This window comes from Carassius auratus, chromosome 45, assembly GCF_003368295.1.
Source record: "Carassius auratus strain Wakin chromosome 45, ASM336829v1, whole genome shotgun sequence".
Classification (NCBI taxonomy): Eukaryota; Metazoa; Chordata; class Actinopteri; order Cypriniformes; family Cyprinidae; genus Carassius; species Carassius auratus.
Window position 1 is genome coordinate 5,021,603 of NC_039287.1, and position 72,089 is coordinate 5,093,691.

At 38.6% G+C, this 72,089-nt stretch overlaps 4 protein-coding genes across 7 annotated transcripts; all 4 read right to left on the bottom strand.

Moving 5' to 3' along the window:
• Positions 1-17,170: 17,170 nt before the first annotated feature.
• Positions 17,171-21,273, bottom strand: LOC113063011 (gap junction delta-2 protein-like). Its single transcript, XM_026233139.1, has 2 exons — positions 20,674-21,273; positions 17,171-19,143 (listed from the first exon to the last, which is right to left on the bottom strand). The coding sequence occupies exons 1-2, from the start codon at positions 20,742-20,744 to the stop codon at positions 18,300-18,302; spliced, it is 915 nt and encodes a 304-aa protein (XP_026088924.1). The 5' UTR covers positions 20,745-21,273; the 3' UTR covers positions 17,171-18,299.
• An 836-nt stretch (positions 21,274-22,109) lies between these two features.
• actc2 (actin, alpha, cardiac muscle 2) lies at positions 22,110-25,514 on the bottom strand. Of its 2 annotated transcripts, none has more exons than XM_026233140.1 (8): positions 25,363-25,514; positions 24,646-24,790; positions 24,316-24,555; positions 24,055-24,139; positions 23,809-23,970; positions 23,536-23,727; positions 22,587-22,768; positions 22,110-22,482 (listed from the first exon to the last, which is right to left on the bottom strand). In XM_026233140.1, exons 2-8 carry the CDS (start codon positions 24,772-24,774, stop codon positions 22,339-22,341), a joined length of 1,134 nt encoding a protein of 377 aa, XP_026088925.1. In that variant the 5' UTR covers positions 24,775-24,790; positions 25,363-25,514; the 3' UTR covers positions 22,110-22,338. The 2 variants fall into 2 exon arrangements, with proteins under 2 accessions (XP_026088925.1, XP_026088926.1); XM_026233141.1 differs by having other exon boundaries at positions 24,646-24,802; positions 25,363-25,495.
• A 9,694-nt stretch (positions 25,515-35,208) lies between these two features.
• Positions 35,209-40,048, bottom strand: znf770 (zinc finger protein 770). Of its 2 annotated transcripts, none has more exons than XM_026233142.1 (2): positions 39,892-40,048; positions 35,209-39,435 (listed from the first exon to the last, which is right to left on the bottom strand). In XM_026233142.1, exon 2 carries the CDS (start codon positions 39,421-39,423, stop codon positions 35,236-35,238), a length of 4,188 nt encoding a protein of 1,395 aa, XP_026088927.1. In that variant the 5' UTR covers positions 39,424-39,435; positions 39,892-40,048; the 3' UTR covers positions 35,209-35,235. The 2 variants fall into 2 exon arrangements, with proteins under 2 accessions (XP_026088927.1, XP_026088928.1); XM_026233143.1 differs by having other exon boundaries at positions 39,887-40,048.
• Positions 40,049-53,053: 13,005 nt separating this feature from the next.
• On the bottom strand, positions 53,054-70,665 carry LOC113063014 (homeobox protein Meis2). Of its 2 annotated transcripts, XM_026233146.1 has the most exons (14): positions 70,536-70,665; positions 68,560-69,105; positions 68,174-68,403; positions 67,603-67,744; positions 67,412-67,462; positions 66,939-66,989; positions 66,686-66,832; positions 64,895-65,009; positions 59,646-59,785; positions 57,715-57,791; positions 56,304-56,362; positions 56,093-56,182; positions 55,907-55,993; positions 53,054-54,076 (listed from the first exon to the last, which is right to left on the bottom strand). In XM_026233146.1, the coding sequence occupies exons 2-13, from the start codon at positions 68,575-68,577 to the stop codon at positions 55,935-55,937; spliced, it is 1,179 nt and encodes a 392-aa protein (XP_026088931.1). In that variant the 5' UTR covers positions 68,578-69,105; positions 70,536-70,665; the 3' UTR covers positions 53,054-54,076; positions 55,907-55,934. The 2 variants fall into 2 exon arrangements, with proteins under 2 accessions (XP_026088931.1, XP_026088930.1); XM_026233145.1 differs by lacking the exon at positions 70,536-70,665 and having other exon boundaries at positions 68,560-69,305.
• Between the last annotated feature and the right edge of the window lie 1,424 nt (positions 70,666-72,089).

Here is a 72,089-nt window from a genome sequence, read left to right on the forward strand (position 1 = left end):
CACAGTTCAGACACCTTGCATTGTTGATCACCTGACCGGACGGAGGTATCAGCTAGCAGCAAGTCAGCAGGATGGAGGTGTGTGTGTGTGTGTGTGTGTGTGTTTATGCATGTGTTTAGGCCAGGACTAGGAGTTGTGTTTATCGGATGCCTCTGTAATCCTGCCTGTGTGACTTTTTTTTCACCTTCAGAACTGTTGCTATAATTCAGTTTGTACCCGACAGAAATGTCTAAATCACTTCCAAAATTAATATCTGAATAGTCAAGTCAAGTCACCTTTATTTATATAGCACTTTAAACAAAACATATCTATCTAAACACGTTATAATATAAAAATGCATAGAGATTATTATTATCGTGAGTACTTATTATGGAAATTATATACTTTTTGGTTAAAAATGAACAAGAATCGGTTAAATATGCCAGCACATAAGACGTCAGCGTGAGTTCATGGAAAATGAACGTCATTCGCCAGTTTCACATCATTCATCTTCATGTATTTACATCACATCCATAAACAGAAAGAGCCGGCTAGTATATGGCCTGTATGGACCGTCCACTTCAGTGAGTTGTGTATTAGGGTTAACCGAAATGTCCATAAAAATTACATTTAAGGTTAACTAAAAAATACTTCAAAGCAGCTTAATTTCTATTGAAACGTGCGTTTATTTAAATATGTTTTCAAATACACATTTGTAATTTTAAAGTTGCAATTTAGTACATTTAAAATATATTAGCTTTAAATATAATGTAAAATAACACAAAACAGTTAAAATCAAGTACTTCACATGTGCTTTATTATGTTAGTCTACACATCAAAATATGTGTATTTCTTTAAAGCATGACAAATTATTACTAAAAACATAATGATTTAAAATGTACTTTAAAGTAAACCCTTTAGTCTTGACATTTCTGCAAAGTGCTGTTTTTAAAAGTGTGTTAAGTGCATCTAAGTGTGTTAAGAAACTGCGATTCTTAAGTGGCCACTTACAGACACATTTCCCTGCCACATTTGCCCTTTGTTTTTCTGGCAGAGCATTCTGGGTAGTTGAGTTCACGTGAGGCGACGTTACATGGTGCTCGCTGGCCTCCTTCACCTGACAACAATACAGAGAGGGAAGAGGCCACAAATCTCATAATCCACCACGACTCTGAACCTGGGATGATTAAAAAACCAAGCCCCGATGATGCACTCTGCTTTAACTTTACAATCACAATCCAAATACTACTGATGGGCTCACCAGAGAGACAAAAAAAATATATATAATTCAATAAATAAAAAAATGTGATAGATAGATTCATCAAATAATTATTATTCAAGTTTCTTGAGCAGCAAATCAACATATTAGAATGATTTCTGAAGGATCGTTTGAAACTGAAGACATGCGTAATGATACTGAAAATTCAGTTTTGCATCACGGCAATAAATTACATTTTAAAATATATTCAAATAGAAAACTTAGCTATTTTAAATTCCAATATTTCACAATATTACGGGTTTTCTTTATTTTTGATCAAATAAATGCTTTTTATTTATAATTAGGATGGTTCATTTTAACTTTTAACTTTAAGTCTCCCTAAAAATAAGCTATGATAGCCTTCACTGTTTTTGGGAGCTTTGTCTATAGTCTCTGCAGCCAGAGTGCCTGTGACGCCTCATCTGTCGTGTCAGGTGATATTTTTGAATTCGTGGCTCTGCACTCCTCGTTCTTGAGGCTTAAACACATATGTGATGATAAGTCTTACTGCCCTTGAGAGTTATGCTTACCAACAATGCCTGGCATGTGCCGCTCGGTGGACCCGAAATCAGCTTAACGCGGAATAACAGACCTTTGCATTAATACTTGCTTCTCTGATCCTAGAGAGAGAGAGAGAGAGAGAGAGAGAGAGACAGACAGAGAGAGAGACAGAGTGCTTTGGGATCACTATGATCATAAGGGGAAGTGTGTCATTTCTGGACTTTAAATCATGTGTGACATATTTTAAAGCATTTGCATTTATCGTCTAAACTGATGACTTTTGGTTGCTCATAGACATATTAGGCTCCTCTGGCCAAAAATATTTTCTAGTAAGCCAATCCATATTAGACATCCATAATCCAAATTCCAGTGCTTTATATGAGTCCCGGACGTTATCTGTGTGACCTTTTAGCAGAAACTGCAAAGCCCAAACCCCACAACAGAAATAAAAACATCCAAGCCTTCGAGCAAACAACCGAGGGACAGAATGGATTCTCCCCCAGCAACTGGTGACAGGGTTATCTCCCTCCCAGTGCATGCTGGGTAACAGTTTTGGGCACATTCAGGTGTCAGCAGATCTCTGTCGTTGGACGTCAGGGCCGATATTTCATGGATTGACAGGACGTCCCTTCACGGAGCAACCTCCAAAGGCCGACGTCAGCTGGAGATGAAGAGATGTGTCACACCGCATGACCAGCACAGACTAAAGCTGGGGACAAAGCCTGCATCATAATGTTTGAGGGCACGCGGAGATGATAAACCCTGCGGTCAGGCTGCGAGTCTCAGTGCAGTCTTTTGATTGATGTGACAGTCAAAGCTGAGCTTGATAAGACTTGGCTCAGATATCCTGTGGTTGGCAATACAATTTCCACGGGGAAGGCTTTTTGGCTGCTGGTTGTTAAAGCTTTGGGCTGGTAGTTTCAGTCTGAGTTAGGCATGTGGACTGCAGAGTTACTTAGAGAAGGCTGTCATCTTCGTGCCCTTGAGCGGGGCACTTTAAAGTGAGGTAACCGCTCTTGCATGGTGAACTGTAAATGGCTCTGGATGAAAAGCTTCTGCTAAATGACAAATAATGTCTTCATGAGAGCCAGTGTGAAACCGATAAGCATGTTCATAATAAAGAAAGTTTAAAACTCATGTATAATTTTTTAGAAATGTATCTTTTGTTTTCATGTTGGTTTCATAGTAGTCTATATATCACTGAGCATTTTTATTTTTTTTCATTTTACTTTTTAAATCTCAAAAACCACTTTTTGTTGTTTTGAGTGTTGATTTGAAGTGTAGGGTTTTGCATTATTATTACCACATTCAAACCTGAACACAAAAAGCATTTTGTTACACAAAACATTACAGTTATATAAAAATGTAACAAAAAATAAACAAGAATGCTTAATCAGAGCTGAATCCTTCTGGGTCTGATCTGACTTTAACCCCTTATGTCTTCTGACTCATTTTGGCTATATTTTTATAACCATACCATTTCATTTGAGTAAGTATAATTTTGTATGTGTGTGTTTGTCAGTGTTTGTAAGTAAGTCTGTGTGAATGGATGTATCCGTTTTACAGTCTTGATGTTTCAGAGTGTAACCCCTTCCTTGCTTTCCTTGCTGTCCAATTTTATTTTTTTTACTGCAATGTAAAGTTAAATTATTCGGTGCGTGAGGTTCACTTCACATCTTCATTGGTGTGCTTTTTGTTCTGCACTGTGGGGGATTTGTATATTGTATATTGACGGTACATTGACCACTTAGCTTTTTCGAATCATGCCCTCAGTTTTATTTATTTTTTTGTGACTGTGTTCACATACCAAGTGCCATAAAAGTCACCAAGTTTCATACAATTCTGGTCAAGCTATGTTTTTGTAAATGTAAAAGCCTCTGGTCAGTAGTGACCGAAGACTGCACAAGGGGTAATGCACGTGGCTGCTGATGGATCATCCTTGTGGCACTGCATTAGTCTTCTGGCATTGCCTCTTTCAGCGGTTCTCCATGACAAACCAGCTCTGGACCTCTTCTCTCACAGAACGAGATGGCCACAGACACACACACACTACACTGTTCAAACTGTATATTCTATGGCCCTACACCTAACCCTAACCCTCACAGGAAACTTTGTGCAATTTTAATTATGTTTGATTTATAAGCGTTTTGAAAAATGGGGACATGGGTTATGTCCTCATAAGTCACCCTCTCCTTGTAATACCTGTGTCATACCCATGTCATTATACAGAGTTGTGTACACACACACACACACACACACACACACACACACACACACACGTGATGTGCATCTGTAACATTGATTGGCATAAGTGTAGCCTTTGGGTGTTTGATCAGCATCAAAACCATGCTATCCATGGTCTATATTATTTCACTAAAGTAATATTTCAGGCAAGAGATGAAAGCATCAAAAGTCTAAGGGCCCTATCTTGCACCCAGCGCAATTGACTTTGTACACCGACGCATGTGTCATTCCTATTTTGCACCCGCGCAAAGCGCGCTTTTCCCTCCACAGAAGCACGTCGCTAAACTAGTGAATGAACTTGCGCTCCCTGGGCGGTTCAGCGCAAAAAAGGAGGCGTGTTCCGGCGCAAACGATCCCTGGTGCTATTTTGCTGTTCCATTAAACAATTGCGCCACTGACCAGAAAAAACCTAGTCTAAAGTCAGTGGCGCGTTGCGCGTTGTTCATTATGCTATTTTAAGGGCGCATGCTTGACCATAATGTATAGCGTGCACAACGCGCATACACTTTGCTCATGTAATCTACACAGATGCAACAGTTATTTTTGCAAATCATAAATTGTTACACTAAAAAAATATTAACACATGAGATGACGGAAATCATTGTGGTGTGCCACGAAGATGTGAAAAAAATAGGCATAAAACTAGCTCACAAATTATTCAGGCTAATTATTCTCCCATCCCCATACAACACAACTTCTCTGTCTTTCACTGCTCTTACAAGAACATCAGTCTCATCGGCTGTGAACCGCTCCTGGCGTGCGCCTGGTAAATACGCCATAATAATAGTAATCCATAATGGAACTTGCGCACCTGCTTTTAAAGGGAATGCTGGATGACGCTCTGATTGGTTTATTTCACGATACGCCCAAACCACACCTATGAATAATGAAGCTGCTTCAGACCAACCCATTTTAGATTTGCGCCGGGCGCAAGAGCCATTTATCCCGCCGGGAAAATAGCAACAGCGCCGAGACCCGCCCACAAAGTTACTTGCGCTTCGCGCTTTGACACTTGCGTTTCAGATCGTTAAAATAGGGCCCTAAATCTAAATTAGCTCTTTGTGATCATTAATTCATCATTGTAATGCTTTACAATAAGGTTATATTCATCAATATGAGTAAATGCAATATGTATAATTAACCAAACTTTATTTTCATTCCCCATTGATTAATCTTAGTTAATGTTTATTTATGAATACATTAATGTTTATTCTTAGTCCATGTTAGCATCAAGTGATGTTAAATGATAGATTACTGAAGTACACTTTACAAGAAAATAATATTCCAGTCTTTCTGCTTCAAAATTTAATGTATAATGTGTGATTAATTGTGTACTAGCAATTTCTGTTCATACACCATTATTTGTGAGGTCCAAAACAACATCTTCCTTACTTTCCTTGTATGGTACAAGACCAAACCAAAACAAAACAAAACAAATCAAAACAAAACAAAAAGCCATACCAAACAACAACTACAAAAAACAAACAAACAAACAGATAAAATAAACAAATAAGACACAAACATAAATAATAAAGTTACTTTAAAGAGGTTTAAAACTTTAACATTTTAAGTGCTGTGCAACATATTTTTCTAAAAGTGACAGTAGTAAAACATTGTCTGTTTACAGTTTTTTTCAGTTGCTAATATCCTTTTGTCCAATCTGTAATCACATTTTCAAATCACTATACACAATTAGCATAACATCACTCTGTTGTGACCATATCTTTAACACAATTCATGTTGTTTTCACACAATATTCAGTAAATGAACACATTTCTAAAATGCTCAGATTTTATTTTCACACAAGTTTACCCCCAGAACAAAATCATAGATCTTTCTTATCTGTTTTACAAATGCTTAAACACGGCATGACAGAAATGAAGTCCTTATGTTTCAAACTTTAAATATAGTGTAAAGCCTCTACTTCTGCAACAACGGCAACTCAAAAGCATTGAAAAAATCTCTGTATAAAATATTTTAGCAACTAATAAGCATTTTTGATAAGCATTCCTCCAACTGAGACTGATTACAGTCTCAGTTGGAGGAATAGTCAGGTTTTGATGCTCTTTCCATTACAACAACATAGAGTAAAACATACTTCTTTGAATTGGTTTTGTGGATGCAGAACAACACAACGAAACAGAGAGAGAGAGAAAATAATGCCTGGGAGAGGAGTTGGATAAGGGAGAAAAAGAGGTAAGGGATAGGGTAAGAATGTGTGCTGGACTGTGCATTTTTATGTCTGTTTGTTTGTTTTTCCCTCTTACACATGTGGAACCAATGAAAGCTTATTTCTTCCATTGAATACAAAGGGTAAAGGGTAATTGTGAATTGTGAATCAGATAAAGTATGAATTATATAATTAGTATATAATTCCAAGAATAGAAGGAGAGCAATTTCAATCAAGGTTGCAATATAATTTCTGCATAGAGGACCTTATTTTTCTATTGTACATTCTATAAAGTAATGACACATTCAGTTTTAGACAGTATGTTGCCAAGAATTAACAAATTCAACACTTAAACAATTAAAATGGGTTTCAGTTGAAAGTAACTACAAAAAACAATATAATTTTATATTGTCTATGCAAGTAGAACTAAAACATCTATGCCAAACATGTAGAAGACAGTAATGCAGTTTTGACATGTTTGACATGTTCCTACTGGATACAAAAGTAGTGCTAATGTTTTGTCCAAATGAGTCGATTTTAAATTCTGTTTGCTGTTTTGATAGAGTTAGTTTAAGTAGAAAAAGGTATTCAGCATTTTGAAATGTAGAGTTTGTATTTATTTAACAAAATGTGGTTTTGGCCAGAAAATGTACTATTTGGCTTAGTGTGTGATGTAGTTGTGTTCCTGTGTTAAGAGATCAGAAAAGGTACTTTAAGTATTGGTAAAAGCTTGTTAGCAATTGAAAAAACTCTAATTTGAATGGTCAGATATAAGAAAAAGGTCATGAAATTAGATGTGAAAATTAGAAATTATATAAAGTATGTTTTGACTCCATTAAGCATCAAACTGAACCTAACTGTTTTTAGAATTTTCTACTATAGCTTGATATGAAAAATCATCATCTTAATAAAGAGGATTTTCACCATGCTTTTGCTCTGTTAGTCTGTGCCTCTAATTTTTTAGCACATGAAAATTAATTTGATGATGAGATACATGCCGATAAAATGAAGCTGCCTCAAACGCTCCTGTTTTTAGACTCACTGTCACACAGACACATTTAACACAAGTTACTGTGCCTCCATAAATCCAGTCTTGTGTGCTGGTCAGTTGCTATTATCTTATTGATTACTTATTTTCATTAGTGCTAGGTCATGGAGGGGACCAAGAAATCACCCATAAATCCTTGTATAAGAGGTTGTAATTCAAACGACTGGCAGCCCTCCGCACCCTCTGAAAGCCAGCTGTTATCTGAAGTCTGCACAAGAAAGCAAATGTGAAATTTGGTCAGTTCACTTTTTTATTTTTTCCTCTGAGATAAGGAATGATTCGAGCTGCCATTACTCCACGTTTCTTGCTTGAGAGCAAAAAACTAATCCGCGAACAATTAAAAAATATATCACATCATACAAACTCACTTTGCATTGGAAATGTTGTTCAATAAAACTTGATCAACTGTGGCTGCTTTAACCTCAGCCATCAATCAGGTCATACGTTGTAGTCTTTCTACTCCAAAGTTTCTACTCCAATTTGACCTTTCTTGGTACAATTTTTGTTCTTATTTTCTTCTTCAGTTGAACATCTTGTGTATATGACACAGTATATATATATATATATATATATATATATATATATATATATATATATATATATATATATATATATATATATATATATATGTGTGTGTGTGTGTGTGTGTGTGTGTGTGTGTGTGTATGTCACGAACGTACACGCAGACAGAGAGATCCAATAGCAGTGTTTAATAGGGTCCAAAAATCGTAGTCCAGACAGGCAAGAGGTCAATAATAACAAAAGCAGTCCAAAAACAAGAAACACGAAAAACACTAGGGAACACGAGAAAGCAGGGTGGCATAAACCAAAGACTCCATGAAACAGACCGGTTATATATGGACAGGTGAAATGATGAAAGTGGAAACAGCTGAGTGCAATTAACAGGTGTGCAATTAACAGTGATGAATGGGACAAAGGCTTGTGGGAAATGTAGGGCCTGCCGTGGGGTGACTATGGGGAATGAGACCACTAGTGGACACCCGGGATACACAGACCAGTCACTGTGACAATATACTGCCCTGGGTCTCATTTTTGAACTTGTTGTATTTGAATGGACCCTATGTGCTATACATTCTGTCCAGTCAATGTTTTGGTTCTGAAGGTTTATTATGATAATATGATGAAAATCTCTATCTCTCTTTCTCTCTCTCCCTCTATCTCACACTCACACACAAGCAAAAGCACTCATTAGCATATGCATCCAAAAGTACAAACAAACAAGCAAAGAGAGACAGTTAACCTGGGTTAATCTTGAAGAGTCTGTAGACTTACATTAAAAAAGAAAAGAGAAACCATGCAAGAGAGAACGAGGGAGTGGTTGTGAATTGTTACATATCAAGTTGTGACGTCTTAATTAATAATCCACTAAGAAGTAAGGCTCAGTTGGGATTAACCCATGCTGATTCTTTTCTTGGCATCACAGAGAGTGACTAGCTGTCCTTACACACCCAGGTGGCGCAGTGATAGTAAAGTGTGCTTGGGCACGAGACAGCTCAAGGCCTAATACGATTGGGGACCATGACAGCAACAACACTGAGTAAATCATTAAAGTCTGTCTCTTTGTTGACTTCGTAAGAGCTTTCTTTACAGCAAATCAGCCAGGATTGTCTCTGAACAGCAAAACCTCTAGCTCTTTTATCTTTTAGAGGTCAGAAAGGTCATTATGGATAACAATAGCTCACAGGAACATGATAATCAGACACCTTGCTGAAACAAAGCAGACCTTTATCTGGTAGCTAAGGTTTGGTTGCACAGAAGTCATAGTTGTAAATTTGCTTATAATAATAACTAAGAGTTTCATTGGTTTAAAGGGTTTTGTGCACCCAAACCGAGGTCTATAAATTATTCCTTTCAAAAGTGGCACTCAAAAAATATCTGCTAATCTTGCGAGAATATTATTAAACTCCAGATAACTAAATAAAAACGGTTCATACACATTTCGAAATGAAATGAGGGTCAATAAATGAAGACAGAATTGTCATTTTTTATGCATGGTGAACTGTCCCTTTGAGTAAGGACATGCTGTAGATCTGATAAATGATGAATGTTTCAGGGCATGGTTACAGATATTTTGATTAAAGCAATTACAAATGAACGAGCACTGTGAAACCTCTGATAGTATTAGGAGTGTGATAAGCGGTTTTTAATGAGCGTATGATGTTCTAATGCAGATGAGTCCCTTTCAATTCCCATTTATTGTAGATAATGCAGGCAGAGCGAGAGTGAGAGAAAATCACGTGACCAGCTGTATTATGACAGCATGTGCAGAGGATTAGAGAGGAAACAGGGTGAGCAGGGAGACAGGGTGAGCAGGCTCGAACAGCTGCAGCGGGACTGAATGACGACCGCTCCTCCAGGTCTCCCTTTAGAGATGTAGGGAGGTATGGAGCAAAAGGAAGCTCTCGCAGCGCTGCCGTTCCATTTGTTCATTTGTTCAGACACTCAGTCACTATGATGTTCCAACTATCCACTGCAGTGTAATTACAACACAAACATGGAAGTCTCCAAGGAGAATTGCTGTCACAAAGGGACTTGCAGAAATTTGAGGGGATTTAATGTGTCAGACTTTATGGAAATTAAACAGGCTTTCTCATTCCTGTGATGTGCATTTTGGATGGAAAGCCATTTCCAGAGCAAAAAAAAATTATGAGAAAAACGGAGCAACAACAAAAACAAAACTATGTTTTCTATGTATGGTTAATGATATCCAACCCACCATCTCGTATAGAATGCAATGGAGAGTACGTGATTTTGCATTTGTAATAAAATGCAATGAAGCTTAGTACACTGTACACTGAATTATGGCTCATTAAGATGGAAGAGGCTGCATGCATCCATAATATAGCACCATAATCAAGCACAGTTAGGAAGGTAGCTTCTACAAGCTTATTTTTGGCACCAAAAGTAAGCATAAACATTGTTTAATTCAAAACAAATTTTAATATCACCAGATCACTTTCCAGTGACTGAAATGCAAGCTCTGAAGCTTGCATTTCAGACTGAAAGTCTGAAGCTCTTTTAGCACATGTGGAGAACGTGTATAAATAATTGTATCATCAGGTTAGAATGTCCTTTGCAAAATAATTTATATAAATAAAAAAACTAAATATTTCCCAAAATGGAACCCTGGGGAACCCCTTTAGATATATCAAGGAAATTAGATTTGAGATCCTCCACATGAACACACTGAGTCTGATATACCAAATAATTTCTAAACCATTTCAATATCCCTGGTCCAAAACCAGCACTGCTAAGTTTGGTCAACAGCAGTTTGTGAATCAATTGAATCAAAAACCTTGGATAGATCCACAAATAAGGCTGTGCAGTGCTGTTTTCTATCCAGGCCACCAGTTAAGTCATTTATCATCACAGTTCTTAAACCAAATTGAAAAAAGTTTCAGATATTGTTATCAAATAAAAAACAGTTTTAATTTACCTGAGGTTCAAAGATTTTGGCCAAAATTTAGTTTGGAGATTGGACGATAGTTGATTATTTCGGAGTGATCACCTTCTTTAAATAATGGGAGAACATCAGCAGCTTTCTTAATTTTAGGTATAGAATTTGAAAAAAAGTACGACCCCAGTAATGTTTGTACCTTTTTTTTCCCGAGAGTGCAAGAAACTGTAGTATTTAGTTGGCAACCAGTTTAGAAACCGCCTAGTAATTAACACTAGCGCACCCAACAGAACACCCTAGCAATGCCCTAGAAACAACTCATCATTTTGCAACCAGCTAGCAAAACCAACACCTCTCTGAACTTCTAACAACCACCAGAAAACCCTATAAATGACCAATAAAGCAATCAGGTCTCCTTAGCAATCACTTCGTAACATTATAATAACAACCAGAGCACCCTAGTAATATTCTACACCCACTCAGAACAACTTATCAACCAATTAGCAATAGCAAACAAAGATCCAGTCCACTTTTGGCAACACTATGGAACCCACCATAACACATTATAATTGACAAAGAAAGCTGTCAGATGTCCTTAGAAACCATCTAAACAACTTCTAAGAACACATTGGCAACCATGCATTGCAAAATTATATTGCCAACCATATAAGCCTGTGTTAGCAACACCAACAGCTCTCTGAACTTTCTTGTATCCACCTTATAAAATCCAGAACACCCTAGCAATGCCATAGAAAGCTCCCAGGGGAACCACCTAGCAACACTAAAGTGATGTGACATTCAGCCAAGTATGGTCAACCATACTCAGAATTTGTGCTCTGCATTTAACCCATCCGAAATGCACACACACAGAACAGAGAACACACACACACACACACACACACACACTGTGAGCACACACCCGGAGCAGTGGGCAGCCATTTATGCTGCGGCGCCCGGGGAGCAGTTGGGGGTTCGATGCCTTGCTCAAGGAGAGAGAGATGTTCATGCACTACCCCCACCCACAATTCATGAAACCGTAAGAGTATTATGCTAGCATGCTATATTGAAACATATGTATTAAATCATTATTCATGAAACAAATTATTAAAGCACTCAAAATTGTCCTAACAAGCATGAATAGAACAATGAAATGATAATGTAATGTGTAAGGTGTAATGTATGAAAATTGTTCATAAAACTAAGTGTGAATGTTAATTAACTAAGTTAGTCACATTCCGACCCAGACTCTAATCCATTCTCAGGAAGAGATTAAATTAAATACCTTATTTATATTACTGAGTCAGCCTGCATATCATGCTTTACTAACAGCACCTCTAGGTTTATATAAACTAGCTAACAGATAATTACATAAGTAGATTATTGGTTAGCAGGCAAAGTGACTGTCTAACATAAAAAACCAAACAGTCAACAATCCAAAGTTTCAGTAACACATTTTCACAATCAATCAATCAACCAACCAACCAACCTACCAACCAACCAATCAATCAATCAATCAATCAATCAATCAATCAATCATTCAATTTATTTAATTGAAAATTGAAGCATTTTATTATAAACATTAGATTACAAAATTACTGAAAGTGCCTTTGAAATTATGGAATGTTCCTGCTGGATCATTCTTACCTTCCTGAGGAAAGATTACATTTTGCAATTTTGAAACATAGTAGGTGTCTTTAACAGGTTTACACTCGTGTGGTAAATCCAGCTTTGCTAGAGACTCTTAAGAGGCTCATGTGCATGTTGCCTAATGAGCACAATCCTGAACAATATAAAGGATTTCCTTTTTGATTGGTTTGGCAAATCAGCAACTGCTAGCCAATCTCTTCTTACAAAACTGAGGGCTTCAATGTCATCTCAAAGTCCCCTAAAAGAGGTAATACCTTTGATCCTTGCATCTTATACAGAAAGATTATGTTAACCCACTGTGAAAAGATGGAGTCTTAAAGGGATGTACTCTGAATGAAGGCACTGGTGTTGGAGGATGGTGTAGGTTGCAAAAGGCCCATGGGCTTAAGCCTCTACAAGACATTCTAATCCCCTTGGGCTTGTACCAGTGTTTTGGCAGGTGACTTAAGGCCCAGCTATTGTGCTCCAATGAGATTTGTGGGATTCTAATTAGAAGAGTTAACAACTGTTTGCTGGAAAGAAACCCAGTTGTCAAAGGAAATAATCTAATATGGATGGAGTAGCATTCAGTAGCATTTGTCCTCTGATTCTGCTGAATTTGCTGTATGAGTTTGCTTGTAATGACTACATACATATCTAGGGATTAGAACATCACATCCCAATATTTGAGTTCGGGCTCCTTTAGCTGCAGTAAGCAGCTGTTTAGCAAACAACCTAGGCTAGCAGTAACTCATTACACTGTAGCAACCACCTGACAACACTACAGCCACCGTCAGAATACCCTAGTAATATCATAGCATCTTTTCAGAAGACCTCAGCATTCATCTTTTAACAGTATAACACACCCTAGCAATGCCCTAGAAACCACCAAGCAAACCAACATGTCTCTGAGTTTCTCAAAGACCATGAAAATGTCCCAAAAGAGCACTCAGATCTCCTGAAGCCACCAATTATCCATGCCTGAACAATCTATGAGAACACCATGGCAATCACCTAGCAACACTAAAGCACCAACCAGAACAGCCTAGCAACACCACAGAAACCACTCAGAAAATCTTAAAAGCACCAGAGGAAGCTCAAGCAAACACATACAAAAAAGTACACCAGTATACACAATGGCACACACCAGGAACCCAAGCAGTGCCCTAGAAACCACTCTAAACAGTTAAACAGCCAACCATCAATAGCAACACCAAATAAACCAATCAGAACTTCAGCAACCCTCATATACCATCCACCAGAACTGCCTAACAGAGTCTCAAAAACATTCACCTAGCAACACCATGGCATTCACCAGAACTACCTAGCAACACTCAAGAAACCACTCAGAATACCCTAACACCAAATGGACAAACTAGCAACCACCTAAACACCACCCAGAACATCAACAGCAATGACCGGAACACCAGCACCCTTAAAAACCACCTAGCAACAGTATAGCATTCATCAGAACTGTCTAGTAACACCCCCTCCAAAAACATTCAGAAGCCCTTAGCAACCCCAAGGACACTCTAGCAACCACATAGAAACCATTTACAACCCATACAGCAATGACTAGAACATCAGCACCCTAAAAACCACTCCAAGCACCCTAATAACCAGCTAGCAACATTATAGCAACCACCAGAATGGCCTAGCAACTCCCAAGAAGCCACTCCAAACCGCGCTCTACAAATCTGTCAGAACGACTTAGCTACCACCTTTCTTCTGGAACACTCCAAACTCTTTAGCAATCCCCTAGCAATACTAAAGCAACCACAGCAACACTCATTCTTCAGATGTAAAGATCATGTTAGGATTCTTCCACTAAGACACAGCCGCCAACAGAACAACCTTTCTTAGAAGGCTTCACCTGGGGCAACCCAGGATTAAGTGCCCTGTTCAAGGACACGGTGGTGGGACAGTAGCTTATGAATTGCCCCGTCTGGTCTCCGAATCCATAACCTTTGAATTTGTATTTGGTTTCTCTTTTACTAAGCCATCCTCAGTGGAACTATTTTTACCACCGAGAAAAAAAAATGCCTTTCTTTTTTTCTCTGTCTAGTATTAAATGTGTCGCAGTGTTTTTTTTTTTTTTTAGCACATTGTTTGTTGTGGGAACTTCATGCATGTCTTGGAAGAACAAAGGTGTGTATGTTGTTTTCGCCATTGTGTTTTGGCAGCTGTTCTTGATGACTGTGACTTTGTGATTCTGATGACTTTTCCGGAAATCCCTGACTGATGGCTGATGACAGCATCTCAGATCAGACAGGCTTTTGGATGCCCCAGTCTACCCCAGTGGTTTGACATGTTAAAACTCTATCGCAGATGCCGTGAATTGTTTTGGTTATTATGCCAGTGTATTGGCATGGGCTCTTGTCTAGTAGTCTAATGAGACCCTGGCCGGGCACGGTGCCTACATCATAAGCGGGCGTCTGATGGGCTGGATGCCAATGGATGCATGAGAGGCCCAGTATTGGCAAATGACCTTATACCCAGTTGACTGTGGGACTGAACTATTACATGGCACTTTGCCTGAGCTAAGGCCGTTCACACCACAAACAATAAATAACACAAAACGGTTTTAAAAATCAATCAAAAACTCACATGTGTTATCTCCAAACGCTTTTAATGAGTTGTTACTTTTAAATGAATCTAGGGGTATGTCATAAATTGATAGAATGTACACATGTCTAGGACTCTCTATCTGTCTACTAATACTCAAGGATGCATCCATGCTTCTGTCAAGCATTGGTGCTTTTTCGCCTTAAACTTTTATTAAGCTTCATAGATGAGGAGGTGGAGGGGATCTTTGGCGGGGGGAGGTTCAAAGCATCAGAATTTCCTAACCCGCTTTAGAGAATTACAGTATATCGAGCCTGAATTATTCAAAACGCTTTCTAAGCACTGCACAGTCCTAAATCTGACTGAGAGCTTAAAATAAACCAACAACACGCGATCCTTTGAATTGCTCGAATGTTCCACATTTGAATTCTTAATGTGTTACTAATTTATTTGTTTTGGGGCATGGTTTAAATGTAGTCTAACCGAGTACAGTGTAAATAATAAATAATAATACAATTCATAAACCACAGATATATTTTAAAGTAACCTTAAAAGTGGCTGAATTTATTAGTCTTACAGTAGATACAAAATATCAAACTAAGTTGCATCTGCAAACAAATTATGCAAGAGCTTTCCTCAGAACGGATTTTTCTTAGGCCTCTTACAACTGTTTTCATGGTAAAGTCACTTCTCAAATTCACACAGGAGTCCTGCCAAAGTAACCACAGATCTTCACATTAACATGTTGCACACATTTAAGTAAGTAAACGCATTTTTAATAATTTTGTAATTGTGTTGTTTTTTTGTTAATTATATTATATTATACTATACCCATATCCCTGTGTAGGACAAGCTGTTTGAATAGTTTATATTATTTGAACATTGTCTTATTTTATTTGAAGATTGTCTGAACATCTTTTATTTGTGTGTGAAATATTTGCTTGCAATAGTTTTAAATATTAGATTCCACTTGGTTAGATATTTTGGTATCTGATGTATTTTTTAAATGTGACTTAAATGCTCGTCTACCATTAAGGTTCTTTTATTAAATATAATAATAATAATAATAATAATAATAATAATAATAATAATAATAATAATAATAATAATAATAATAATAATATGTTAGTTAATGTCAACAATAGCTCAGTATTTTTTTGTTTGTTTATTTTTGCCATATCTCTGCCATACACCGGAATTGATTTCTTTCAAATGCATCGGAGAGCAAATAATGGAGGACATTTTTAGGACTTTTGGAGAAAGTAGAAGGAAATAATGAAAGGGGAGAGGATAAAAGAACACAGACTGAAATTGTACAAGACAAACACACTCACACACACACACAACAACAGCCTCTGCTGATGTCCTGTCAGGTCGGACCTTTGCTGTTTGTGTTGTGTCAGAGAGGAATCTCAGGTCCCTGCTGAATTCCAAATTGATCTGTCAGGATGCTTGTGCCTTGATTTCCCTCCCCCTCATCTCTGCTGAAGCGTCATCTTGGCACTTTTTGTGAGTCTCAGGCCTCTCCCGGTCTGTCAGCAGAGAGAAATCCCGGTTTGAGGCCACCGGCTGCAGAGTTCAGCACTTTCTCTGTGACCTTGGCACAAGGGCCACCGCGGCTTCCACAGGGACCGGACCTCCGCATCACATAGAGATGCTGTACACAGTGCACCGGCCCGAGAGGAAGCCTCTGTCATCGTGTCAGCATGACTGAAGCTGGACAGGTAGAATTATGGTGCCCGGATCAAATTTAAGCACTCTGCTGCTGAACCAGTCAAAAAATAGAATAAAATACAAGCATGCATTTCAACTAACTGACAGGACATTGGTTCATGGGGAAGATGACAGGGACTTCAATCCCTGAGGAAAATGGCACTTTTTGCTGATGCATTAGTCTAAAATTCAAGTTTTATCATAAATGAAGCAAATCACACAGCCTTTTAATAATGAATTCCATAATTTATTATTAGTTTTTTTTTTCTCATCTCACATATTTGCTAACATTTTTTTGAGAAGTAGAAGCACCAGGGGAAGTGAATCTCAACCCCTTATATACTGATTTCTCATCAACTGTGCTTTATATGTACTTTAAATGCAATATCAACTTTTCAAAATATTGATGGATGATTTTTCGCCACTTTTCCATTCCCAAACACATTAAAGGGATAGTACATCCTTCAAATCACTCCAAACAAAGAGTTCCTGGAATTCATATCTTATGATAAGGATTACAATATACTATAATATATATATATATATATATATATATATATATATATATATATATATATATATATATATATATATATATATATATATATATATATATATATATATGTATGTACACATATGGCACTTGAATACATAAAAGCAATGTATCTGTTTTCCACAAATGAAAGCAACGGGCGCTTTGGTGTCAAAAATAAATAAATAAATCCAATACATTAATGAATAAATAAATACAAAAGATAGACATTTTGCAGCATTGGCCAGTTCACCGGCTACTGATCTGCAAGTCAGCTTAAATATATACCAGAACAATAACTCACGTTAAGGTCAGTGGTGCAAGCACAGGCAATCGAAACATTAAAGATGGCAATCTATCTAAGTCGAAAGAGAGATATGATTCATATAGTACAGATAAACACATGTGTCTGCAGTCGAACTGGTTGCGGTGAGTAAACTGAAACTATCACATGTGCGGTCTAAAACCAGAATGAGAATACAATATAATGAAACAAAAGACCTTCACAGCACAATTCGGATTTGTTTTGGCTCCTTTAAATCCATATTTAGTGCAAAACATATTTCAGGTTCCACTGATTGTGTGAACGAAGAAATAAATGTTGAAAACTCATTGCAAGCTTTCCATTCTGACCAGTAAAAAAGGTTGCATCAGTGTCCTTCAGTTGGTGATAAGAACCAAACGTTTGGTCCGTTTGTTCTGTTTGTCCATAACAGACAAATAAATACCATCGACCCCACCATGAAACAGGTGAGATGAACAACTCATAAAATAACTTTTCTTGTACATAATTGGATGCAGTGGTTTGAAGAATCGAATCCTGGTCCTGGAGTCCTCCAGAAATGCAATTTGGATGCCATTGGGACCCAAATTTGAAAATGATGTCACAGTTTACTCACCCTGATGTTATTATTTAAGCCAAAAAAGAAGATATTTGAAATACATAAGTAAAAAAATGAATCTCAGTAGGGTCCAGTATTTGACTTGGACCCCATTTACTTTCATTGCATGGACCATAAAGTTCTTCAAAATATCTTCTTTTGTGGTCCACAAAAGAAAGTCATACAGATTTGGGATGACATGCGGTTGAGTAAATAATGGCAGAACTGCCATTTTTGAGTGAAATATTCATTTAGAATAGAGGCTCCCAGACTAAAAATGAGTGTTTCATCTAAAATATGCAAGCTGTGGTCTTCCTGGACCAGGATTGAGCACCTCTGCTCTGATGAACTACATGAAGGTACATTAGACATAGGCTGAATCACTTGACTGAGTGCGGCCGAAATTCGGCATGCTCATCCGCGGGAAGTCCTTGTTTCTGATCTCGTATATGGACTTTCTCCTGGCCTGAACCCCTCTTACTGCCGTTTTAATTTTCCTCCAGCCCAGGTGATTGAGTTCTGCAAGGTTGAGCACCACGCAGAGCCCACTGACTGCAAACATGAAGACGAGGAACACAGTTTTCTCAGTGGGTCTCGAAACGTAGCATTCGACATCTTTGATGCAAGGGTAGCGATCGCACTCGTACACGGCAGGAACGTTGAATCCGTACAGGAAATACTGCCCCACCAAGAAGCCGATCTCCAGAGCGTTCCTGAAAACCACTTGAATGATGTAAAACCTTGAGATGCCCTCTTGTCGTCTCATTTTCGATTTGGCAGTTCTCATGGCTGAACTGGGGATCTCTTTCACTTCCAAACAGTCGGGCTCAGATTCTTTGGTGGAGTTTTCTGTATTCTGAAGTACTCCGTTCACAATGGTGCTTTTGAATCTTCTGCTATCTTCTCGTTTCATTGAATCATGATCTTTGTCGAGGGACAGGTAGACCATGGAGTATCTACGCTCCTTATGTTTGGCCGACTGATGCACCGAGTATGTGATGAAGCATAGACTGGGTGTGCAAACCATGATGATCTGGAACACCCAGTATCTGATGTGAGATATAGGGAACGCTTTGTCATAGCAAGCTTGGTTACAGCCCGGCTGTAAAGTGTTGCATACGAACATGGACTGCTCGTCGTCGTACACGGTCTCTCCTACTATTGCAACGATTAGAATCCGGAAGATCACCACCACTGTCAGTAGGATCCTAAACATAAAGTCAGAAATATTTTAGTTCATAGTGCATCTGATCCAGTATTCACAAAACAGTTAAGTCAAAGCAAGACAAACAATATAAAACACTTGCCAAAATGGAAAATAAATAAATGAATACATTTACTGTTAGAAATGTGGTTGCTAGAAATTCACTGCAAAAATACAGTGACAACACTTCATTTAAAGGGTTCATATTCTGCACTTTTTTTGCAGCATATATACTGTATATATATATATATATATATATATATATATATATATATATATATATATATATATATATATATATATATTGAGTCAAAAACAGAAAATACATTTAACACCTCCGCACACACATACACAATGACTGAATTAATGAATAAATTAATAAATAAATACATTAATGTAATCAATTAATTAAAAAACATTACGATTAAAGATTAATTACTTTTTTTATTCACTGTAAAAAATAGCACACGTTTTGCACATCATAACTGAATATATTTCATGAAGTGATATAATGTTAATATTCCACAGATGTACTATTTATGCTATTATCTGACAGTACTAATGTTCCAATGTACTAAGCTTTGTTGTTTGCATATACTGATACATTTTGTTAAAAATAAGACCGCATGGTGAATTCAGTTACATCAAATGTGAAGCTCCTGCGAAAATACCCAATAAGTCCAAAGTATATAAATGCGTTCAGCATACAGTGTTCATTTACATCACACAAAACACATGGCTAAATAATAATGCTATATACAGTAAACAAATAACATACAATACTCTTTGAATGTACATGACTGATAAGAAAAAAGAAACATCAGTATTTTATTGAAATGTGACGTGTCACGCGTGGATTTGCACATATGAGAACGTTAATTATAAGGTGACTTTTAATTTATTTACTGCAATAATTATAACAGTAGATTTATTATCGTGTCGAATATAACAAATACACCGTTAATTGTTATGGTAATTTATACTTCTTATACTTTCAAAAACATCACTAAAGTAAAACGATCAGTAAAATGTATTTTCAGTAAAATCACATGCAGTGTATTTTAAATCGAACTTTTCTTTTTAAATCTAACTTTTCATTTTTTTTTCTTGTTTATTGTATATGATATGGTAATTTACAGTTAACCAACTAACAGGTTTTAACTGCACGGTTTTCTGTTCTTTTGACTGTGCAGATTGACGAGGGGAGCTGTCCAGTGCTGAAACTCTCTCCACAGGCAAACGCGCGCTTCCAGCCAAGCAGGGCGCGCACATTTCTTTGAAAGCATATCAGATCTGACACGGAACAGCAGTCTTACCGATGGCACAAAATCTTTGTTGTCCAAAATGTGCTGTAACAACAATAACATCAAAAGCATTATCGTAATTCTTCGAACATCTTCCTGTCCTTTACAATGGGCACATCAAGCTCCAATAGTCAATCGCTCTCATTTAGAAGGGCCAATGCGTAACGACCTCAGCATTTTTATTTTAATGTGCAAAGCAATAAATAAACATTTTCCACTTTTTTCCTCACCTCCCGATCATAGTAGAGTGCTGTTGGACAGCCGCCTCCAGGAGACGCTCGAGAATGGTCCATTCCCCCATGGCTTTTCATTCGGAGACGATATAACACAGTGGACCGTGTAAAACCAAATGCGAGCTACTGTTCCGCTCCGAGGGCGAGTGTAGTATCGGGCGAATGCATTGATTAGTCGCTGCTGTCGCTCCGGAGCGCGCGCTCTCGTCTGAGGTCCCGATCCGTCTAAAGTCCTCCTGTTTTCTGTCGACAAGTCGCTCTGAGCCTAAACGGAGGGGAATTTAATGTTTGGCTCGTGCTAATCCCGCTTTAAGTAGACTGCCCCCCTCCTCCTCCCCCTGCGTCACGCGTAGACAGGTTGTTGGAGAGAAACCAGAACAGCAGGATCTCTCCGTTTCATTATTCTCCGAATATGCCAGAGATGCCCTGATTAATCCGTAATAAAATCATTGGTGATAAACTCAAATCACAGGGGAAGTCTGTCTCCCGCGACATGCACGCACCCGCTTGATAGGATGGGAGATTAGAGCTTACTGTAGAGTTCGCCTTCGTGTGCGCGCACGAACAGGGCGCGGATCATGGGGGGCATTTAAGGCTTGAACCCCGGCAAAGAAAGCCAAAAGGTAAGTCCAGGTTTCAAACGGGCTTTCCAACATCTTACTAATGATTTAGATACAAACTATAGCCAGAGCGCGTAAAAAAAACAAAACCACCATGAGCTGAGTTGGGAAAAAATGTGATGGCACCTTTATGCAATTCAATATGTCGTTTAACCTAACTAACTGTTGCACCAAATGAACCTCAACCAATAGTTTCTTGAAAATTACCTTATACTTTAACTCAATTTTTACTTTAGAATTTCTTGAAAACAATCGACTGCCCTGAAACGCTTTGCATTTTTACATATGTAAAAATGACACTACGTTTTCTGTTATGCAAAACAATTATTTTGTAAACAGCTGATTGACAGCTGGTTAATCTGACCTCTTCAAGTCAAGCACAGTCCCTTAACCCTCATTTGCACTCTCCTGCAGGTGATGAAGAGGTAGGCCTATTTGTGGTAACGCCTGTGGTGAACTTACACTGGTGAGTAATCGCTTTAGGACTACCCTCTAGGATGGAGAGACAAAACATGGAAAATCCCTGCTAGAATCCAACTGATAACTCAATGTTTGCACATATTTCTAGTGTAGGTAAGACAAAAATAAAATCGTCATAATCCAATGAGCTGCGTTCTCCTCTGATCTCCCTTTGCCTCCTAGAGAACCTCAGCTATTTTTAAACTAGGTGCTAATTGAAGTTGCAAATATGAATCCATCACAGATGGCTTCTGTGCAATCCTGTATTCACTGCATTAATGAACAAAGTGTTACATTTCTTGTAGTAAATGACAAAGATAAATTAAAGACAAATTAAAATAGTGACAAAAATGTACTTCTTCGCAAATTTCCTGGTCGTGTTTATTTAAAAACAAATAAATATCCACATACAAATTTATTTATGATTCAGTAAGTACCTACAAACACATTGCACTTTGGTGTAAACATACTGTACAAGGAAAAATAAAGGCAAAATCTGCCTGTATGCATAACAGGCGGAGGTAATGTTGAGAGTTTCTGTTAATTCTGTTAGAATGAATGTATAACATGGGTATCCTGGCACTTAGAAGCACTTCCTGTGGACGATGGATGGGCCAGCCTCATCGTATTCCTGCTTGCTGATCCACATTTGCTGGAAGGTGGACAGGGAAGCCAGGATGGAGCCACCGATCCAGACGGAGTATTTACGCTCAGGGGGAGCGATGATCTGTCAGAAAGAAGACATGTGATGATTACAAATCAAACGTCTTACTTAGTTGAATTAAACTTCAAAGAAGACAGGAAATCTGAATGACTGAATAAATGTTGTACCTTGATCTTCATGGTGCTGGGGGCCAGAGCAGTGATCTCCTTCTGCATTCGATCAGCTATACCTGGGTACATGGTGGTGCCACCAGACAGGACGTTGTTGGCATACAAGTCCTTACGGATGTCAATGTCGCACTTCATGATGCTGTTGTAGGTGGTCTCGTGGATACCAGCAGACTCCATACCTTTGGTGAGAAAAATACGGTGTTGTTATTGTAAGCTAAATCTAAAGCTATTAACTAATTTAAGTAAAATAGAAATAAAGTGAAATAGAAATATTGGATGTAAAAATATGAAAATTAAGAATGATTTAAAAGAAATATATAAAAAATGTTGCTTTGGTAACTAACTGAAATAAATTAAGTTGGAGTACTAAAATGACTAAAATTAAAATAAAAAATAAAGTTACTTAGAATTATACAAGTACTAAAAAACACTAAAGCACATAATAAAATTACAAAAATGGGTTAGTTAAATCTAATGTTATTGTTAATTAAAATTTGAACTAATCGCAAAATAATAATAATTATTATTCATACAACAATAAAATAAAATATAAAATGACATATATAGTTGAAATAGAATGTGGCCTTGGCAACAAAATAAGATAAATGAACTGACTAAAACTAAATAAAACTAAACTGAAATTAAATAAAGTTAAATATAAATATTACAAAAATTACACAATCAAAAGCAAATAAAAAAACAAATCTAAAACTATGTTAAATCGTGTTTGGTTAATCAAAAAAAGGCTAAATAAAATAAAAATATTAGATGAAAGAAAATGAAAATATAAAAATCAAAGCTGATTCAAAATAATAATAAATATATAATAATATACAAGAAATACTAAAACAATACTGAACCAGATTAGACAATATTTAACCAATATGCAGATACATTGTTTTATTTTTTTATTTTTTTTATGGTAGAATAATATGATATCACCCACCAATGAAGGAAGGCTGGAAGAGAGTCTCTGGGCAACGGAAACGCTCATTTCCTATGGTGATGACCTGACCATCAGGCAACTCGTAGGACTTCTCCAGAGAAGAGGAGGAAGCCGCAGTGGCCATTTCATTCTCAAAGTCCAGAGCGACGTAGCACAGCTTCTCCTTGATGTCACGGACAATCTCACGCTCAGCTGTGAGCATATATTTCCATTAAATATATTATTATAATACCTGTTTGATAACTCTAATGATACAGAATAGCTTATTCATACCAGTGGTCACAAAAGAGTAGCCACGCTCAGTTAAGATCTTCATCAGGTAGTCAGTAAGGTCACGACCAGCCAGATCCAGACGCATGATGGCGTGGGGCAGGGCATAACCTTCATAGATGGGCACATTGTGGGTCACACCATCTCCGGAGTCCAGCACGATACCTTCAAACAACAACAAATCTTTAAGGCTCCTGGGAAACCTTCAAGAAACATTTTCATGATTGTATTCACAAATACCACACTCACCGGTGGTACGGCCAGAAGCGTACAGTGACAGCACAGCCTGAATGGCCACATACATGGCGGGAACGTTGAAGGTCTCAAACATGATCTGCAAATGAATGGATGCCAGACATTTGTGAAGTCAAATGTATCTACTGTATAAAGCAGCTTTACAGCAAAGTATGTTCATGTCTATAATATTGTCATTTCTCCATGCCTTTATAGTCTAGTAAGCAGAATAAAGTTTCTAAAGTCATGTGTATGAGGAAGTTGAAGTGAGTTTACCTGTGTCATCTTCTCTCTGTTGGCCTTGGGGTTAAGAGGAGCTTCGGTGAGCAGGGTGGGATGTTCCTCGGGGGCCACACGCAGCTCATTGTAGAAGGTGTGGTGCCAGATCTTCTCCATATCATCCCAGTTAGTGATAATACCGTGCTCAATTGGGTACTTCAAAGTCAGGATACCTCTCTTGCTCTGAGCCTCGTCACCCACATAGGAGTCTTTCTGTCCCATTCCTACCATGACACCCTGTTAGAGTAGAGATTATGTCAATAGTTCAGTACAAACTGTATAATATTCCTAATTTCCCCATTTTTTTAATCGAAAACACCATTGTACCTGGTGGCGAGGACGACCAACGATGGAGGGGAAGACAGCACGAGGCGCATCATCTCCGGCAAAGCCAGCCTTCACCAGGCCAGAGCCATTGTCGCACACAAGAGCGGTGGTCTCGTCGTCGTCACACATGGTGTCAGCTGGGGCTCTAAATGAAGATCAGATACACGTACTGTACTGTGAACATCCGAGTCATTATGTTTGCATTGTTGACAAATTCACGTTTGTTCTGCAGAATAGACCACAAGACTATCTGAAATTCTTTTGATTATAAAACACCAAGAAAACAATGGCTCTTTTGAGAACTTTTCACTGAAAGGTTCTTTGGGGAACTGAGAGTGAACAGTTCAATGAAGTTGCACCTAACAAACTTTATAGTGGAAACACACACACACACACACACACACACACAAACACTCACACACAGAGAGAGAGAGAGAGAACCTTTTGGAGAACATAGTTGTGTAATTCCTGAGATGCTGACATGCTCATCTTTTATTGACTAATCCTCGAAAGTTTCAAAAGTAAAAACATTAACTTTGTTTTGTAACTCATAGTCAGCAAAGTATTAATAACTGACAACTCCAAGCCTCTGAAATGTTTGTTTAACTATATTAAATAAATATAATATCATCAGCTGACCTAGCTTAAATCCTAGCGTTCAGAAGTTCATCCCTTTAAATGAAGTCTGACATATCGGAAAGCTTTAGCTGAACTTACCAGATCAGCACCAGGAGCTGGTTCCCTTGGAGAGTGAATGGTAGACGGCGCCTTGAGGCTCAGCCGATTTATACTCCCAGAGTGGCCCGGCGCGCGCTGGACTTCCCTCTCCTTATTTGGTAGCCCGAGCGCCATCAGAGCGGAGTGGCCATGAATGGAAGGGCGCGAGAGGAGAGACCCCCGCGAGGCATTCGGTCCCGCCCATGTATGGGAAGAGACGCGGGGAAGCATCGCGGGGGGCGAGTGATGGTATTCCGCGATTTTCAGCACGTCATTATTAATCACCATAAACACTGATGAAATGTCATTTCTAAAATCAGCACGTTGCACGGTTAAAAAATGACGAAACATAAGCGATCTCTTTCTCTCCCCCTCTCTCATTCTCTCTCTATCTCTCATTCTCTCTCTCTAGGCCTAACTATATTTTAAACATCTATCTATCTATCTATCTATCTATCTATCTATCTATCTATCTATCTATCTATCTATCTATCTATCTATCTATCTATCTATCTATCTATCTATCTATCTATCTATCTATCTATCTATCTATCTATCATAAGCAGGGGAAAGCCATAATCTTTATATAATACACAGTTTAATATCACTACATTAGGAGTGAATAAGTAAATAGGAGTGAAGTAAATAGACTTTGAAATTAAATCATATGTTAGTCTTGGAAACAACATTTGAAGCGTAACGATGAATCTAAATAGAAGGGACTGACAATTGAAATCCATCGGGGAGAATGATCATTTGTGCAAATTACATTTGAGCAAAATCCTGAAACCACACTAGACGAGACATGGTGCCCGAAATGCAATTGTGCTGTTTTGTCATCCATCCCCCATTCAGGCCAGGCCTTTCATCTGACGTGTCACTGCCATTTGTTTCCATTTATATCGTAGCTAAAGTGTTTGATATTTAGGATGATGAAAGGCAGGGTGCAAAACTCGTGTAGGGTTATTTGTCTGCTTTGGGAACTTGCACTGTATATCAACGGTACTTTATAAAGCTTTATTTGATTTGAGAGTCATCAGCTGCTTAAAGGCAGTGATCAAGAGACATTTATTTATAGGGAGCCACTCTGAATTTTGAGATCACTTTGCAAACCTGAGGAAGCACATCAGCACTCTTAAAAAAAACATGACAAAGACCCACTGCCCTTAGGTTAGTATCATTATAATGACGAATAGAGGATTGTTATGGAAGTCACATCACAAACCATTGCCAGCGTGTGCTTTAATAAAATATTTAATCAACAATTGCTGAGGTGTGGTGTTATCATCCCCTCAGTTCACCTCCTCTCTCCTGTATTTTCTTTTAAGGGCAAGAGCATCTTTCCATTTAAAAATGTTAATTTGCGTTACTCTGTCTACCGATTTATGTCACTGCCGAGTGATGTGACGTGCTGTTTTTTGCATAATCCTCAACATTCTCTGTCTGAGCATCTGTCAGCCGGCAGGGCTTAAGGTTCCCTCAATCTGAACTCATTGTGGCTGTGTTAAGGGTGATTTGGCTGCTACAAAAATAACCGTGATATTTCCATGAACCGCTTGTGTGTGAATATGTCAGTGTTTGAAAATGTATTTCCAGACAATATTCCCAAAAAGGTACAAGGCTATTCTTTATATATGTGCTGCTACAGAATGAAATCTAAGCAGAAAACTTCAAGGCTTCACAACTTGCTTTTCCCTGAAATACCGTCGCTTTGAACTTACAGTAAACTTTAATCCATTTAAGCAGCAAAACAGCCTGTAAAGGGCCAGCAGTTGCGCTTAATTCTCCCGCAACTTTTCCAGTAATCCACTCACACTTCAAAACTGTTCAACATTCACGCTGAAGGCATCTCCTAACGGTTTTCCAAAATTACAGTAATCTTGTGTTCGCAGTGTTCCCAGCTAATGGTTTCCGTGACATCTCTCTTCTGAAATGTACATGCATCTCCTTTGCCCTTTAAGGACCTCTTGTGCTTCCTTAAAAAGGAAAGCTGAATGTCATAAGTCTTCAGATGAGCCTTGGTTTCCATTGAGCAGAGAACAATTATTATTCTAGGGTCACATTCTCTGGATAGTAATGCCGACTGGTCTTGTTACAGGATATGTTGCTTGCTGTCGGCAATATCTCTCTATAGCTATCTGAAACTTGATGCATTTCATCCACTGGAAAGGAATTGATTGGTGCATTCATCATACAACACATTTATGATTTCAGAAATGGCATAATCAGATATCCAATACTATGTACTGAGCAATGTTCAGCTCGTATTTTATAAATAGCTCTATGATTACATAATTATCATGTGAGCCATGCCGCTAACCTCTCTTATTGTTCATCATATGCTCTGAATGATCCACAGAACTGACGCTGTATTTATACATGTTAGACATCCAAGCTTCAACCCCATGTCAGGCAAGCCAAATAAAATAGTTTTTGAATTAGTAAATCAATCAGTAATCAATAAGCCGTTATAGTACATACAGGTCAGACTCATAGGTTGGGGATTGAGTGGTCTGTGTCAAACATAATCTTGAATAAAGGCTGGGTGAGAGCCAGACATTTCATAGTGGAGCGTGGAAAGCTGAATCCACGGCCTCTCTGTGATCTCGTTCTATGTGTGGAGAGCTGAACTCATGCCAGCTTCACAGGAATAACCTGTCACCACCCTCTCGCTTCTTCTTCTCTCTTGTATGGTAGAGACACACTCATGCAAACAGTTTATGCCAAATGTGTGTCACTGCAATTGGTAAACAAAACATAACCAGTGCTGGGTAGATTACTGTCAAATTGTAATGCATTACTGATTCCACATTACATGACAAAAGTTGTAATCGTTTGCTTAAACAGTAGTCAAAAAGTCCCCAGATGACCTTCTACTTCCAAGACTCTGGAGTTTGCATTCAATGGACACTTTACTGTCCCATGGAGCCACAAGAGAAAAGAGAATTGAAGAGAAGTGAAGCCTCAAATTAGTTTTGACCAATAAAAAGCTTCTTGATTTTTTGCTTTCCATATCGCTACAATAATCCTTTGTCTGACCCTGAAAGTTCACAGACATGTGAAGACATCTTAAGAGATATTAGTGCATGGAATATCTAAACTAAATGCTTGTCCTCCCAGGTTTGGAGACTCCAGGTGTCTTGAGAAGTTTTCTTTCTTGTGTGGTCCTGAGATCGTCTTAAAACAGTTTTGTGGCTAAAATCTTCTTTCAAGTGTTGATTCATCTGCTGTGGTTTGCAAAGGATTTAAAAAAAGGATGGAGCAACTGTTTCACAGACATCGGCTCCCTTTTGCTTTTAGTTTGACAAGATGTATATGTGTGTGTTTAGATGGAGGGTCACTTGTGGAACAGCTGCCGGGGTGTTTGACACAGCTCACACTCCCCTTCTTAACACACACACACATGCATGCACGCACACATACACACACCTGTCTTCCCAGAGCAGAGAGTACAATGCACAGTAAAACCCAAGACTTAAAAGGTGTCAAGCTTGTTGTTTGTTTCCAGGTCAGCAAACTGGTGACACATTTTCCCTAGGAAGTGTTTAGACCACACAGACAGTGGACATGCCACGCTGAAAGTCAGTTACCAAGGAAACCTTTTACAATTCACAATTGTGCTAACATTTGTATATAACTGAAGATTTTGACATTTTCTCAAGTAAATGTGAATGGTGCTTGCACACGAAGCAATGTGTTCTGGGTAATTACAAGTTGCTTAATTTCCAAAAAGCATCATTAGCTAACTATGGTTGCAAGTTCCATTGAACTCTATTGATAATGACGGAATTGCAACCATAGTTGCCATTTGGAAATGCACCCATGAGTGGTTGTTTATTTATATTGTTTGCCTCCTACGGGGCTCATGTCAATGCATTTTCTTTTTAATGCTTTGCTAATATGATCTAAGAGGTTGTTATAAAGTTGGTCTGTGGCTATTAGAATATCCTTGATTGTTTATATGGCATTGCTAAATGGTTTTAGGGTATCTGGGAATTTATCGTCAGAAGAAGCAAAACAGATGATTAATGACCCATCTCTTTAACCTGGCTTACACATAACACACTAACACATTTCTATAATTCAAATGCATTAAAGGATTGTTATGCTGCATTTATTAGGTCAACCAGAACTGGGAACACTTCCTATAATATCCAATGTACTCGCTACACCAAAGCAATCGTGATGCTTTCCTTAGCCAGCACCAGAAAATATAAAATGCCTCAAGTACTATTAAAGATCTAATAATAAATCAAGCAACAGCAACAATGCTCAGCGATCCAAACAACCGCATGACCTCCCAGCCTTGAATACCTGACCCACTATGGTCGTCAAAAAAGATGAGGAGCTGAGTCACATTAAGTCAACTCTTGTGGTGTAAGGTTTCTGTGCTTTGAGGAGGGGACGGCCTTGAAACCAGAGCCTCTGCTGCTGAAGTCAAAGACCCTGCCCCGGCCTGTCCAAAATATCCTGGCTTCCTTCCCTCAGAGATGCCTCTCATTCTCACCCCAGCTCTAGAGATTCATTCCCGCATCATCACACACTTAACCTTCGATTATTTCCACTAACAGTAACACACAGCAGTGGTCCAGCAGACGGACCCTGGGGGCTACAGCTGAGAGAGACCCCTGTGGCTTCAGATCACTGGAATACCTATGTGTGCAACTACATCCAACGCTGGGGTTATGGGAAGAGCCCCTCTATATGGTGCCAAACCAGAGTGGAGATAAGTCTCTTTGGCTGACAGCACAGGAAATGTGGCCTCATTATAACTGAATCAGGAATTGACAGATAAAGATTTGTACCAATAGTGTGATGGACATGCTTGATACCTCAGATTGTCTGAATTGCTATTACTTCTTCTGGTTTTCATGTGGCAGATGATAAAAGGGACAAAAAAGTCCAATAGTCATACTTCTATAGGACTGATAATCATGGGTCAAGATAGTCTTAATTGGTCACAGTGGGATACCAGCTGACCAAACAGCTAAAACCATTTAAACACCAGCTTGGCCAGGCTGAGTTAGTAACACTTGAAATTAGTGTACATAATATCATGCTGAAAACACTCTAGCAGCCACACATCTTACTGTAGCAAACACTCATGACATGCTAGTTAGAGCCTAGCAACACTGAACACAGCCTAGAAACATGCTATTAAAACCATACATATCTATATTGCCACCAGGCAGTCATTTAACCAGACTGAATAAAAACATGGACGTAGTCTCTGTGACGCCAGCCGTAGGATAGAAGAGCATTTTTGAAGCCTAAATTGGGCAGAGCCGGAACATTGCCATCTTGGCAGGGAATCACTCCCGGAAGATCGAAAAGGGGCAAAGAGGCGGGATGTGGGTGGAGCTGAAATCACGCCCGCCTACCTCGACAGTGGTGACGGCAGCACAGATCCACCTGTCACTCAAGTGGCCACGCCCTTAATCATGCAGAACTTTAAGGCTTAATATAATTTAAACAGAGGAGTAAAACAAATTTCACCCCCCTCACAGTTGTCATAAGGGCCAAAATTAGCTACATCAGGGTTATTCAAATCTTGCCCTGGAGGGCCAGTGCACTGCAGAGTTTAGCTCCAACACTTATCAAACCCACCTACCTGTGATTTTCTAATGATTCCAAAGACATTGATTGACAGGCTCAGGAGTGTTTGATTAGGGTTGGTGCACTGGCCCTCCAGGGTAAGATTTGTATAACCCTGAGCTACATAGACCAAAATCACTTACTGTACCAGGGTGTAAACATATTTTAGTCTGCTGTAAATTTGTGGGTATGGGATTGACTCCCTTTTGGAGCCAGTCTCTAATAGCCAGCCGATATGTGTTGGTTTCCAGAAAGAGACCGGTGGGTTGCATTTAACATTTACTTTAAATTACTTACATAATTACTATTTTATTTATTTATTATTATTATTAAAATTGTATATATTAGTTTTATGTTTTTTCTGATCTGCAAGCATCCTTGCATGACTGGGCCTACTTGACAAAAATGAAAACGTTGGACTCCTGTTGCCTGCAGGGAGTTTGACATTGTCACTGCTTCTTAAACCGAGTATGGCAGAGGCCCACTGAGAGGTGGACTCGGCTGGCATCTTTCACTGGCTCATAATAAAAACATACAGTCCTCTGCAGTCTCATTGACACTGAGCTGCCTTTGTTGGAATGAAAGAGGATATAAGGATTTGTAAGGAGTTCCTCACATCACAGAGAGAGCGCTTGAATCTGCACACAAAACTGGGCATACGCTACAGGAAAATGAGAACATCCGAGCTCAAGAGATTTTAGTTGAACAGAGCGTTTAACAAAAACGAAGTTAAGAAGCATTGAAGTTTTAAAAGTTTTAACTTCTCATTTTGAGAAGATCCAAAATGCACAGCTTCTTAATCTTTCACTGCAGACATGGATCTGCATCAAAGCATCATACCTTCAGACACTGCCTGATAAGGTCACAATTCGTAGGTTTTGGACGGCCAGGCCAGAGTGCTCAGATATAGCATGGGATAATTTACACATTGACACTTTTCAGTCATCATGATTTGCACTACAGCTGAAGAAAATTAACTCCAGTGACAAATATATATACGGTAATGATCAGAACTAAACAATGGACATATTATTTTTTTTTTCATGCTGCAGGCATTGCTCTGTCTTTAGCAGAGTGCACCAACTGCTTTCAACACAAGAGGTTCACCATATTCAGCTGCTGACTTCAATCACAGAGGAGCACAAAAGACACAGCTGGCGATCACTTGTTTCGTCATAAATGGAGTCTAACCTTTCACTCGGTTTCCACTGGTGCACAAATGGTCTTATAAGACAAGACACCCAATAGGTGTCAACATGAATGGCAAAAATAATATGTGTAATATCTATTAAAATACAGATTCTAGATGGGTCATTGTATGATTAAGTCAATAATTGGTTTTAGGTTTAAAAAACACGCTAAACATTTCAGGTTACTCATGTATCCATGGTTCCCCGAGAGGGGACGAGACTGCATCCTCTAGCGGACACTTTGGGGACTGCCGCCAGCAGGACCGGTGTCTGAAGCACGTGTGAAACATCTCTGTGGCTAACGTAGCCAGTGAAGTCACAGACAGGCACCCGGAAGTATAAGAGGGCATCTGCCAAACACTTCACTTACTTGTTTGTCTGACGGAGAATTGAAAACAGGGCAGTCCTAGGCAAGGCAAGGGGATGCAGCGTCTCGTTCCCTCTTGTGTTACATGAGTTACTTACAAGGAGGACCATACATGGGTAACCCGAGATGTTACCCTTCTAGGGAACTTGTGCTGCATCCTCTAGCATATACTTTGGGGGGCAGAATACCCACTCAGCCATGCCGCGGTGCATGCCTGTTTGCCTGTTGATAAAGCACAGAGGGAAGCTACAGACATACACCAGTCCTTACCTCAGAAAGGGGGCAAGCCATAGACACCTGAGGAAAACTGATTTTTTTTTAACCCAGTCAATCATAAGTGTCACTCCATTACCCAAGCTAGTAACACAGCTATCCTCAGAAGGCTACAATAAGCTTACAGTTACAATAAGCCAAAGCAACATACAGGGCCATCCATTTTAAAACCTTGTGGCTAACCTCAAGAGATAAGGGGAAGTGAGGGGAAGGAGACAGAGACAGTCCAGCAGTTTCAGTTTCAGAGGAAGACTTGAGGAATAAAATTCCAGACTGAATCTTCACCTTCCTGAAGCCTACGATCAGAGTCTACACTGTGCCTCGCAAGATGCCTCATCCCTCGAAAAAAGAGACAAAACGCAAGCTGAGCTTTTTCATTGGAAATGTTTCACAATGAGCGCATTCAGAGCCCTCGAGCACTAAACACGCGTGCTCCACACCAACAGATAACACACAGATCATGTGTGTCCTGGGGTGTCAGAAACCTAGGACACAGAGGCACACACTTTGTTAAATGCTCACCTGTCTTGGTTTTCTCCATGCCTTCGCACGCACTGTCAAACAGCTACTGATGACAACAAAAGTGACATGTTCGGCAGGTGCCCACATATACCTTTGGGTGCCCGTCTATGACATCAAGGGCTACATAAACCAGTGGGATTGACGATCTTTCACACATACTTTAGACACCGGTTCTGCTGGCGACAGCCCCTAAAGTGTCTGCTAAAGGACACAGCGCATGTTCCCTAGAAGGGGAATTCTGAATCAGCATAGTGAATTAGTGAAGTCATTTGTTGTTGCACTAATGACCTGCCAGCTGTGAGCTGCATGTTAAATGTTCGTCCGCTTGGCAGGACAATATCCACTCACTGGTCTGGGTCACGCATTAAAGATCATAAAAGCAATACATGACTAAATCATAGCACTTGAACAAGAATTTGTGGATATATTAGACTGGATAAACAAAATCCTTTTGTCTCACCATCAAACATCATTAGACGCCATTTAACAATGTATATGACCTAAATGACTTGATGATCCTATCAGATAGAGACTTTTCATTGGATTAATTTTTTTGTTAATCTCCTCAAGAGAAATGTAAACGATGAGAACAAAGCTTAATCTGAATACAACAAAAGTGATAAGAGTTTGAACTAACCCACAACACTTTTATGACCTGTACTGTGATATTTGAAGTATCTTTTTTTTTCTTCGTCCGAGTAAGCAATATTTCACAACTTTTGGAGAAAAAAAAAAGATGGTTTAATATACTAGTTCCAGGGGGGGGGGGGGGGGGGTCGGGGGGGTTATGTAGTGGAGGTGACATGGCTGTGTATTCTCATAATTATTTTCTGATTTTTATTAATTTTTTGACATGAGGACTAAACAAAATCCCCTATTATTCCACCATTTTTAATGAAACCAATAAGAGTTTAATACATACCATTAAACCTTGGCATAACATAGAGGTCAGTGTGTCCTGTGAGGTGAACTTGTCCCCAGGCACAGCAGACACTTATTAAAATTTAATAAAGCCTATTTCTTGTTGGCAATGAGCCATTATTATGATTGGACTTTGGTTGCTGAGGTAAAAAAAAAAAATCGAATAAATAAATGAACAAACTTCCTCATTTAAGGAAATATTTGATTAGACTGACCTAATGACATTAACAATTTCTTTTATTTATTTATTTTTGTTTCCTCGCATTACCTCTCAGCTACTGAAGGAAACTCTTAAGGACTCAAGAAGTTTACAAAAAGAAGGTCAAATTTTAAAAGTAATGTATAATATGTATTGATAAGATTATGGCTTTTGTTTAGAATATACATAAATGGTAGCCATACTAAACTATACCTGACTGGTAGCTCCGTAAAATCCATAATGATATATAATTTCAGTTATATACACTGGACCAGAAGAGTACAATTGCTAAGATTGAGAAAACAAAATACACCATCTAGTGTATATACATGGGACAACTGAAAATGACACCACACTATGACCATGCTGTAGACAACTGAATAAAATGAATGAATTATAGCAAGAGTTAGTAAGCTAAAAATTACAAATACATGGTCAAATGCCATGCAATCACTTTGGTGTTGTTGTAATGATGTACATTTCTTCCAGTGTTGCAAATGAGCTCAACAACAACAATGGAACAACCACTATGGACAACCAAATTATTTTTTTCGTTTTCTTTTCTTTTTCACGCACAAATGTATGGTTACATCACACTGTAATAGGAAATTCCAAAATGTAAAAATAAGAAAAAAAAAATTGTCATAGAACATTATTCACAATATTTACGGTTTCAAATTCTGTTTCTTTATTTGAAAATCCAAAGCATAGTATTTCAAGGAACTACATCAATCACTAATAAACTAATTTACAGTGAAATCCCTTTTGGTTTGGTCATATCTTTGGGCAACCCTAGAGTAATCCTTCTACCTGTGGGACAGCGTGTGTGTTTTCAGATAATGGGACTGTGTGAAGGACTTCTGACACTGTGTGCACTGGAACGGCCTTTGACCGGTGTGAGTAACATAGTGTCTCTTCAATTTGGATGGTGCACTGAAGAATTTTAAGCAAATGTCACACTGGTGGGATTTCTTGATATTTCCTTTAGAATATCTGTTTGCACATTTATGTGCATATAAGCTCCTTATCGAAGGGAAACACTGACTACAGTCAGGACAAATGGGAAGGTCATGTGGAGGTTTGGTAAAGCATTCACCTGGATCCTGAAAGTCCAAAAGGCCCACAACAACAATTTCTCTGAGTCCCGTCACATCAGCTTTCTGTTGATACTTACATGAACTGGACTCGTCAGAATCAGGGACACATTTAACAGTGTCCGGGTTCACGAAGACACAATCTTTAATATCATCCATGTGATGGGCCCATTTTTCTTCAATCCTTGACTCATAAGCACAGTGATGGAGAGATGACTCAGTTTTGGGTGGACAGTCACTCATCCTGCCAAAAGGCACGATGTCAGATGCCTCTTTCCCATCAAGCAAGATGTCAGTTTTATCTGTCAGAGTCCAAACTGATTCATTGCTGCACCGGGAAACAACCTCTGACTTCTCTAGAGGACTAGTAGTTTTTGAGAAATCTAAATCTGAATCATTGCAGTCACCACTCATGTTTTGAAATGGCGTATCATCTGTAATCACCATATATTGAACTTGGTGCACGGTTGACTTTTGTTTATCTGTTGAACTGGTATCATTCTGGGCAGATAGATGTTCTGGATAGGGTTTTAACCTTGACTTCGATGCTAGATCACAGGACACACTGTTGTCTCTGTAGCTCTGGAGTGATGGTGTTCTCCTCTTCACAGGGTTTGTATGAGTTTTGATGTGAATGTTTAGATGATAGCGTTCTCTGAAGGCACGGGAGCACAGGGAACACTGAAAGGGCCTCTGATTCGTGTGAATAAGACAATGCCTTTTTAGTTTGGATGGAGCACCAAATCGTTTCTTGCACACGGGGCAATCATAAACTCTTTTGCTTCCATTAGAATTACTTTTTTGTAACACGTTTGCATTTACATCCTTGTCCTCACTGTGTGTTGTGACACTGGCTTTTTGTTCCTCCATCCACTGGCCTTCTGAAGGTTTGGAAAAATATGTAGAACTCTGTTCAGTGTGAAGATCCAGACCTCCTTCATTTAGAAGATAATCTTGTAAATATACATTTGAGTGACTCCCATCACCACTCATTTTTTGAGATGCCATATCCTCTATAACCATATTTTCATCATGGTGAACTGTTGATTGTTGTTTTTCTGTTAAACTGGTATAGTTTTGGGCAGTTAGATGTTTTGGAAATGGATTTAACCTTGACTTCGATGTTTGATCACAGGACACACTGTAGCTCTGGAGTGATGGTGTTCTCCTCTTCACAGGGTTTGTATGAGTTTTGATGTGGATGTTTAGATGATAGCGTTCTCTGAAGGCACGGGAGCACAGGGAACACTGAAAGGGCCTCTGATTCGTGTGAATAAGACAATGCCTTTTTAGTTTGGATGGAGCACCAAATCGTTTCAGGCACACGGGGCAATCATAAACTCTTTTGTTTCCATTAGAATTCTTTCTTTGCAACATGTTCACATTTACATCCTTGTCCTCGTTTTGTGTTGTGACACTGGCTTTTTGTTCCTCCTCAGTTCCTTTGTTTTCCTCCATCCACTTGCTTTCTGAAGGTTTGGTAGAATATGCAGAACTCTGTCCAGTGTGAAGATCCAGACCTCCTTCATTTAGAAGAGAAAGTTGCAAATATACACTGGAGCCACAATTTATTTTTTGAGACTCTATAACCATATTTTCATCATGGTGAACTGCTGATTGTTGTTTCTCAGTTAAACTGTCATTGTTTTGGGCAGTAAGATGTTTTGGAAATGGTTTTAATCTACACCTAGATGCTCTATCACAGGACACACTGTTGTCCTTATAGCTCTGGAGTGATGGTGTTCTCCTCTTCACAGGGTTTGTATGAGTTTTGATGTGAATGTTTAGATGATAGCGTTCTCTGAAGGCACGGGAGCACAGGGAACACTGAAAGGGCCTCTGATTCGTGTGAATAAGACAATGCCTTTTTAGTTTGGATGGAGCACCAAATCGTTTCTGGCACACGGGGCAATCATAAACTCTTTTGTTTCCATTAGAATTCTTTCTTTGCAACATGTTCACATTTACATCCTTGTCCTTGTTTTGTGTTGTGACACTGGCTTTTTGTTCCTCCTTAATTTCTTTGTTTTCCTCCATCCACTGGCTTTCTGGAGGTTTGGAAGAATATCCAGGACTCTGTTCAGTGTGAAGATCCAGACCTCCTTCATTTAGTAGAGAATCTTGCAAATAAACACTTGAATCACCACTCATTTTTTGAGACTCTATAACCATATTTGGATCTTGGTGAACTGTAGCAGAGTCTTCAGCTCCATCTTTTGAGGATATTTGCACATCTTGGTCTTTAGATTTTTGTGCATTACTAAAAGAAACCGTATGATCTTGTTCCAAATGACCAGCAATTTTATTCCAACCCTTTTTTTTGTGGGTCCTCAAGTGGAGCTGCAAATGGGACTGATATCGAAATGATTTCAAGCACATGTGGCACTCAAATGGTCTGCTATCTGTATGGCTAAAAATATGTCTGGTGAGCTTAGAAGGATACGGAAAGATCTTCAGACAGATGCTGCACTGATTCACACCTTTCTGTTTGCGCTTAAGGTGACCTGGGCTGGAGGTTCTGATCTGCATTTCAGCATTGTTCAAAGCATCAGAGCTTTTAATCTCTAGGGTACTGATATTTGACTCAGTCAGTGGGACATTTTGTTTGAGCTTACTTCGGCATTCAAGTTTTCTATGCTTTTTGTTCTCTAAAGAGTCTAATATCTGAGGTAAACACACATTAACACCATCCGGTCTGCAGTTATTTGTACTTTTTAAAGCTCCGGGTTTCGGAGGTTTAGCCTCGTGCTTCTGCGGGACTCTACACAAGCTGGATTTATTGTTGCTTTTTCCTGTATGTACCTTGAGGTGTTTATGGAGATAATTGGCCTGTTTGAATGACCTTCTGCAGATTGTGCAAGTGTAAGACTTGGCGTCAAAATGAACAAACAAATGTCGAGTTAGTTTTGAGGGGTAGCTGAATTTCTTCAAGCATATTTCACACTGATTTCCACTATTCTTTTTCAGTTGAGGCATACACATGCGATCAGAAGACTTGGATACTGGAAACATCCTTTTTCCGGCAGGTGTGATTACATCTGGTAATGAACATCTAACTTGATTATCATTTGAATCATCTACTGCGGTAGACACAACGCCTTCCTCAGCGTTATACTTGACTGTGTTCCCTTTCGCTTGCCAATCACTCAAAATGGAGTTGCATTCTACCTTACACTTGTGAACTTTCAAGTGTGATTTCTCTCGAAAAGCTTTAGGGCACACAGAGCATTTAAAAGGTTTTTCCCCAGTATGAATCAGAATGTGACGTTTGAGCTTTGATGGGGCTTTAAAGCATTTAAAACATATCGGGCACCAATGTCCTTTTGTAGCACCTGAATTAGTTTTGATTACGTCTGTTGCTGCTGCCTTTTGTTTATGTGTTGAACTGGTATCGTTCTGGGTGGTTCGATTTTTTGGAAAAGGTTTTAACCTTGACTTGGATGTTTGACTACAGTTGTCCTTATAGCTCTGGAGTGATGGTGTTCTCCTCTTCACAGGGTTTGTATGAGTTTTGATGTGGATGTTTAGATGATAGCGTTCTCTGAAGGCACGGGAGCACAGGGAACACTGAAAGGGCCTCTGATTCGTGTGAATAAGACAATGCCTTTTTAGTTTGGATGGAGCACCAAATCGTTTCAGGCACACGGGGCAATCATAAACTCTTTTGTTTCCATTAGAATTCTCTCTTTGCAACACGCTCACATTTACATCCTTGTCCTCACTGTGTGTTGTGACACTGGCTTTTTGTTCCTCCTCAAATATTTGGTTTTTCTCCATCCACTGACCATCTGAAGGTTTGGAAGAATATGGAGAACTCTGTCCAGTGTGAAGATCCAAACCTCCTTCATTTAGAAGAGAAAGTTGCATCCGAGTTGACATCCTGCTTGAAATGTTAAGCATTCCTTTCACGCACTGCAAAGACAGAATAATATTAGCGAATCCATTTTCTTAAGCACTTATAATTCTTCAAATACTTTGGTTTTCAAAAGTACAAAGCCATTAGCATTTTTGTCAACATTTTTATTTATACATTTAGATGTCAGTCCTGTGACATAGTTCTCAAAGAAAGCCCCTCCATCATATGTCATGTAGGGTGTCAAAAGCATCTGTGCAGCAACCATATTGTTGTCCATTTGAAGTTATTTCAGACTTGTGCCACTATAAGCCATTCATTTGATTGGGATCAGACCAGTCATTGTGTTCTTTTTCTTTCTTTCTTTTTTAAATATAACCTGACCAAGTACGTCATATTCCCTGCAAAAATAATACACAGACACATACATACATGCAGAAGTAGAACATTTCCAGTGGGCAAATTTAACAGGAAGTGGGATCTTAAGAATGAATTTAGCAATAACTTCACCTTACCGCAGGAATTTCCCGAGGTTAAATCGACAGACGAATTACTCAGTTTGTCTTCGAAACTGACAATAAGACTTCCGACATAAATACATAAATACAATGAACAATTCTAACAACAGTTCTGTCCTCGCACGAGCCCTTATGATAACAGACGTTACTTCTTCTTCTTTCACGTTTTGTGGCGGTTGGCATCAGCTTGATGTGAAACTCCGCCACCTACTGGGATTTCATGTGAAGACCAGCTAGAGGAAAAACAAAGCACAACTAAACCAAATCACATTAATCAAACCTACGTCTCGAATATATTTTAACAGAAAGTAATACAGTATTCTTGACTGTTTCCGTCCGAAATAGATTCTTTAAAGTTATAATTAATTATACATAATTTCCATATTTCATAATTTGTGAACAAGCTAAATTATTTGTCTATTATTTGGCTCACAATGTAAGAACACATGTTCAACAGTAAATTCATGTAAATTTAGAATTAACTCACTTTTCCCATAATGTGCATAAAATAATCAGGGATGGCATGTTCAATATTAAGATATATTTTGTATATGTGCCTGTATTTTATAGCCTAATACAGACTGATATAGCCTGAGAGGGCTTTGTTTAAATAGGCATTGTATTCCATAAACCTATTATTTTATTTTATTTTATTTTATTTTATCGAAATAGACAGCTAAGTCTCACAAGCAGTGTTTGACCACTAGATGACAGTGTCAAGCTGTACGGCAGGATCAAGGCACAAACAAGAAAAGCAATGTAGTTCAGCTTTGTGTAACCTAGCATAAGGTGAGTTTAGTTAAATAAATACAGTTGTATCCATCGATATCCATCTCAGACACTAAAAACAATTGTAAAACACTTAAAACTTAAATAATAATAATAATAATAATAATAATAATAATAATAATAATAATAATAAATAAATAATAATAATAATAAAATACCCTACTTCTCTGGGCACAGTAGGCTGTCATTTCTTTGGTTTGCCCAAAATAATGTAAATCTTTAATAGAAGATTTGGGGTAGCCTATTCTTTTCAAGAAGGTTCAGAGTGTTTTAATGAGATATTGCTTTTAAATAGGCCTATGTCCTGTTTAAACCACCTTCAAAATAAGGGGGTGCATATTTCAAAGAAGTCACGCGCAAGAGAAGCACAGTTTGTGCAACCACCCCTTCACCGCGCGCTTGTCCATGCAATTAGCCCTTATCTGTAAGCAATTTAATTTTCTGCGACATGGCGCGAGCGGCTCGGGCCTGACGGATGTGACATTAACGGGAGATGAAGCTGGGGAGATTGGACGCTGCAGACACATAGTGGCATTTGTCACTGCCCCGGTCATGCAGATTGCGCCAGCACCGGCCACTGACTAAGATTAATGACGACGGCTCTCACTCTTTGTTTCTCTCTGTGCTTGTGTCGAGCTCGAGCCTAAATACCATTCACACACTTTATGAAAAGACCTCATACATACGGGCTGTACGAGAACCACTGAAACCCTGCATCATTATTTCCTGATAATTACATCAAACTGGCACAATTATGATTATTATTATTTGTATTGTTTTTAAATCACACACACACACACACACACATATAGGAATTTACTTCCACATTCAAAAAATAGTTCAAGATAAAATGAGAAAATTATTCATATAGCCACACTGAACTAAGGACCCAACATATATCTAAGGACTTGAATATCTCCGAGACTCAGATATGGGTTGGTAACCAACATAGAAACCACAAGAACACCCTAGCAACCACCCAGCCCACCCTGGTAACCACACAGCAACATAGCAACCATTCCCAAAACCACAGTATTGTGGCGGTGAATTTAGGTGAATTTACCACTTTAATTTTCTTCATACAATAGTAAAAATAATTTTGTGTGTGTGTAGTTGTTATTATTATCATGCATATTTTCTTTTGCATTTATTTAGCTGTTTTTTTTATCTCTCTTGTTTTTACCTACTCACATACACACTCACACACACACACACACACACTCACACACACACACACACACACACACAACATAGTAGCACCTGCAGACCTATATCATTTTTGAAGTGGCAAAAGTGAGCTGATAAAAAGGGGCCAAGGGATGCCTAGCGATTAAACAAAAATGCAATTCTTGGAATCTCTTACAAAAACGCTGCGTGGAATCATGAAAGGAATTCCTAAGAAGTGCACGAGACCTCCACGTATCCCCTCGGTTGTAATAAGGGAGAGAGCGGTAACCACAAACTGGCTGCACAGAAAATGGTTTTCCTTGACAAATGAGGTGATGCGGACCAGGCTCAGATGGATGGGGGTTTGGGCTGGTTGTATCAGGGCTCTTGGGATGCTGGGTATTTACTCAGTCATTCATCATCCTCTGGCACATCCACTTATACAGGATCTGCACTGCACACCCATACTGATATAATTCTCCACATGGAGGGCTGAATTACCATAGCCTATCCTATGGTGTACGGATATGCTTTTGTGAAGCATGGAACAATTTCCTTTTATGTATCTGTGAACCTCAAACTGTAGCAACACACTCTAATGGCAAATGTAACTGCTTTACATTTTGGTAAATTGGTAGCTAATGTGTATGATCTCATTCGTGTGTTTTCATGTGATGTCATAAGGCCAGTGTATTTAATCTAATATGTGCCCATGCTGGTCTAAATTGGACAAGACTGTTGTACCACTGTGACAATTTTGACTCTATGTCCTAAAACTATTACAAATAAATTAAAATCATTCTCATCATTAAAGAGTTTAAGTCATGTTTTTGCATGCTAGTTGGACCACATTATTTTGTTGGTCGCACCTTACGACAGTGATACTACTTAAAAGGATTTTTCTCATTCATACATTTTTGTAAATGCTGCTTACACTCCACTGATGGTTAGGGTTAGGGGGTGGACCTACATGCTTCCTTTTCTTTTTCTTTTCTTTTTTTTTTAAATACAATTATTTTATATGAATCATGAATTCATACAAAATCGCCAATTTAAATTTTTTCTCACAGGGTCGGTTTATTCCATGATTTCATCCTATGTTGTAAATTGGCTCAGCTGTCGTCATTTAATTTTCAAGTAGGCAAGAAAGCTGTGGAAGCTCCAAGCTCTTAATGAGCACATCCCATGCTTCTTATTTTAATTTGAACAGCTTTGACCCTGGTCTCCAGTCATCTATGAACTAGCATTGTCATTCATTCCTCAGAGCTGTTCTGAAATGACAGGAGCTCACATCGTCCAAATGTTGAGCATGGATCTGCCCACGTTGTCTTGCTGTCTGTCTGTAACTCCCTTCCATATTTTCTTATGCATATCTTGCAATGCCCAACACATTGTCCCATCATCCTCCTGATGCCAGCTCTTTCTCAGCATGGGCTCTGACCTGGGTGCTCATGCATGAGTAACATGTGCTCCAGCAGAACATTGCAGTTTCAGTCAAACCACACGGGTCTTGGGTGTAGTATGTTCTTCAATACTGTATGGAGTGAAAAGACAACATTTACCCCCACATGGAAATCCCATGTGGATTCACCCATGGCCGGTTCGTGTGTGCCAACTGTCTGCCCCGGTGCACCAGGAACAGGCTGGTAATGTAGCAGAGGGTGATGATGCAAGCCGCTCAGAGCTCCCTGGGGGACATGAATGTTGATTAAACATGTGCTCAGCCTTGGCTATTGAGCAATGGGACGTGGAACAAATGTCAAACGTTTGTTAATTTCTCTGCAGCGGAGGACTTATCAGTGGAGTGGGTGGAACCCACACAAATGAGGCATGACCCCAATGAGAAACCGATTGGCCGGCCAGACAAGATCAATCTTCTAGAATCAATTTTGAGGAAAGCAGCAGCAGTAAGTATTTCTCTGTAGTAGCTGTTGGGAAATGCAGTCATCCACATTGCAGAACAACACTTAAGACCTGCCTGTACCTGATATTAAATTTACAGGTGTTGCTATTCTTAATTGGCGCTCAGAGAAGGAAAAAATTGCAAGTGACAAGTTTTTTAATATCTTCTGCATTTTTACTTTTTGTATTGATGTTGGTTTCATTTTTTTCCTTACCATTTTCAAGAAAAGTTTACATTTAATGTCTCTAAAAATGTCATGGTGCAACTATTAGGTAGAAAGTAACAACATAGTTTCCTCACAACTGTATATGCATATATATATATTTTAAAGTTTTGAAATATATGTTTCACTGCATGCATGTAATATTCTAATACCATGATTATAATTATTAATTAATCATAATTATTTATTCATAAATATCTTTAAATAGGGGGGCTTATCACATTTTTTTACAACCTAAACCAACCTTGCCATGCTAACATATAAAAATATTAAATGAAACCATCTGATATTTGAAGAGACTTGTTTTATATTTATTTATTTAGTATGTTTCTGCATGTTTGTTGCACCACATTTTGTTTTAAATATTAATTATTTATTTTTTACTTTTTTTAAGGCATAATACAAAATTTTTTTACAAGACATTTCTGAAATAAGAAAAGAAAGTTCATGGACAGATCATGAATTAATTAATCATTATTAATCGGGCTTGTTGGATTTTGTGGCGACACAAACTAAGGCAGCTGCATATTTGTGGGGATGCTGAATTTACATGCAGTTTTGCAACCTCCACCTGTCATTCAGACTCACCTCATTGCTGGGGATACGGCTAAAATTGTATCATCACTCTGTCTCGAGGAATCTGACGTTAACCATGAACTCACAGCATTCCACAAACAACTGAAGGGCAGGCTGATGGTTAGACCTACATCGAAATACCTCCCATGATAAAAACAGATTTTAAGCAGAATGTTAGACAGAGAGGATGCAGATGAATGAAATGGAGAGAGAGAGAAATGCCTACAAGGTAAAACAAAAGAGTAAATGCGAAGAGCTAGGGTCTTCCATTTGCACGTCCTTGTATCTGTGGATTGCCAGCCGTCAGTGTTCAGACCAGCCCTCCATTTGTCTTACTGCACTGTGCTCTGACAATGAACCATCGGGTTTCCTTTATTTCCTCCAGTCCAATCTAATGAGCATCTTCTGTGCGCAGGGATGGAGGTTCTCTCCTTTGTGAGGGCCGGACAGGTGTCTAACCGAATGATGAATGTCCTTGCATCCTTTCATAATTGGCTTCTCTCTGTTTGGGCTCAGTCTGGCTGCATGTCTGCCGGGCGGCCACCTCCATCTGTCAATCAAGTTTGCCCCATTGCTGACTGCCTGGCCCTCTGATAGCTATGCTAATGCGGCCGCTGGCTTCTGATTGGCTGCTGCTTGGCTGGCCTAGGCTAATCCATTATGGCCCTGACAGTAGTAATCTCCCCCACCAACACCAGGTCCCGTGTGCTAAACGTTATTTGACCGTTCCTGTCACGTTCCTGCTGGCAAACGGACAGCGAAGGTGATGGATGACCCTGCGCAGAGCGCCCTCGTTCTTCATCACCCCCTCTGACTTGTTTGTGTGGCACAGACAAAATGAGGTACTGTGATTTTTCTCAAGATTACTTTTTCATTAAGAAATGCTTTGCCAAAACAAAGTTGGAATGCGATGCTCTACAGGATCGTCTCAGCTGATTTTCACTATTAACTAATGTCATATCAGAATCATAAAGATGATTTCGGGAGCCGACTGAATGGGATTCTGACTGGCCGTGAACCTGGGACCGTGTTTATTCGGCGGAGTAATTGCGACAGATTGTCTTGATAGAGGTAATCAGTGTCCAGCGTCTGAAGTTGACATAAGTAAATATACAGTCATGGGACTTTGGCTCTCACCCCTTAACTCCAATGGTTTGTTTTCTTACTTCACTCAGCGACTGCGGAGGGTCTTCGCACACACTCTGGTCTGAAAAGAGATTTGCTGAGAGGACCGTATTGGATGTTGCTAATACTAACATGGCTGCCGACAGCTCGAGATGTGAGGTCCATTGAAATTATCGCTGAAGCTGGCCTCAGTCTGAAAGAAAAATCACAAAAGTGATGAGATTAAATAGAGAACTGGTAGGTCACTTTCTGGTTACATTTTTCTCTTGAGATAAGATGGATGTATTAATGAACATAGCAGTCGTCATTTACTCCTGACATCTGAACTACTGAAGATGCAGTGGATTACTTTTGTTTGAGAAGGGAATGCGCCCCAGAGCTACCTAAATGTGTTTATGTTCGCGCAAATCATTCGTGATCCAGCTTAATTTACAGCAGAAGTGAGTATACTTTTTATTATTATTTTTTTTATTAAACGAATCTTTGCAATTGCTGTTCCTAACAACATGCTAGTTAGCAAATATCACTGCTAAATGCAGCTAAAGTAAACAGTCTCTCAGAGCACACTTGTCACCCCACAGAAGAGAGGGGCGTGGTCAGCAGAGCTCATTAGCATTTAATGCAACGTGCAAAAAAATGGTTGATTTCTACAGAGCTGGTTTTACACTAACAGTGAAAAATTTTAAAAATTTTAGACTTTTCATTAGGATCAAAAATAATCATATGAACTTGTGGAAAATGGGCATCCGATGACCCCTTTAACTCTTTGTCTGACATCCATAAGACAGGTGGTAAAGAGAAATCTAAATGATGAATCAAAGCTTCTCACAAGTTGCCTTTCCCCAAGCTGAAGTAATACTATAAAAAGCTACACTGTGTCATACTCAAACATACAAAATACCACCATTGTAACACACATTAGCCTACATTAAACTTATGCAACAAACTTGAATTAAACAACATAAGTTTAATGTTGTTAAACAACATATAATTAATAACGTCCATCCATCCATCCATCCATCCCTCCCTCCATCCATCATAAAATAATCTAGTTAACCAAGGCAATAGCTCTTTATGTATGTCAACATTTGTCTTTTATTCATATAATGACTTTATATAAGGATTTTATAAGCAATTTTAGGACAAAAATCTGAGACAAAATGTATTATTCAAAGAAATTAAATAAGCCTTCTGAACTACAAAAGTGCAAAATCTGAGCAATAAAATATTCCCCTCAGAGGGCTTTGGTTCTGTAATGTTATTTTAAAACCACTCATCACTGTAAATCAAATCTGCAGTGTATATGAAGAGTTTACTCTTATCGCTCACTTTCAGAAGAACTTGTTTACATCATTAATACATGTAAAGGCTCTCTCATATCTGTCTTGGCCTATATGCAAAGAGTCAGAAGTGTTTTGTGTAAAATAACTTCACATGGCCACAGGCTGCTCTACACTTCTTAATTTGATGACACTGGCACTAACATTTTATTTTTATTTTTATAACATTGTAACATTTTCATCTTTCGTTTCTCAAAAAATTGTCTTGATAAGTTTTCTGGGGAAACTCATTTGACAGTCTGTCATTTGACTAAAACCAAAGATGAAAAGAGCAATGATAAATTCATACCAAAATAGAGTGAAGAGGATCCATGCTGTCTGAAAAAATGCCTGTTTTGTCATGGCAGGTTCTATAAAAGATCTCTCCCTCTGTAGTTTCCCCCCCTGTTTTTTTAGGGGTCATGTGAGATTTATATGATGAGACTGGTCCGTGTGCACTTCCTCTCTTCTCTGGCCTTGTCAGATCTGGTTGCAGACAGAGGGCAAAACATTTGTCATCCGCGTGAGATTCTCACCACAGGCTTTTTATCTGAACTAACATAATATGGATGCATGGACATCGCTTTTTTATGCTGGCTGATGTACTGTATAAGCATTAGATTTAGCAGGAACCATATGACAAAAATGCATGTTTTTAAAATAGGCGTGTAAAACATTTTTTGAGGAATATTCGAATGTTTGTACCTAAAAAAATGCATTTGTCACAGCACTTGGCTATTTTAGTAAACTGTCAGAAATAATTCAATGGTGACCTGTTACAGGTCTTACAGATGAGCATTAAAAAAAAACAAAAAAAAAACAAAAAGAAAACTGATATGCATTTTTCAAAATACATATAATAAATTATATGGTGACCAGTTACAGTACTTTACAGTATAGTATACATTACTAAATAAACAAAACAAAACAAATACATTTTATAACATATTACACAAATTAATTTTGATAAATTTAATAGCATTTGTCATAATGCTGGGCTAAGTGAACTGTGAGATAAAAAGGTTTTAATTAAATAAATAACAATAACATCAATCAATTATTGTGTTACATGTTGACCAGTTACAGTACTTACAGATAAACACACACACACACACACACACACACACACACATGGGAATAGGTTGCCAGTTACATGACTTTTACCTGTTCATATATATATATATATATATATATATATATATATATATATAACGTTTGCAAATAAAATGTCCTTTTAACAGCAATTATAGATGTAATCTTGAAATTAAACACACGTTGAAATGCTGTTTTTACTCTGTGTTTTCCACTGGGATTTCTGGAGTTAGAGTAAAGGGTGCATGGCAACAGTAGAGTATTCCGGAAGGAAGAAAATTCCTGGAGGACGGGTCCTTCTCACTAAGAAATCTGACTCAGGTGTCAACTGGAGTCATGTCCCCCGGCCAAACCATAGCCGTCCCGTCCCTGACCCCCACCTAGGGCCCACTTTACCTCTGCCTGCCCCTCTGTCTGTCAGCTAAAGCCACTCCACTGAGGCCCGAGCGCAGAACCAGATGTGCTGGAACACTCTCTTCCCACTGACATCTTAACCTGAAAGGTGTGTGTGTGTGAGGGAGACAGAGGTCAAACTTTAACCTGAACTCTAAGAGAGTGTAGATTGCTTTCAAAGCTTGTGTTTATTGCTTCAGCACTGATTGTGTATTTGGTTGCATTTTTTTTATACTGTACAAGAAAAACTTCACAGTACAGATTTTTGATTCCACTTCATTTCAATACGGTCCTGCAATACTAATCATGAATCAAATGCCTCTAATATTCATTATTTTGATCATAATGGGATGTGCACATTTCGATTGTTTTTGTGTTTGGATGTGATCTGTATTATATATGGAGCTGTATTGGTTTTATAATAAAAGTCACATTTGAGTCATGCATCTCAGTTCACCCTTTCACCCACAATTCATCTCATTCCGACCGATATACGATATCTGATTTATTAACACATGCCTAATCTAAGCAGCCCCACACATGTGTGAGCAATTAGGCAATAGAACAGTTACTAACACAAACACCTTCTGATAGATGACAATCTAAATGTAAGGCCAAACCATGGCAGACATGACTCAAGGGACTGAAGCATCAATCAGATGAGCGGTGGCCTTCACTGATTAAACACATTGTTTAGAGTATTTGAAATGTGTTGCCATACTGAAGTCTGTAGGTTCAGAGGGGTGACAATATCTCTCACAAATGATACACTATGTCACAAAAAAAGAGCATTATGAACATATTGCCGACAGAAAAAGGGGTCACAGTCAATGGATGTCTATATTTAAACCATATGTAAAAATATTTTGTCTATAGCATCCATAAGGGATCCCCAGAACAAGCCTTTATTGCACATAGGACTTAATGGAGTTCTCAGTTGTGCTTTATTTGTGTATCAACTTTACTGTTGAGCTTTGGACATATAAGAAAGAGAGTCATGTGAGTAAGAATCATAGAGCTGTAAAATTAGCATGGCGTAGATAAATTTGTCTTCTAATGAAAAATGTTTTGAGTTCTTATTGAAATTGAAGCTATTGTATGCAGACGTGTGTAAATTTCAGCACACTGTTAAGATGGATATGGTGTGCTCTTTTTCTCAGAAGAAAAACATTTTGAAACTGAAAACTGAAGAGCAATGGTCTCGGTTTAATCTTATACTGTTATAAGATACTTCAGATAGATTGTGTGTGTGTGTGTGTGAGTCTATGTTGTGGTGTTTTGGGGACCAACAAGTATAATGAAACCAGTAAATTATGACATTTTGGGGACATTCTTTTTTGTTTGGTCCTCATGAAGAAAACTATGGAAGCCCGTTTACGCCAAAAAAAAAAAAAGCAAAAAAAAGGTAATTGCGGCAATTTGCGAGTTATAAAGTCAGAATTGCATGATATAAACTTTAAATAAAGTCTGATATTTCGCAATTCTGAGTTTTTTTCTCTCACAATTCTGACTTTATAACTCACAATCTTGACTTTAAATCTCGCAATATTGTTAAAAAGTCAGAATTGTGAGATAAAAAGTCGCAATTTGCTTTTTTTTTATTCAGGGGCGGAAATGGGCTTACGTAGAAAACAGCTTATACATAATACAAAATTATTAATATCATTATTTATTTTATTTTTTTAATCTAAAATACAGGAAGTTTTCTTTGAGGGGTAGGTGTAGGGTTAGGTAAAGGGGATAGAAAATACAGTTTGAACAACATAAATGTAACTTGTTTTTGTGACAGCAAGCCTGAGTTTGAACAGAACATGAACAGAAATGGCTGAATTAAAAGCACACCAGACACTAACTACAGTGTGTGAGGCTGTCAGATCCAAGAAAGACAAACGGAAATAAAGTTGTCAGGTGAAAAAAACCTGGACCGACATGTGTCACTTTAATTCCACCGCATCTGGTCGATGGCTGATGTCCACTGTCCAGCACGACTGTCCGAATTGAGTTCTTTCTGATCTTAATAAAAGTGAAAATCCTTCAGCTCCACAGCTGGGGACCCTCTGCATTGTGCAATCCTCAGTCTGACATTTATTTAGTCATTTATTTTTCTGGGAGACTTTTCACTTTATGGCACACTTGCCTTTGTGCAATGACTTTAATGGGGGGTTCTGATTGGTGGACATCATAGATGACATCATTTTAATGATACTTTGATATCATTTAGCCATTACTCACCAGTTCACATCTTTCAATCAGCAAAAACTTAGTCTGCTTTCCTTCTTGAACATTAGAAGACCTGCTTTTTCTCATCATATAGGGAGCGGTTTAACGTTGATCATCTTGCCGGGACTTGAAAGAGAGAATGCACAGAACTCCAGGCATGTGGAACAATCAGTGTTAAGAGCAAGATAGCTCTCCAGTTGGCCCCATTCTCAACTTTGACCCCTGACCTATTGGCACACGTGCTGCTGTAAATAAAGCTGAAGAGAGGCCTCCCTACCTAATTTCCTCTGGCCTCAAATTTAAACACCAATCCTTCTGACTGTTCTGTAACCAGGGGATAAACATCTCCTCACGTGGGCCAGGTTCTCAACATGAGCAGTCAAGAAATCCAAAAAGAGAGGAGATATACACAATAGAAATTGTGTTTGACAAGTTCGATTCAGCAGGTCCGGACAAGTCCTTGGCTGCAGTCAAAGCGAGATGTAAACTATTGTTGGAATGAGGAGGGGTGTGCAGAATTGCTACAGCCATGACAAGCCGATTTATAAAATCATTATTGCCACAATTCAGTAATAGACTGTGATTTCATGGTTTAAGAAGTTATTGCACCTATTGAACCAGTTTTTATTACATTTACGGCCGTGACGAAACACCATTAGAGACCATCGCTTTTGTTTCCTTCGTAAGATTCACTTCAGTTGAGTTTTTATAGCAGGACGTGGTTCCAAATTGATGCTTATGGAAATCAGGCAGAGAGAAAAACCCATGGAAAATCACCACAAATATGTGTGGCAAAATAAAAGAGGGAAATATTACGATCAAAAAGATAAGCCCTCGAAATTTATTTTTAAGTAAGCCATTTATAATTATTATTAAGCGAGTTATTTATTTAATTAATTCGATTTTTATTTTATTATTAGTAGGCCTATTATATTTATTTATTTGTAACAATGCCTATAATTGTATTCATTAATGTCGTTGTATTATTTTTAAGGCATGATCGCGGCACTCTTTTTTTTTTTAACACTATCATTTAATAATGGAAAGGCGTTTCCTTTTCCACCACTGTGAAAATATGTTATTAGCCGGGTGTGGAGCGTTTGCTTAATTGTATGTTGTATCTTTGTACGTTATGTTGCTCATTGTAGGAAGGATGACCCATATTTCATTACGCTGTGCTCTTGTTTCCGGCAGCTTTCACAACGAATTTATCTCTGACCAAGATACACTCAGCATCTGAGTTATCTGTATCAACACTGACTGTGCTTGAGATAGAAATACAGCTTTAAACCTCTTTCTTTCTTTCCAGATGTTAATTTTATGTTACCTTCATATTAAGCATTTTTCCTATGTTGGAATTCCAGTAAGCTATTTTCTATTTAAAAAAAAAAAAGAAAAAAAAAAAGAAGAAAAACAAAAATTCCAAAACATTTTTACATGCAGCTAGCTATTTATGCTATTTACGACATTTTAATGTTTGGTTTAATATAAATTTAAGATGACTCACGAAGTGAAATTCATTTTGTTATACACAGAAATATACTAGCCTATGTCTTGAACGAATTGTGCACTAAAACTAGCCTTTTATTTCCACAAATATATGTGGATACGTTCAGCAGTGGACATAAAATAAAAACAGAAAATAAAAAAGAAAGAAGATAAAAGAAGGAGAGACAAAACGGATTGGAAGGGTTTATTCAAATAATTCGATAATCGAAAGGAATGAGCTGGAGCGCGAGGGCAATGGCGTCGCGTGATTGCAGGTATTGTTGTGCCTTTGGCTTCTCCTCATCGATACTGCGCGAGATCGTTACGCCGCTGACATTGATAAATGACCACCAAACTACAGCATTTCCGCAACCAGTACTGCAGGCTAGAGAAACACAAACTGGAGGACGAAATAAACGTCTGCTAGGGCAGTCTTAGCTAAGATATCAAACAGCAGGAGAACAACTATTTGGAAAAGTCACCGCGAAAAGATGCTGGAGATGAAGAAGCGCGCGGGGTTTGTGTTTCTGAAAAATTACCCGCGGTACAGCCGCCTGATTTGGAAATATTGATTTCATGTGATTTATTTCTTCACATATTGCCTCAAATATTTTACAAAACACCTCTACACAAATTTGAACAGGTTACCTTCTTAAATGGTTTAGGGGGTAGCCTAGACAGTTATAAAATTATATGTTCCCTAGTATGTAAATTATCCGTTTCGTTTATGATTGTTTGATGCACACATATATTCACAAATTTAATATATATAAAAAGTTGTTAATATAAGTTGTTTATAACTGAAATTAATTTTAACTGCGTCAGTATCGATTCAGTGTATGAAATAACATTCAAAGCAAGATCTAGCATTTAAAAAATGAAGCATTTATTACAAGAATTCGACTTTTGACCGTGTAGAAATAGTGTGACGCTTTAAAAGACCCCTAAAAGAAAACAGCGGGAAGATCGATTAAACTTATGAGTACGTCAACAAACATAACATATATCGACTTTTTCCGTCGAGTGAGAACGGACCAAAATGTACAGCAATATCCCAACTTCATTTTTAAAGGATCTCGACTGAATGCCTATTTGACATTGATGTGTTTTACAAATAACATTTACATAATTATGTACAATGGGACATCTCTAGTGGTTTAAAAACTCCTCCAGGCGTATTTAGCTTTACAAGAGCACGGTTGCTCTCCAGTTCGACAAATAAACGCATAACTCATTTCCTAAGCGATGCTTTTCAAAACATCTCATGTGGGGAAGACTTTGTGGTTTCACAGACTGGTATTTGTGTGAGATGTGTGTTATAATCATCCCATCAAGTGGTTTCATTTCCTTCAAACTTTGCAGAATCATAAATGCAAGGGTCTAAAAACTAGTCAAAGACACAAACCCAAACATAGAACATTACCCAAAATAAAACTCATCATACACTCACATTTCAGTTTTTGAGGGCTTTAAGCATCTTTTACTCGATTCCATAGTTAAATGTGTTTAATGTGAGCGTGTGCACTCTCTTGTGTGTCTCTCTGTGGTTAAGCAAAAGTGCACAAATGGTGTGGTCCCCGTGCTTCAAGACAGTAAAACAAGAATAAATAAATAATTTAAAAGGAAAAGATCTCCAATTGTCTTTTGAAGAAGTCTCTCTTTTGGCACAAATGCTTCAAGTCTGTTTTTGTGATGTTGGTGCTCCTGCAGACAGTCCTTTGGCTGGAGATATGATGGCCAGATGATGAGGGGTCCGTGAGAGATCTGGGAGGTCTGGTGAAGACAGGAGGCGACCGGACAGGCGCGTGATCACGTGAGGATGAATGTGACGTGACTCCTCATGACTCTGGCCAGCACTGGGACTGTTCCTGAGGCCACCTTCAAAACCTACAACAAGGAGTGAAAAATACAAGATTAAGAGATTTATTCACTAATATCCACACTGTGAAAGCATTAAAGGAATATTTGGGGTAGGTGCCCATTACGAGATAAATGTCTTTTTTCTTAAAAATAAACAAGAATCAGGGTTACAGTAAGGCACTTACAACAGAAGTGAATTTACTTACTAGAAAAAAAAACAAAAGAAACCTTTCAGTAGTGCACTGAAAATATGTACTGAATATAAACTATTTTCACAGAAATTGCTAGGAAATCTCACAGATAATTACAAATGAATAGCATGTTACATTGCATTAAATATTAAATTTGGAAGTAGAAGGACTGATATATATATATATATATATATATATATATATATATATATATATATATATATATATATAGATAGATAGATAGATAGATAGATATAGTAAACATACTCCATTTCTATTTACAACTAAAAGAAAAGTAATAAAAATAAATAAATCAATAAATACATTATATATCAATCAACAAAACAATAAATAAATACATTTCACAGTGTATAACCAGAAAACATGATTTTAGTGTTTACAAGTTGATAACTTGTTCTGAGTAAAGTTACATCCAGTGAAAAAACTTCAGTGTCATAACATGTAATGTCTAAAACCCTACAACAACCATAAAATGACAGATGAAATAGCTTTACAGAAAATAATAATAATAATAATAATAATAATAATAATAATAATAATAATAATAATAAAATCAGTTAAAAAAAAGAGTGCTTTTATAAAATTATTTCTGCTTTTAAATTCTCCAGAAAATCGCCAAAGTCACAAGAAAGGATGGAAAATTAAGGTTTCACTGTGGACCCATTTTGGAACCATTTTGGGTTCCCAAAGAACATTTTAGTGAATAGTTCCCAAAATAACCTGACAATTTAATGAATCTTTTTCACCAATTTAAAGAAACTTTCATGCATCGGAACGATTCAGTGATGCAAATAAAGAACCATCATTTTTAAGAGTGTAAGTGCCTAACGGTATATCCTCAATTTTTCTTTTTTTAAAGAAAGCAATTGTGTGTGTGTCTGTGTGTGTGTGTGTGTGTGTGATAATCAACCACAAATGCTGTCAATTAAACTTAACTTGTAGCCAACTCAAAATATTCCTTAAATACAAAAACATACACCTGCCTTCTAAAATCATGAATGTGTCTCTATCCGCTTCACACAGGAAAGCCGATCTTCATAATGATCCCAACAGTCCACCAGCATATGGTGTTTAACCAAAGCGAATTAAGGACAGGGAAACATTCCTCTAAATGACGCAATTACAGTAACGACTCGATGATAATTCAATCAAAAAAAGGTAGGATTAAATAGTCTGGAAATGATTTGGACTGCGTGTTTCTGGAGCTCCTGATATCTCAATGTGTCTGAGGCTTCGGTGGGGGGTGTTAACCTCCGCTCACCTCCCCGCTCCTCTCCCTTCATTAGCAGAGGCTGAGGTTGTTATTTGAGAGGAAAGGGCTGTGTTGGCACGATTGGAGAACTGGATGCGGTGCCTATTTACATATAAAGAGCTCTATTAATCAAGGTAAGTGTCATTATGGAGGGGCTCATTGGGCAGCACAGTGTGGGTATTAAATAAAATTCTCCATGCCAGGCCGCCCGCGGCGAGCGATACGTCTTGATTTGTGGACTGTCAGAGACAGGCAGCGAAGATGGAGCTGGGGAAAGAAGGTCCGTGTGTGAGGGGGGTCGTCGGAGAGAGAATTGCCACCATAATCAGATTTCACACGCCGGGTGAAAGGAGAAAGAGAGGGGATGTTCAAAGTACCAAAGCGTTTCCTTACGTTTATGGTTTGGGGAGCGTGGAGGCGTTTACATGTAGTGCCACTGTCCATCCATACCCATGTTCATACCCATTCCTCCCATGGGACCTTAGAGATGGAGAAACAAAATTAAACCCATGCAAATGCTTTGAACATTTTTATAACAGCACTGAAGTGTGTAATGTAAAGATTTAAAGTGTAACTTACCGGCAGGCCGGAGACCCATGTGTTGTTGGCCGTCTAGCACAAAGCCACCCATAGGCTGACCATCGGGACTGTAAGCACTTCCTTGACTTACTAAACACACAAAAACACAATATATATATATATATATATATATATATATATATATGTGATATATGCACATGTTGTGTATATTTGGACTGTAAAGATTGTAGGAAATAAGCCATAACTTTACCTGCTCTGTTTGACTGATCAATCATGGGCTGCACGATTCTTCGTCGAGCATTGATGAACCTGTCAAAGAAAAGACGGTGGAACACCTTTACTGAATCTATTTATATTACTGAACGCCCACAGTATATTTTACTCTTATTTAAACACTCAGGACTTTTACTACTGTGAGCTTTTTGCTATGATTTACTGCTAAATATCCCTTGATGCAGTGCAATTTCTCCCGGGCCTTTGGGTTAATGGACCTGTCAGGAGTCCACAAAAAAAGCTAATGTACTGTTTTAGTGTTTTAGTCAATGTTATACTGTAAACAAGTTTTGTTAATAAACAGATTTTAACACCTTTTACAAATTGCGTCTGAGAAACATTCAACTTAATGGTGAATTTGATAGTAGACGGCGATAAAAACAGATTTATTTGATTTGGGGAGTATTTTTCTTTTCCTCAGGTCTAAAGATGACCTCTGTTTTTAAGACTTGCTTTAATTGTGCTTCTTGCTGCAATATATTAGCAAATCGAGTAAAGGGGTCATTGCTCAATAACTATTCAATTGATACAGCATTGGCCTAGAAGCCTCAGGGTATGATTAGCCTAACTGCTTTTCAGACACTAATATGCTTCAGCAGCCCATAACAGAGAGGGGATGCCCCTGACATGCTCTGGGGGAAGGAATTACTCATAGACAATGATTCTTAGCCAAATGTTTGTGAACACCTTATTTTGTTGCAGTAAATACACATTAACATGTTACAAATCTTACTTATAACTTAATTTTGAAAAAGAAAAAAAAAACTATTTTCACAATTTAAATGCATACAGAATTAAATATAGGCTAATAGATTCAAATTATATGGAAAATCTAAAAGTAAAACAAGACAAACAAACAAAAAGTATTATGATGTCTATTGGCAATATATATATAAAAACTGTCTGCTTACGTACAGTGTTGATTGTAGCAATGTGCAATTTTGCAGAATAAATCAGAATAAATCCCGTCTAAATAAACAATACAAATAGGTCTCTATATTCTCTATGCTCCATATCATACATTCAGAATCTGGCAATGAGATTATCAGATTTGTGTAATCCAATAGCATCTTTTGCAAACAAGATGGTTATTAAATGAATACATGTTCAGGAGAACTCCGGTGACTGAATGGCATTTCGGAAATACGCCAACATAACATTTGATAACTTTTCTAAAAGTCCCTCTGAGACCCCTGCGAACCTCATCATTGCTCCTATTCTTGCTTTTATTTGTCTCACTGGGGCTTTGAACAGCGTCTAATAATAGTGTGAGAAATCGGGATCACCGGACTTGAAATGGAAATGTTACAGAGATCCCTAACCCTGACTTCTAAATGCTGAGAGGTCAAGCTGGCAAGGTCAAAAGTCAAAGGTCAAAGGTTACTCACCAGTTATTCACTTGTAAGATGGTGAGGCCTGTGTCCTGCGCTAGCTGCTTCTTCTGCTCTTCGGATGGGTAGGGGTGCTGCAAGAAACAGAAACAACAAGAAAAATGATATTAAAGTGGAAGAAACTTCCGCAGTTAATAACACAGCTGTCTGATGAGCCATTAAGCGATAATGAATGGAACATGTAAATGTCTTCATTTTTTAGGGTTGTGTATTTCTCCTCGCAGTCTCCATTAATAAAGCAAATCAAGATGATCTGAATTTTTCTTAAAAACTAATCTGTTTAAATGACTAATGACCTCCATCATCAAATCTACCCGCCCCATGCAAGACTGCGGGCAAAAACATGGAATCCCATATGACTCTTTCAGGAAATGACATCATTATGTATGATAGACTTCCCATATGCATCCCAGAGTTTGAAAATGTCCCTGCATCTTATTGGCTGAGTGTTTGTGGTTTCATTTGACATTATTTGACATTACTTGACAAATGATCGAGTGGGTGTAAAGAGAGACAATGGAGAGTTTTGTTTAGGGTTGAATAGGGCTTGGCCCTTGGTGGCCCCTGGCCCCTGATCTCTCTTGCTCTCACTGTGAGTGCAGAGGGAGGGCAGCAGATGGCAGGCAGGGGTGAATGTATAGACATCGCAGGGTCGTGGGTGTGCACCAATTCTGGCACTGTCACGGCCTCGCCTCCCGTGGTCACTGGTGAGGGATGAGTCCAGTTACATGTCCTGTTCTCTCTCTCACACACTGACGGAGCTTTCCCTGCTCACCTCCTGGCTTGCTAGCTGTCATTGTGCTGATGAATGACTGTAAGCTCCGCCCCCTTTTCTACACAACCCAAGTGACAGTCGTATGCGAGCTGTGGTATGGGATCCATCTTTAAACTCTTTAACTCACAGCAGGTTGTGTCGTGATTGTTTGCTGAAGTTGTAGCGAGGGTCCTATGTATTCAAGAGATGAAGCTATCCGACAAGCTCGCCGAATCACTCATATTTGCATGAAATCCACTTAAGAAGCCTCCTCCATGTCCCGATTTGCATGCCAAAGGAGATCTCTCTATCTCGTTCTAGTGCAGCTAACAGTTATAACTGTAATGTTCCACTGAATCTTAATGTTCCACCTTTCTTTAAAATTGGCAGCACAGGGGGTCTTTATCGCGGACCTCTGAATAGGTTACAAACGATGGAGGCTTAGACCATATTTAAGAGCCCCCCCATCTCAAACGTTGCACACTGGCTCAAAGTAGAACCCAACAAAACGTAATCCTGCAGCTTTCATTCAGCCCCGAGCCCAAATGAATGCATGATCGCCTGGGTGTTGCAATGGGGGCCATTCAGAGGCCAAAGTCCCCTCTAACACTTTTTTTTTTTTTTTTGTAAGGACACATCCTGCAATGGGAAACACTTTTGCTTCACAAATCGCTCTGAAAAGGAGCTGGGAACAGAGAGAGGATAATTCAATTAGGCTCTCCTTTATTATCTCTAAACTCTAAAGGTGGGTAAAAGGGAAAGGATTACTATGTGTACAGGACCTGTGTAGCCCTTAAAAAGCGAATGAATTCTGAAAGAGAATGGAGAACAGGAAGACTCAAGAGAATGGTGGGAATTTAAGGAGGGGGACCGGTTGAAAATGTGCCGAGATTCGAGGGGGTTGAGGATGCCACAAATCAGTCCAAAACCAGCAAGTTTTGGTAGAACGTGCTCACCCCTGGGTGAATACGGCCCTGGGTTTTGACGAGTGAAATGGATGGGAGGGCCGAGAGACAGATAATAACACACCCTGTTAGTTTTAATGTGGTTTAGATGCAGGTCACTGAGCTGAGAACAGTGGAATTGAGTTAATTCACCAAGAGATGCATTGGACTCTTGCCCACTTTACAAAGTCTTCCAAATTCTGGCCAGAAGTTCCCGATTTGCGTCTTACCGTGAGATGCTGGAAGAGCCATGCCCGCATAATGTTGGTCGCTACTTTGGGGAAGATTCCTCTCTTCTTCTGCCGTTTCTTATCTTGGTCATCCTCGTCCCCTGTTCCCGGAGATGCCAAGCTGTTATCCAAGCCATCTCCTGATAAACAAGAACAACGTGGAAGCAAGGCGTGAGAGACTTTAAAGTCACTTTAATGAGATAAAACATCACCATCAGTTGTTTATTGATCACCAGTGCTGCTCACAAACACGATGTGAAAGAGCCACGCGGGGGGCTTGTTTTGATTAGCAACAGTAACACATGGACCGTGGTGAGCAGGAGTATCCATGCAGTGAGAGGGAACGCTAATCAACAGTGCGAGATCTCTCCCGCTCTCTCTCTCTCGCTGTCTCGATGTCAGAGATCTCCAGGAAAGCTCTGCACCAACCCCAGTGCTATTAATTCAATGTGAGCTCTGTATTTGACATGGGGTAATGAATGTCCAGGCTCTGTGCTTGAATGGGGAATGGAGACTTGGCACTGCAAAGAGAATATCTGATCTGAATTAGCACTCAAAATAAAATCGAAAAAAAAAACTTGGGGGAAAACGTAAATGAGGTAAAGCCTGTTAGCGGTTGTTGAGAAAAGCCTGTTAGACTTTATAAGTTTGTTACTGGTGTACAGTGCAGGGGCAGAACTAATGATGCTAATTTACCACTTACAGTCGCTATATTCCAGATGAAACTATGTTAGTTAGTGGCCACGTACACACACTACAGCTAAATACAGTCATCACTGCCCTCCCAAGCGCTTGCTAGCTTTGGGAATCAAACGTTTGACCAAAACGTTGTAATGTTGGATTTTGTATATAAATATATAGGTGTGAAAACCAAAAAAATATGTGAAATATGTTTAAAAAAAACAAAAAAAAAAACATACAAAAATATTTACACAAATAGCAAATTAAAATCTGATACTTATATCAAATACATCACCCTTTTTACACATATTCATAACAAAAATATAATACTGGCTATAACTGAATGTCATACGTGTTGAAGTGACTACTCAACTACTTTTATTAAATAAATAAATTAATTATTTTATATAATGTAAAACGAGACAATTCTAAGAAATTCTAGTAACTGTAACTGAGAGTTTGATAATACACACTTTTTTTTTTTATTCAGAAACATGTAATTACAGTAATCCCAACTTGATATGAATGAGGCATTAGACTGTAAGATCAATTGATGCTTAACAAACAATGCATTTTGAACTGTGAGCTCTCTGATAAGATCAAGCCTGCTTTCATTCCATTACCATCCAATCTAGTTTAAGATCAGAGCCAGGCAGGAGGCCGCTTTTAAACTAAGGTTTCCGTCTTGTCCTCCTCCCCACTTTCCTTTCTCTTTCTTTCTTTCCATCCCTCTCTCCTGCTTCCATTAACTGGGCATCAGGCAAGATGATTTACTTTTAACAGTCATGCTTATTTTTCTTGCCCTGAGGGTAGAGATGCCTTGAAAGCCTGCCCGGAGGGTGTGTGAATAATGTATCTGAGGGACTCCTCCCCGGAGGCGGGACAGGAACCCTACTTTTCTTAAGATCGGGCCTGCTGTGTCTCCTTGTTTTTGGGGATGCATCAATCAAAGGCAACTGCATGTGCCATATTTGTGCATTAATATTTCAGCTAACGAATAATGACATTTGAATATAAGAAGGGGGGTAGTAGATGGACTTCAGGCTGGCTGACTGATGCTATCATCAAAATGCAAGTCAAGGGCAGGGCAGTGGTCTCACACTGTCTGTCTCTACACAACACAGACCGCTGTTTCTTCTCATTGTGCTTCCAGGAGTTTGCATGTTGACCAGAGTCTTGACTGGCTCAGAGAGGTAATGGTTTCATAAAAAAAAAAAAAAAAGTATATATATATAGTAATATATATAGTAAAATAGAAAGTAGTATGTTCTGAAAGGGAATGAAAGCATAAAAACAATATAAATAGAGAGAAAATAAAATAAAATAAAAATAAAAGAAAGCATGAATTTCCAGTTTATGAAAGTCAAATATCAAAACGTTAATAAGACTTAAAAGTTATATATTATATTTGGAACAATTTAAAGGGGGACAGCGCTACTAAAAGAAAAGAAAAAAGAAAAGAAAAAGAGAACTATTGAAATGGAACAATAATTCAAATAATAATAAAGAACATTATAAGGTGATGTTTTCATCGTGTTCATTGGAATGAGTAAAAACACATTAAAGAAAAGAAAGTAAAAACTGTACATGAAACGATATAAAAGTCAATACAGGAAAGAGGAAAAATAACTTTTCAATGTGTTTATAAATATGACATCAAAAATGTGCTAGTGCAAGTGATAAAAAAGAACATTCTGGAAGTATAAAAAACGGATGACTTTTAGGATCGAAAAAGTAAAAGGTGAAACTAGAGTAAGATAATACAAAAAATAAATAAAATATAAGAAAATAACAGATAAAGAGAGCTGGGTGAGATTCTTACATCTAAGGAAGTCTGAAATACTCACTCCCCCCCGCCCCCCTTCTCCTCGAGCCTCTCTCCTCCTGTTCCAGAAAATGAAGGCCGCAGGGCTGATCCAACCCGACGCTAATCGCTTCTGACTGTTCCCTGGCAACTTGGCCCGTGCAGCCTGTGTGACTGCGCTCTCTTTAAAGGCTGCAGCTCCCTGAGCCCTGCCTCACTCCCCGAACCCACAGTCTGCACGCGCAGCGCAGAGGGAGGCCGGAGCAGAGCAGCCTGGAGGAAGGCTGGAGTAAGCCCTCGGGCTGTTTAGAGAAAAACAGCACCCCAAGACATGGAGAAGAAGAGGCTTCTACCTTCCATCTAACACCACTTTCTTTCACTTTCCCTCATACGTATAAAGCACAACTTCTGAAGGGGTTCTGCATATAAAACACATCCAGTTTAAGTAGAATTTTTGACCGGTTTCCCACATCCTTCACATCACGGTACCTTCAGCATCCGAGAGATGACACGGTCCAAAGCTGAAACGCTCTGCATTGTTCCGATGCTGATAATTAGATGAACTGAAGATAGATGAATATCCCGGAGACAAAGAAGCCTGGCGCAAACTAGCCGGGTCTGATCACTGCCACCCCACACGCATCACAGAATAAATCCTGTTTGCCTGCTTAATGAGCTCCCCATGACCTCAATCTATCACGAACTATACTTCTCCAAAGGGGCCATAATTCTGACTACTGGACGCAACAGACTGGATAATTACTGGACGAACGCAGATGATTTTGTTCTCGCTAATCGTTTCACTTAAAGCATATTGATTAGATGCTCTTATCCTCTTGTCCCCCGTGGCCATGATATGATCTGGAGGACCACGGGATTGGACCACAGTTGGGTGATATTGACGGCTAAAACGCAGAGGCATCGGCTCTTGACACTTGTTGTTGGTCCACTATACATCATGCTGGGATTTAACCTCCACTGAAGGTTCAGATATAGATGTAAACATCCTGTCTCAGCCTGTGTCTTAGCCTTCGAGCTGACCACTGAATGTCCTGCAGCTTCCCTTTGTTCCCTTTCGGCCTTTGTGATGGACATTCCTAGGCTCTGCATTCCCACCAACACGCACACGTTTAGGATAGCTGTGGAAAACCCCCCACTACCATCCCAAACTCTCAACAACAATAAAAAAAAACACCCTGAGGTGAGTCAGCAGCTCTTAAGAACATTCAGACTGTAACCGAGGAGCACTTCTCTTGCCTTCAGCCTAACCAAACATAAAGATTTCTCAGCGAGAACAACTTCTACTGATGTGCAAGCAACAAACGGACCCCCCTACAAGAGACAGGTGCTTTGAAGAGCCCCGGTAATCCTTCGGACTCGAGTTGGGTGACTGACGTAACACCCCCCATTCACTTGTAATGGAAAAGGTGTTTGCTTTACCGATCTCTTGAATGATAAAGGGAGGGACACCGATCCAAAGTGGCTCCTGGAGGAGCAGCAGGTAGATGTCCCTGATCCTAACCCAAGCTCTGCCTCTGATCACCCCAGATATTAACCCTCTATTGTGACGAGAATTTGAAGAGCTCTGTCCTTCAGGCCGGCAGGGGTCATTCCTTTTCCCCTTCTTCAATGCTTGATCTTTAGGGTCAAAAGGCCGTGGGCCTTGGATGTTCCCCCACTGTTGTTTAAAAAAAGCCCCGTGTGGGGAAAATGCCGTCACCCTGATGCTTTTCTCTCTTTTATACCGAGTAGTATTGCAGAAACACTACTAGCATTGCTGCTATGCCAAATATTTTAAAGGTGTCTTTTATACTGTGGTTCTGTTCTGCTCTTGTCTTGCAGAATATCCTGCTAGTGTGCTGCATAATGGTCAGGCTTTTGTTGTCTGATGGTTATTAAAAGGAGGTGAGAAACCCTGAAGGCTTTTTTAACTGAAGCAATTATACAAAAACAGGTCGTAAAAATAAAATAATTAAATAAATATTTCCCCAAAAGCTAAACAGCGCTAAAGGACAATAGATATGGAGTGGCAGGTCACAATATAAATTTAGAAAGAAAAAAAAAAGTGACGTGCAAATGGAAAATCTGGCAAAATAAATTAGACCCTTAACCTTTCAAGAACATTAAACACCAATTGTGTCCACAGAAAAAAAAAAGCAAAAAAAAAACACGTAAAACCAGCTCAGTGAACCATCGTGATGATGATGTGAACAATGACATGACTTTGATTAATAACCGCTGTTCACACACATTAAAAAAAATTATGAAATTAAAAGACTGAATGATGCAAAATAACAGAAAATAATTACAATATACACTGCAAAATGTGGTAACCTGTGATTGTTAGCTAATTCTATTGATTTAGCCCATTTTTATATAGATTCAGTGATTTCTTATAACATTTCTGCCTTTGAATAAAAACAATTTTATCTCAGTGCATAATGTATACGCATAATTTAAAATCCAAGTGAACAACTCAAGTGAAAATACCTTTTGAAGTTTGGAGTACAATTTAAAAGATGACGGCATAAACTGTTAGTATTTTGAACATTATGAGGTTGATTCAGTGAAATTTAATAAATGGCAACTTTTTAGGTTATCATTTTTTCAGTGTATAACGTAAAAAAAAACCCACTATATTGTAAATCCAACCTCGAGTGAAAATACTACTTGAAGCCTGGAGTACAAAAAAAGATGACAGCGTAAACTCTGTTTTCAGCAAAGCCCACGATGGTGTGATAGTAAAACTGACAGGCTTTCCTACCTAGTTCGCTGCTGTTGTCTCCGCTCTGAGAGGCATGTCCCCCGCTGGAGGGTCCTGGGGTGCCGACTGAGGGGGTAGAGTGAGCGTCATCCATGTCTCTCCAGGATGCTGGATTCTGAGGATCAGGTACATGAAAATCCAGAGATTGAAGGGTGAAAAAAGCCACATTATACCCACTAGCACATATACATGCTATTTTTTAAAAGCAGGTTTTTTAAACCTTTAGTTACCATGTCTGTGCTGATGAATGTGTCTGATAAAATTAGAGACAACTGAAATGCACAATCCAAATGAACTAGGAGTATGTAGACCTATGGAGCTAGAACCAGAGTGACTGCTTCTCCTGATGGCCACCGTAAATGCTCACAAGAAACCGGCAGCGTCCCCTTTTTATCCAAAACAGTGTACAAAGCACTAAGACGGGCCCAACATGAAGCAAACAGCAGCCGTTCCTCTTCAGGCCCTTAGCGTCAGCTGTTTGCCTGATGGTGTTCAGCTAAAGAGCTCTAAGAAAGGCTAGAATAAGCTCCTACAACAATAAAGCTGTGTGAATAAGACCCTTCACTGTTTTCTCATTAGGACACACAAAAACAGTCTGTGGGTTTGTGTGTTTATGTGTGTGTGTGCTGTTAATAACATTTCAGAAGGCCGCTGTCTCCCTTCATCACCTAATTTAAATTGTTGTGTGTCACACCGCACACTTGTAAATCGATAAGACATTACAGGAGCATCAATAAAAGATTACAGTTATCGTCAAGTGTAACAAAGGTACATATTCATCAAATAAATTTCAGCTGACCAAGTGAAGGTACTGTATGATGGTGAGACCTCGCCATCTGTGGTTCACATCTAGCCTATTTACAGGAATAGTGTGGATGGGGACAGTCATCTAATGTGTTACATGATGGAAAACAGAAGGACTGTAAAGTCGGACTATTCAGTCCAAATCACGAAACGCCAGTTTTAATCTGTTTTTAACACGGAAAATAACTCTCTTTTCCCATTTTGATCTGGAACAGAACTAAGCAGAATGTAAAAATCTGTTTTTCTTAATTCCGTGGTTTTGTTCCTGTAATAGGGTGGTGCGTTGATGATAGGAAGCACAACTGTAAAGAACACACCATTGGTCTCGGAGTAAAAAAAACTCCCCTACTGCTTGACAATAGCAATTCAATCAGTTCAAAGACAATAGTGCATTCACGTGCAAATGTAACGTTGATCATTAGGGCTAACAGAGGGCTGGACAGTGTGTGTCTGTGTGTGTGTGTGTGTGTGTGTGTGTGGAGGCGGGGGGGACCCTGACCCTTAGCAACACCTGCACCCAACACAACGGGCTTCATCAACATGATCATCATCGTCATCATCATACCTCTTCTAAAATAAGATATGTCCTGGGGCAATGCCTTAATGATTCATATCAGTGCAAAGAAAAATGGATTTAGATAATGTTGTTTAAATAAATTAGCATATGTTACTAAGTAGAAATGCCTCTTCCTAAAATATATTGTGGAGATTAATAATGGAGGAAGCTAAAAAATAAATTAAAAAAGGCACATGCATGGCTGAGGCACTACAAATGTTAAGTTAAATAAATAAAGTTATTAAAAAAAATAATAATAATGCGTTCAGTAAAGTTTTCCATGTTTGTTTGCACAATACAAAATAAATGTAATTTGGATTTTCATTTATTTCTTTGCTGGAAACTTCACTAATGATCCTCCAAAAATGTGCACCGCTACACTCTATAATTGGCTTGTTTTATGATGTCATACAAAGCCAAATAAAACTCACGTGATCTGCGAGATTTGTCGAGGATCCTGAGATGTCGTCGAAGTCGGTCTTGCATCCATCCCGTTCATCAATCACCAGGTCAATGGGCATTTTACCCTTCAAACAGCTAATATACCGATGGCAGAAGTTGTCGCAAAGCTCGTGCACCTGATTAAAAACCGGGGCACAAATCAATTAGCATATGTGTTTGTTATTAGAAAAACATTAAATTCTAAGTATGTAAAATGCTAATAAAATAAATAGACTTACATACCTTTTCGAGTTCTAAAAGATGGAATCGTAAAACTTGTATTGACTGAATCATCTAAGGAAAGAGCAAAATAATGCATGAAATATTACAGAATATAACAAAAATATACCAACAATAATATCAACCAATAATAATAGTAGTAATAAAAATAACAATTAGTGTATAATAATATCAAGTTAATATAATAATAAAAATAAAAAAAACTTCAAACTTCGTTTGGTTATACTATACGCGCGACAAATCACACTCAAATCAAAAACTTGGCAGGTCTGATACTGTGTTGACAATAGCAGAAGTGTAGATAGGTTCCTCCAGAGACGATGCTTTGAGGGAGCCCAGGGCAAAGACCCCCACGCCCTCTGATAACACGGGGCCTCACAAATCACTAAAGCTTCCATTCTTTACCTCAAAGAATCCTCACATGGACCTTTGAGGCGACTTAACCTGGAACAAAAACTGCGCGAAACAACACGTACCAAATTGTCCAACTCTGGATTAGAAGAGAATAACGGCTTCTCTGCCCGAATCTGTAAAAAAAAAAAAAAAAAAATGTCACAAGTTTGTTAGAACAAAAACAATAATAAAATAATCCCCCCTTGCTTAATTTGAATAACCGAATATTTAGGTAAATTGTTATTAAATATATAATTTTCTATCAAAACTTTACTTGTTTGGCAAACACAGCGATGTCCTCGTTGAATGAATCGGACGAGCACACATCTCCTCCGGCGACCCCGGGCTCTCTCGGTGTGCACGTGGCCAGCTCGCACTTCTCAAACACCAGCGCCAGAAGCGGGAATAACGGGTGCCTTCAAGATTCAACACAAACACTGACATAAACCTACAGATCAGAACACTATAACAATAATTGAGCAATCATTCTTTATTAGAGTTTTATTGCTACTTTCATTGCTTTGACGGCCAAATATTAGTTAAACACTCAGATAGTGACTAAAACCGCTCTATAATTTTTATATTAAAAAATATGCATCATTTTAAAGTTGAATTATTCAGCTCACTATTTGAATGGCAATTTTGTGAATTTGCAATGTGTTTAACCAATAAACATATACTTTAAGATCGTATTGCCTATGCACAGGAATTTACTGACTGTAATAAAAGTACAAATAAATTGCGATGTGTCAAATGCGGGTGTAATAATGCTGGACGGCTTTAAAATAAATAAATAAATACAGATTGTTTAAACTATCAAATTCAGCATGGCTGCAAGAAAGTACCCATAAATTTGGTCCTTGTCTCTCTTAAGTGCGTCGTTGACAGCCGAGCCCATGCTGCTGGGCATGATGCTGTGCGGGGCGTGGGCCCCGTAGTGCTGGTTGGCATGAGGCGGGGGCCCGTGGTTCAAATGGTGAACCTGCGGCAGCCGGGGCGCGTGCGGGTCCCCGTACATGGACGTCGGGACCCCAACTCCATCCATACCGCCACCATAGTGGGCAAGGTCTTCGTACTGCATCAGACAGAAACTGCATCATAGACAACTCAAAACACACACACGTTTTTACCTAATATTAAAAAGATTTATTCACATATTAAAAACAAAGTATGATTAAACTTTATGAGTTAAGTTTTTATTTTTACGCGGCGGATTTGTAAGAGAACGTACCCGTTGAGCCATCAGCATATGATATCACACTTCTGTTGAGGTTAAGTGCAAACTGTGGTTTAATCCAACGAGGAAACAATCTGATTTAATTCCTTTTGTGCATCCGGTTTAAGAGGACTGAGCTGTCGGTAATCCGTCGAGATGATAGAGTATGTCCAGTGAAGAGTTTCTGATCGATTCCTTTACAGCCACTTTCAGTTTTTGAGTAATTCGACCGGATCACCGAACGCACATTGACGGATATCCTTAAATAAAACCTTACCTTATACAGATTATAAATATTTGCTTCCAATTGGACCTTCTGACTAACTAATGCAATTTACCCGTCACAAAATTCCTGAAGTCAGAAAAAGCCTTTCCAAATTCTGGGATGTTCGTGCCTGGCATGGCAAACACTGCTATCCGGATCTCATGGTCCCTCTTTGCGACCCACGCTTTGCCTCGGCTGGGATTGTGTTGGTGATTTGGAGCAGGTCCTTCTTGAAAAGACTGAACCCCTGATGACTGAGCCTGGGAAGCGCGGTGGGTGTTACCAGCTCGACACCTCTACATCAAGCAAAGAGAAAGAAGAGCGCAATGACCACGAGCTGCCAGCGAGTGTTCACATTGGATTAGGCGCGCGGATGACGCACCACCATCCTCTGCGTTTCGTTACTAGGGGTGGAGTGTCTTTATTTTTAAAAGTGCCAAAATCAGATCAGTGCACCGAGTCGCACTGGGAATGGACCTTATTTAAACAAATCACTGAGCATCACAGCGTTTGAGCCCTCGGAAATATATTTATTTCACGGTCTACAATTTTTTTGACTGCTTCGTTGTTTAACTTTCCCTCAATACTTGCGCGTCACATAGACCTATATAAGTTATTACATGAAGTTAAATAAGTTTACGTTTCCTTCTTTTTGTTTTTAATTTTTAATGTTTTAGCTTTTTTAAGTATATTTGTTAGAAATATTTTTCTCGTTTAGTAATTAAAGAAACTGTCTAAATATGCATTCAGTTTATAGACTCACGTTTATAGCTATATATATATATATATATATATATATATATATATATATATATATATATATATATATATATATATATATATATATATTCCAAGCACTTTTGCACATAAATTCTGCACGACTGTCATCGTCATATTTAAAGGCCTATAAAGGAAACGAGATCAACCGCGATGAAAACTCAAGCTAAGCTGGTGTACATAAGCATTTAATGTGAGTTGCATTCGACAATTTAAATTGATTTCCAATGGTAATTTTTATCATATTTTTAAGTCATAATAGTTTAAAACGATTAGCCTTATATTAAAACAAAGAAAGAACAAAAACAACAACAACAACAACACATTTTATAAAACATTTATTTTATTTAAATATAACATATTATGGAGTATCACAACAAATGTTACTTTTGGCCAAATTCTAAACAGCATTCCCCTTTAGTACATCCTTAGTTTTTAACTTGTGTATTTAAAAATGTCATATTTTATGTTCCGTTCGTTTGTTATAGCCTATAAGTCTCCGTTTATTCATTCATTTAAAAAAAGAAGAAGAAGAAGAAGAAAAAATAATGCTTTAGGCATAGCAAAATGCTTACGAAAGCTACTGAAAAATAACGTTCGGTGAGTATTGTTTATGTTTTTAGATAAATTTCTACAAACACACGCCGAGAGTAACAAATACATTCCCATATAAACTTTTGCAGTGCGGCATCATAATAATCAATTATTATTTAATTTAGATTAACGGAATGATGATCAGTGTCATCTTTAATATTAATGTAAGTAATTTAAGAAACATATAAGGAATTTAAGAAATAAACAGCTTTTACAACTAAAATAAAAACTTATTTCAATTATATTATTTAATTGTAATGAGGTTGTTTTTATTGCATTTTAATTGTAACTTTTCTTTAAAAGAAAGAAAATGCTAAATTTGTCATGAACATTTTCAACACGATTTTTAAACTACCTTGAAATGTCAGCGTTCTTCGCCCATGTCGGTGTGATGATAATCCGCTTTATTTTCAAACGTATTGACCTTTGCTTGACCCGTCAGGATGTGTGCTCGAGCCGCACGATACTTTTCTTCTAGTTCTTCTGATCCAGCGAGAGTCCTGCAAACCTACAGCTGCGCTCAGTTTCACGTGTGTTGTTCTTTCCAGCACAGCAATCAATTTCAAAGTCGCTTTACCTTCTATCCCCACCTAGCGGTGCATCGAAGACCACCGTGCAAAGAAGCACGAGGAGAACGAGTTCACATTTGGATTCTCTCACCGAAGCCTAATTGTCGATGGAAAACCAAACATATTTAACAAAAATAAATAAATAAATAAATAATGAATAAATAAATAAATGAATAAATAAATAAATACATAAATAGGCTAAATAAAAAAGCAATAGGCGATATTGAATATAACAAATGCAAACGCGTGATGCATCAACAAGAAAATGCAAAACGCGATCACAAAATAATAAATAGATATCAACCACAGAAAGAAAAGCAAAATGAACATTGCGCGTACTTGAAAAGGACCTCGAAATAATTACAAATATGCACTTAAACGTTCCAAGGCAAAGGATGAGAGAGCATTTGCATGATGAGGTCGTTTATTTACTTTTCAGGAGAGATGGGAAAGTTCCTTGCTTTCATCAGTCTGTACATAATCTCGCGCGCCCCTCTTTGAAAAGCGGCGCGCGTGAATTATTAAAGGCATACATTTGAATTATAAATACGCTAATGATACCGACACGGGCTGAGCGCGCCATGCCCGAGGCTAAATTCTTGAGATGCACATTATTTCTTGGCACTCCGACTTCATTTCCTCTCTCCTTTCTCTTTCACTTCTCCTCCTTTGTATTTCGCTCCGCGCTTACACAGTATGCATGGAAGAGGCTGACTGATTCATGCTGTCACCCGACCTGCTTTAAACTGTAACGAGTTACCATAGTCTGAGCCTGTGTGCATCCTCAAAAACCTAGATGCACAATTCTCCTGCCAACCCGCCAAAGCAAGCACACGCGCGCACACACTGAGACAGAGGCCTGGCAGAAAATCAGACATCATCCTCCGCTGTCCTGAATATCATTAGCGCTGTCAGGACAGGGTGAAGCGCATGGCCCAAACTCTCCCTCTGTCTCTCTTTTGTTGCTGATGATAAATATGTATATATTCGATATATGCATGTATATATGCAGGCCATGCAGGCTTCAAAATAGGTATCTGCAGGGGATGACAATGTAGTGACCTGTATCTCACACACAGCACACGTGAAGAAAGATTTATTAAGCACTGTCACTTTGCTGGCAGGATGAGGTGTGTGTACATCCAGAGTGTCTTCTGCGAGAGAGTACAGGAGCAGGCCTGTACAAACATCACAATGTGTGCAGGACTGGGGGAGTACAACCAGTGCATTCCAGCTCAGTGACTTACAGCGCATGTGCTGACAGCCTGACCTCACCAAAAAGAGATTCTCTCCAGCCTCTCATAAAGAAGCTTTATCCTCCCTCCAAGAAAAAAAAAAAA

Coding starts and splice junctions, on each gene's coding strand:
- LOC113063011 (XM_026233139.1), bottom strand. CDS start 20,744: ATGGGGGAATGGACCATTCTCGAGCGTCTCCTGGAGGCGGCTGTCCAA. Junction 19,144..20,673: donor CACTCTACTATGATCGGGAG/GTGAGGAAAAAA, acceptor CTTTATGTTTAG/GATCCTACTGACAGTGGTGG.
- actc2 (XM_026233140.1), bottom strand. CDS start 24,774: ATGTGTGACGACGACGAGACCACCGCTCTTGTGTGCGACAATGGCTCT. Junction 23,971..24,054: donor CGCTTCTGGCCGTACCACCG/GTGAGTGTGGTA, acceptor TGTTGTTTGAAG/GTATCGTGCTGGACTCCGGA. Junction 22,483..22,586: donor CCAGCACCATGAAGATCAAG/GTACAACATTTA, acceptor TCTTTCTGACAG/ATCATCGCTCCCCCTGAGCG.
- znf770 (XM_026233142.1), bottom strand. CDS start 39,423: ATGCTTAACATTTCAAGCAGGATGTCAACTCGGATGCAACTTTCTCTT.
- LOC113063014 (XM_026233146.1), bottom strand. Junction 66,990..67,411: donor ATCCAGAGTTGGACAATTTG/GTACGTGTTGTT, acceptor CTCTTTCCTTAG/ATGATTCAGTCAATACAAGT. Junction 55,994..56,092: donor CATGGGTCTCCGGCCTGCCG/GTAAGTTACACT, acceptor TCCATCTCTAAG/GTCCCATGGGAGGAATGGGT.